Source organism: Nerophis lumbriciformis, linkage group LG14 (assembly GCF_033978685.3).
Source record: "Nerophis lumbriciformis linkage group LG14, RoL_Nlum_v2.1, whole genome shotgun sequence".
NCBI lineage: Eukaryota > Metazoa > Chordata > Actinopteri > Syngnathiformes > Syngnathidae > Nerophis > Nerophis lumbriciformis.
Genome location: NC_084561.2, coordinates 38,932,618 through 39,004,706, shown reverse-complemented (window position 1 = coordinate 39,004,706; position 72,089 = coordinate 38,932,618).

The window sequence follows — 72,089 nt, the reverse complement described above, 5'->3', positions numbered from 1 at the left end:
GAGTTTGAATGCATCGGCTTTCAATGAGCAGGCTCCTTCTAAGAAAAAAATAAGGGTAATTTATTTCATAAATTCAGCAGAAAAGGTTGACTCGCTCAACAATTCCCTCATTGATGTCAGTACAATTGCTGTCTTCGACAATCTGCCGTCTTTCTTCAAATGCAAAGCCGCTGATAAAATACTCTCTTCTCTTCATCAATCAGTCAATCAATCAATCAATGTTTATTTAAATAGCCCTAAATCACAAGTGTCTCAAAGGGCTGCACAAGCCACAACGACATCCTCGTTTCAGATCCCACATAAGGGCTGTCATGTCTGTGTAATCATGTTTTGTCTTAGTCATGTTTTGTTTAGTTTCTGGCTTTTTCACTCCCTTGTCTTGTCACCATAGTTACCCATTAGTTTCACCTGTCATGTCACGCACCTGTTTTGAGTCACGCACCTGTTGTTAATCATGTCTGTGTTATTTAAGCTTTTCATTTTCTGTTGTTCGTCCTGGAGTCATAGCCTTTCTCACCCTGCTATCCTCGTGTTTCAAGCCCTGTTCACGATCCCATGCCACAGTAAGTTTGTTTATTAAGCCACAGTTAGTATTTTGTTTAATTGTTCATAGTTTCTGCCGATGTGCAAGTTTTGTGTTTTATAGTCTAGTTTTGTACCTCCGCCCCTGTGCGCGCTTTTTGTTTGATCCTTTCTTTGTAATTATAGTGTTAAATAAATCATGTACCCACCTTCAAGCCATGTCCGATCCAAATTCTCTTGCATCTTGGGAAAACAAAAACTCCACAGTCCAAGTCATGACAAGGGCAAGGAAAAACTCACAACCCAGTGGGATGTCAATAAGAATGACAATGAGAAACCTTGGAGAGACCGGATGCAATGGACGTCGAGTGGGTCTAGCACAGGGGTCTCAAACTCAACTTACCTGGGGGCCACTGGATGCAAAAACTGGGTGAGGCTGGGCCGCAAGAAAAGATTTCTTTAAACATGACCTTTTTAATGAATTCACCTTCTTTGAATGGCTTTCCTGCCCTAGCAACCATCTCACTCACCATGTAGCTAGCTTTGACTGCTGCATCGCTCTTTTCGCTTGCTTTCTTGACGAAATATTGTTGCCTCAGTAGACTGGTTTTAAAATTTGCAACCCGGTTCACTCTCTCATCTCCCTGGTATTTTGCATACTCCTCAGCATGTCTAGTTGTATAATGACGTTTCAAATTGTATTCCTTGTGCACCGCAACTTTCTCTGTATCAACTACAGAAAAGAGCTATAAGGATTATTCATAAAGTAGATTACTTAGAACACACTAATATATTATTTATTAATTCGGGTTTATTGAAATTACAGGAGCTAGTAAAGTTACAGACATTATGTGTCATGTTTAAGGCTAAAAGTAAAACATTACCAGCAAATTTACAAAAAATGTTTGTCATCACTTCTGAGAATGAAGAGCATAGAAGAAAAGGTCATTTCCAACATCAGTATTCAAGAAACACTTTAAAACAAATGTGCATATCAGTGGTGGGGGTTAAACTATGGAATTCTCTTTACAATGAGATAAAAGATTGTACAAATATATTCTAATTGAAACAATATATAAAGACAGAACAATAAGATCATATGGACAGCCATAAGTGTTTACATTTTGCTTTATATTTATTATTTTACTTATTTTTTGCCTGGTTTTGTATTTGTTTTGTATCATTCCGTGAGGTGTATATTACTTATTTTGTTTTTTTTGATCGGTTTGTGCATCATGAAGTTTTGCACTTCTTGTGTTTTTTTGTTTGTTTTCGTTATATTTGGATGCAATTGTTGGTTTATATGATATCATTAAGTAAGACTACGTATTATGTTGCAGGGGGCAGAAAAATATAAGATTTTTCTTCATCCTGCTCCTTCTCAGGCATTGGTGTGTAAATGTATAATTGAATAATTAAGGTATAATTGTCTATCGATCAAAGATGCACATCAATGAAGGAGATAAATAAAAATGAAATGAAATGAAATGAAATAAGACACGTCGGGGTGCCCCTGTGCTCAACAAAGAAATATTGCATCAAAAATCGGGGGGATGGGGGAGGAAGGGTGTGGCTCAATTAGCACAATTAGCCCCGAACGGGCTAACATCACCACTAACGTGTTACACGTCTGATTCGGGGGCGGGAGCGTGAGCGAGCAGGCGGGCGAGCGAGCGAGGGAGGCAGGGAGGGAGGGAGGAAGAGCGTGTGCGAGTGTCGTGGAAAGGCGGCAAAATGTTTCTCTGCTTGCATCACGCAAGTGACGTCAATGCATACTTGCCAACCTTGAGATCGCAGAATTCGGGAGATGGGGGTGGGGGGGGGTTGAGGTGTGTGTGTGGGGGTTGAGGTGGGCGGGGTTGGGAGGAGGCGGGGTTGGGGATAGCGGGTTGTGTTTTTGTAGCCCGGAAGACTTAGGGCTGCAGAGGATTCTGGGTATTTGTTCTGTTGTGTTTATGTTGTGTTTAGGTGCGGATGTTCTCCCGAAATGTGTTTGTCATTCTTGTTTGGTGTGGGTTCACAGTGTGGTGTATATTTGTAATAAGTGTTAAAAAATAAATAAAATCCCTCAGTGTGACATGTATGGCTGTTCCTCAAGTATATCTTGCAATAAAATACGAGTGTCTGCAGAAGCCTCATACAACATGTGTTTGGGCTGGCACTCTGTTAGTATGGAGAAAAAGATGAAGCGGTGGAAGCTTCTAGAGGACACTAAAGACAGTGCCATCACGGCACGCCCTTCATATTATGGAGATCTGTATACCACACCGTGATTGGTAGATTCCTTCAGCAATGCACACAACACTGTCAAATGCCATTCATCTAAAACTCGTGGGCCGCACTAACATTAAACTTTCATATTAAGGTGTGGGCCGCAAAATAACGTCTTGCGGGCCGCAATTGGCCCGCAGGCTGCATGTTTGAGACCCCTGGTCTAGCATAATATTGTGAAAGTCCAGTCCATAGTGGATCTAACATAATAGTGAGAGTCCAGTCCATAGTGGATCTAACATAATAGTGTGAGAGTCCAGTCCATAATAGATCTAACATAATAGTGTGAGAGTCCAGTCCATAGTGGATCTAACATAATAGTGTGAGAGTCCAATCCATAGTGGATCTAACATAATAGTGTGAGAGTCCAGTCCATAGTGGATCTAACATAATAGTGAGAATTCAGTCCATAGTGGATCTAACATAATACTGTGAGAGTCCAGTCCATAGTGGATCTAACATAATAGTGTGAGAGTCCAGTCCATTGTAGATCTAACATAATAGTGTGAGAGTCCAGTCCATAGTGGATCTAACATAATAGTGAGAGTCCAGTCCATAGTGGATCTAACATAATAGTGTTAGAGTCCAGTCCATAGTGGATCTGACATAATAGTGTGAGAGTCCAGTCCATAGTGGATCTAACATAATAGTGTGAGAGTCCAGTCCATAGTGGATCTAACATAATAGTGAGAGTTCAGTCCATAGTGGATCTAACATAATAGTGTTAGAGTCCAGTCCATAGTGGATCTAACATAATAGTGTGAGAGTCCAGTCCATAGAGGATCTAACATAAAAGTGTGAGAGACCAGTCCATAGTGGATCTAACATAATAGTGAGAGTCTAGTCCATAGTGGATCTAACATAATAGTGAGAGTCCAATCCATAGGGGATCTAACATAATAGTGTTAGAGTCGAGTCCATAGTAGATTTAACATAATAGTGTGGGAGTCCGGTCCATAGTGGATCTAACATAATAGTGAGAGTCCAGTTCATAGTGGATCTAACATAATAGTGTGAGAGTCCAGTCCATAGTAGATCTAAGATAATAGTGTGAGAGTCCAGTCCATAGTGGATCTAACATAATAGTGTGAGAGTCCAGTCCATAGTGGATCTAACATAATAGTGAGAGTCCAGTCCATAGTGGATCTAACATAATAGTGAGAGTCCAGTCCATAGTGGATCTAACATAATAGTGTTAGAGTCCAATCCATAGTGGATCTAACGTAACAGTGTGAGAGTCCAGTCCATAGTAGATCTAACATAATAGTGTGAGAGTCCAGTCCATAGTGGATCGAACATAATAGTGAGAGTCTAGTCCATAGTGGATCTAACATAATAGTGAGAGTCCAGTCCATAGTGGATCTAACATAATAGAGCGGCATGGCGTAGTGGGTAGAGCAACCGTGCCAGAAACCTGAGGGTTGCAGGTTCGCTCCCCGCCTCTTACCATCCAAAAATCGCTGCCGTTGTGTCCTTGGGCGGGACACTTCACCCTTTGCCCCCGGTGCCACTCACACCGGTGAATTGAATGATGAATGATAGGTGGTGGTCGGAGGGGCCGTTGGCGCAAATTGCAGCCACGCTTCTGTCAGTCTACCCTAGGGCAGCTGTGGCTATGAAAGTAGCTTACCACCACCAGGTGTGAATGAATGATGGGTTCTACATGTAAAGCGACTTTGGGTACTTAGAAAAGCACTATATAAATCCCAGTTATTATTATTATTAGAGTACAGTCCATAGTGGATCTAACATAGTGTGAGAGTCCAGTCCATAGTGGATCTAACATAATAGTGAGAGTCCAGTCCATAGTGGATCTAACATAATAGTGTTAGAGTCCTTTCCTGATTTGTCAAAGTCAATGATTCGTTTTTTCAGATCTGTGCTGAGTTCATTTGACTTTCCCATTGTCGCGTTTGTCACCGAGTCGAATGACTGCATCACATGAGCCTTGTTTCAATGGGCTCAGAGAAGTCAACAGGTGTCTTCAATCATAATCACTCACATGAAGTTAAGAGGCCATGCTATGAAGCTAATTTGATTTGATTTTAACTTTTCTACATCACCAACATTGATAATGTATATTAATGTATGTATACTTTTGATCCAGCAGATTTGGACCCATAATAAATTCATAAAAGAAGCGATTTTTTTTGTGACCAACAAGTATGTGTCACGACTTGATCTTGGGAGTTTGCTTTTCCGGGATGCAACGGAAAGTTGGCACGGGCGAGACGGGAATGAAGGTACATTTTTTTTTATTGAAACACTAGAACTACAAAAAAGGATCAAACCAAAGCGCGCACAGTGGCGGAGAACAAACTATGAAAAACAAAAAGACTATAAACATGGAACCAAAACTTACTTTGACAAGGGACATGAAGCAGGATCTTAGAGGAATGGACAGAGCATAAATGTGGTGTGAGGTCGTCAGGCCGAACAACAGAAAATGAATGAACTTAAATACTATGGACATGATTAGTGAAAGCAGGTGCGTGACTCAAAACGTGAAACAGGTGCGTGACGTGACAGGTGAAAACTAATGGTTGCTATGGTGACCAGACAAGGGAGTGAAAAGACAGAAACTAAACAAAACATGACTTAAAACAAAACATGATAATACAGACATGACAGTATGTGCTCCAATCACTCTATCACAAAAAAATAAGAGTTGTAGAAATGATTGTAAACTAAAGACAGCCATGACATTATGTTCTTTACAAGTGTATGTAAACGTTTAATCGCGACTGTATTTGTGATAGCAGATTCTGCAACACCACACTGGGGAACTTTTATTCTGTACATTACAAATACATTTTCTGTTTTGTTTTAATCTCCCGAGCTTCAAATGTCGTTACCTGAAGGCGCTCGCCCTCAACGTGACAAGAATTCCCAATCATTAAAATGCAAAATGTCAAGAATTCCCATTTAACATGGCCAACAGCAGGGGCGCCTGCCCTTCGGGATGCAGGACTTGTTTGTACTCTGACAGGAATGAAAGCACCTTGTCGATGTTACTGAGCTGCGTTTTGCTCACCTCTTTATTCCAGTTGCTATGATACCTTAAAAACTGTGGATGTCCTTCTTCTGAAATTCAAATGAAGAGGTTTCACGTTAATTGCTTTTTTTTCCTGCTTTCTTGTCAGCTGAAAGTAAGAAAACCATAGGGGTTTGTAAATCTTAACACACACAATAAATAAGACGACAGTGAAAGACAAATCCTCGCATGAAGCAGATACATCTGTGCCAGTGTTGCAATCATCCTCGCTGACATTGTGTGAGAGTAAGCAGGGCACAAATCAATCAGAGAGCTGCCAGAAACAGACAGTTGTTCTCATTCATACCTAAAGGCAACTTAAAGCCACATAATAAATAAATAAATACGTTTTGTGGTCTGTGGAATAAAACTGCAAGGGAGAGGCACAGAGATGACAAATAACAGAATGACACACACGTTATTGATATTGGATAGGTGCTATTGCATCACCACGACATACAGCAGTGACGTGCGGTGAGGTTGATGGCTGGTGAGGCACTGACTTCGTCACAGTCAGATTTACAAACATATGAACCCTAAAGAGTATCTTATTCACCATTTAATTGGCAGCAGTTAACGGGTTATGTTTAAAAGCTCATACCAGCATTCTTTCCTGCTTGGCACTCAGCATCAAGGGTTGGAATTGGGGGTTAAATCACCAAAAAATGATTCCCAGGCGCAGCGCCGCTGCTGCCCACTGCTCCCCTCACCTCCCAGGGGGTGAGCAAGGGGATGGGTCAAATGCAGAGGACAAATTTGTCATGTCTGTGTAATCATGTTTTGTTTTAGTCATGTTTTGTTTAGTTATTGGACTCTTTAGTTTCTGGCTTTTCACTCCCTTGTCTTGTTTCCATGATTACCCATTAGTTTCACCTGTCACGTCACGCACCTGTTTCACGTTTTGAGTCAATCAATCAATCAATTAATGTTTATTTATATAGCCCTAAATCACAAGTGTCTCAAAGGGCTGCACAAGCCACAACGACATCTTCGGTACAAAGCCCACATAAGGGCAAGGAAAAACTCACCCCAGTGGGACGTCGATGTGAATGACTATGAGAAACCTTGGAGAGGACCGCATATGTGGGTAACCCCCCCTCTAGGGGAGACCGAAAGCAATGGATGTCGAGTGGGTCTGACATAATATTGTGAGAGTCCAGTCCATAGTGGATCCAACATACCGGTAATAGTAAGAGTCCAGTCCATAGTGGGGCCAGCAGGACACCATCCCGAGCGGAGACGGGTCAGCAGCGCAGAGATGTTCCCAGCCAATGCACAGGCGAGCGGTCCACCCCGGGTCCCGACTCTGGACAGCCAGCACTTCATCCATGGCCACCGGACCTGTGCCCCCCCCTCCACAAGGAAAAGGGGAGCAGAGGAGAAAAGAAAAGAAACGGCAGATCAACTGGTCTAACAGGGGGGCTATTTAAAGGCTAGAGTATACAAATGAGTTTTAAGATGGGACTTAAATGCTTCTACTGAGGTAGCATCTCTAATTGTTACCGGGAGGGCATTCCATAGTACTGGAGCCCGAATAAAAAACGCTTTATAGCCCGCAGACTTTTTTTGGGCTCTGGGAATCACTAATAAGCCGGAGTTCTTTGAACGCAGATTTCTTGCCGGGACATATGGTACAATGCAATCGACAAGATAGGACGGAGCTAGACCGTGTAGTATTTTATACGTAAGTAGTAAAACCTTAAAGTCACATCTTAAGTGCACAGGAAGCCAGTGCAGGTGAGCCAGTATAGGCGTAATATGATCAAACTTTCTTGTTCTTGTCAAAAGTTTAGCAGCCGCATTTTGTACCAATTGTAATCTTTTAATGCTAGACATAGGGAGACCCGAAAATAATACGTTACAGTAGTCGAGACGAGACGTAACGAACGCATGAATAATGATCTCAGCGTCGCTAGTGGATAAAATAGAACGCATTTTAGCGATATTACGGAGATGAAAGAAGGCCGTTTTAGTAACACTCTTAATGTGTGACTCAAAGGAGAGAGTTGGGTCGAAGATAATACCCAGATTCTTTACTGAGTCGCTTTGTGTAATTGTTTGGTTGTCAAATGTTAAGGTGGTATTATTAAATAAATGTCGGTGTTTAGCAGGACCGATAATCAGCATTTCCGTTTTCTTGGCGTTGAGTTGCAAGAAGTTAGTGGACATCCATTGTTTAATTTCATTAAGACACGCCTCCAGCTGACTACAATCCGGCGTGTTGGTCAGCTTTAGGGGCATGTAGAGTTGGGTGTCATCAGCATAACAATGAAAGCTAGCACCGTATTTGCGTATGATGTCGCCTAGCGGCAGCATGTAAATACTAAAGAGTGCAGTGCCAAGAACCGAACCCTGAGGAACTCCGCACGTTACCTTAACATAGTCCGAGGTCACATTATTATGGGAGACGCACTGCATCCTGTCAGTAAGATAAGAGTTAAACCACGACAAAGCTAAGTCTGACATACCAATACGTGTTTTGATACGCTCTAATAAAATATTATGATCGACGGTATCGAAAGCAGCGCTAAGATCAAGAAGCAGCAACATAGATGACGCATCAGAATCCATCGTTAGCAGTAGATCATTAGTCATATTTGCGAGGGCTGTCTCTGTAGAGTGATTTGCCCTGAAACCAGATTGAAAAGGTTCACAGAGATTGTTAGACACTAAGTGTTCATTTAGCTGCTGTGCGACAATTTTTTCGAGGATTTTCGAAATAAAGGGAAGGTGAGTCACGCACCTGTTTTCGTTAATCATGTCTGTAGTATTTAAGTTCATTGTTTTCAGTTTGTCTGTCTGGTGACATCCCACATTTATGCTCTGCACATTTCTGACACTTTTTTCATGTCCATCGTTCACGCTGCTCCTTTTGTCCATGCCAAGTAAGTTTTGTTTATTAATGCCACAGTTAGTTTTTTTTGTTGTTGTTCATAGTTTCTGCCTTTGTGCAAGTATTTGTTTTCATAGCCAAGTTGTTTCTCCGCCACTGTGCGGAGAAACTGTAAAATTAAATAAATATGTTCTCACATTCCCGTCTCGCCCAAGCCAACTTTCCATTGCATCCCAAAAAAACAAACACCCAGGACCAAGTCATGACAAAATTTCACCACACCTAGTGTGTGTGTGACAATCATTGGTACTTTAACTTAACTTTAACTTTACACATACAAACTGTAGCACACAAAAAAGCACATTTAATTAAAAAAAACTTTATTATAGTCTTACCTTTACTTATAAATGAAGTCCATGCGCCGCTCCTTTTGAACAAAAGCATCGATAACTTGTTTATAGAAGTCTTCTTTATCTTTCTTCAGTTTTAAAAGTCTCTCTGTTTCGATGGAGATCTTCCTTTAAAGGGGAACATTATCACAATTTCAGAAGGGTTAAAACCATTAAAAATCAGTTCCCAGTGGCTTATTTTATTTTTCGAAGTTTTTTTCAAAATTTTACCCATCACGCAATATCCCTAAAAAAAAGCTTCAAAGTGCCTGATTTTAACCATCGTTATATACACCCGTCCATTTTCCTGTGACGTCACACAGTGATGCCAATACAAACAAACATGGCGCATAGAACAGCAAGGTATAGCGACATTAGCTCGGATTCAGACTCGGATTTCAGCGGCTTAAGCGATTCAACAGATTATGCATGTATTGAAACGGATGGTTGTAGTGTGGAGGCAGGTAGCGAAAACGAATTTGAAGAAGAAACTGAAGCTATTGAGCCATATCGGTTTGAACCGTATGCAAGCGAAAACGACACGACAGCCAGCGGCAAGGGAGAAAGCCAGGACGAATTTGGCGATCGCCTTCGAACCAACGATTGGTATGTGTTTGTTTGGCATTAAAGGAAACTAACAACTATGAACTAGGTTTACAGCATATGAAATACATTTGGCAACAACATGCACTTTGAGAATGCAGACAGCCCAATTTTCATCAATTAATATATTCTGTAGACATACCCTCATCCGCTCTCTTTTCCTGAAAGCTGATCTGTCCAGTTTTGGAGTTGATGTCAGCAGGCCAGGGAAGCTAGGGTCGATAGGGGGTTTAGCTCGCTCGTCTGCGGGAACAAACTGCCGCCATTGCTTGCCGTGCTACCGCGGTCCTTTGTCCCTGAATTGCTCACACACTCCGGCAGATTCAATGGGGGTCTGGCGGCAGATTTCTTTGACTTTATCGTTGGAAATGCATCTGCTTTGAGTGTCGCAGGATATCCACACATTCTTGCCATCTCTGTCGTAGCATAGCTTTCGTCGGTAAAGTGTGCGGAACAAACGTCCAATTTCTTGCCACATTCGCATCTTTGGGCCACTGGTGCAACTTGAATCCGTCCCTGTTCGTGTTGTTACACCCTCCGACAACACACCGACGAGGCATGATGTCTCCAAGGTACGGAAAACAGTCGAAAAAACGGAAAATAACAGAGCTGATTTGACTCGGTGTTTGTAATGTGTTTGAGAAAATGGCGGATTGCTACCCGATGTGATGTCACGTTGTGACGTCATCGCTCCGAGAGCGAATAATAGAAAGGCGTTTAATTCGCCAAAATTTACCCATTTAGAGTTCGGAAATCGGTTAAAAAAATATATAGTCTTTTTTCTGCAACATCAAGGTATATATTGACGTTTTACATAGGTCTGGTGATAATGTTCCCCTTTAATTATTACCTCCTGCTTCGATTGAAAGTCCAGTTTAGAAAACTGTTTAGATATGTAATCCTCCATGTTAATAGTCCAGGCAAGAGGAAAAAAAAAAATGATCGCTGCTAACTGTCACTGCTTGTTGTCACTTTTTCTGCAGCCGAGTAGTCACCAGGAGGCGGGATTACTGCGAGCCTCACACAGTGCGTCTTCGCAGCCGTTTTATGATTGCTCAGCACAAGAAATACGTTACAGACATACAGTTGTCGGCAAAATACACTGTACATTATATACCTCAGCTAACTAAACTATGGAAATGTATAATATAATTCATAAAGCAATACGGTCTCACTGCACAGCAGGCCAGCAGTTAGCCGAGTCATTGCGCAATCCATGGTGAGGCACTGAGTGACATGCCTCAACTGGCTGCTGATCACCGCAAGTCTCTTCTCAGTATTTGAACGGCAAATGTAAAAAATTCAGCGATTTTGAATAAAAATAATCTAAAACTGGTGAAGTTAAATGCAAAATAACTTTATAGTATAATCACTGCATACATATAACAATTTAATCTTTTTTTTTTCTTTTTACATTTAGATGGCACGTGAGGCCCCGCCTCACCTGCCTCCCCTGACTGCACGTCACTGACATACAGAGAACCAATACAAAAATGAATTCAATATGTGCAATAATCATACCGTTTTGACATTCAATGAGGTAAAACATTAAAAACAAATTTGTGTATGACATTCTTAAAAAAAATGGCATTTGTGTAAACATGTCGGGGTTATTTTTCATAGTATATTTAAATTACGCAAGCAAGTAACCCAATGTTATTAATTGCGAATAATCAAAATTCACAAGTGTGATTTATGTGATTTAAAATATATATATATTTGATAGCCCTTCCTTAAAAAAGAGTGATCAAATACAATTGCACTTCATCACACAGAGGTGTTGCTAATATGTATGTCGACATACTTGCCAACACTCCCGGATTTTCCGGGAGACTCCCGAAATTCAGCGCCTCTCCCGAAAACCTCCCGGGACAAATTTTCTCCCGAAAATCTCCCGAAATTCAGGCGGAGCTGGAGGCCACGCCCCCTCCAGCTCCATGCGGACCTGAGTGACGTGTTGGCAGCCTGTTCTCACGTCTGCTTTCCCACAATATAAACAGCTAATGATCGAGGGCGAGTTCTTGGTTTCTTATGTGGGTTTATTGTTAGGCAGTTTCATTAACGTCATCCCAGCGCGGTAACAACACACAACAACAGCAGTCAAGTTTTCGTCTACCGTAAAGCAGTTCGTCTGCCGTAAACAGCAATGTTGTGACACTTTTAAACAGGACAATACTGCCATCTACTGTACATGCATATGTGACCCACCCATAATGTGTCACATTTTTGTGTTGATTTATTTATTTTATTTTGTGGTTTGAATTCGTTTTTGGAGCTGTCATTACACATTTATCAGTATTCTCATTGGTCAGTAGGGGGCAGTAGGGCGTTTCTTCCCAATTGAATGCTATCACCTGCAGACCGGAAGTGCCTTGTCATTCTGATGAGAGCGACCAGTCTGTGAACAATTGAAACGTCCTGTGTGCTTTTTCCTCCTGTATAACAGGTTTGTTTTGGTGAATCAACTCACTGAATAATATCCATGTGATCTTTATAAGTTTAAGTACACATTCTGATGGTGGAGCCTAACTCTAAAGTGTTTGTGAGGTGTAGTTTGTATTTGTGAATGAATCCAGTGCACAGCTGCAGTAATCAATACAAAAAGGCGACGTGAGTGCGCAATGTTTTTATAGGAACTTCTGATCCTAATTCAGACTCCCAAATTAGAGCTCCCGTTTTCTTATTGATTTTATAAAGTATATTTGTATAATGTGTGTGTTCTGAAATAGTGACAGAGAATAGAACAAGGATGGACAATTCAACCCTTAACTCAACAATGAGTAGATGAGTGTTATGTGTGTGTATATGTGTAAATAAATGAACACTGAAATTCAAGTATTTCTTTTATTTATTTATATATATATATATATATATATATATATATATATATATATATATATATATATGTAATAAAAAAAAAATATATAGCTAGAATTCACTGAAAGTCAAGTATTTCTTATATATATATATCTTAACCACGCCCCCCGCCCCACCCCCGACCACGTCCCCCACCCCCCACCTCCCGAAATCGGAGGTCTCAAGGTTGGCAAGTATGATGTAGAAGACATTATACTGTGCATATAATATATAATCATATGCATGATACACTAATTAAATGCACATCTATATTTAACCATTAATTAAAAAACCCTGACATGTTATTCTCCTTATTGAAAAATGTGTGGGTTGTACGAATTAAGATGTCTTTTTTTTTTTTATGTGACAACGAAAGAACATTTATCAGAATGTGTAAAACAAATATTATATAACTAATGCTGTTGAAAGTATGGCGAGGGCAGATATAGACAAGTGCCTCACACGCACAACCGTCACCACCGTGGCATTCATGAGGAGCTTTTTTTCTTTTTTGCAGAAGGCGCACTGAAGCAAGGCACGGTCCTGCAACGTCTCACGTAGAAGACAGGCTGCATATGCATGATGTAACCACGCTCCAATAAACACACCGGCTCTGACGTGGTGTGCTGCAAAGACTGACTTGCGTGCCTCGGTCTTCATTACTTTTTTAATCACTCGAACAAGAAGTTGTGAGTGTCTTGCTCTCAACAGTCGCAGTAACACAACTGCAGTGTCCTCAACTATACATGTAGTGATCAGAACCCAGACCCTCGCAAGTGTGTACTCCATATGTGTAAAGGGATAATATTAATACATTCATTTCACACAGCTATGGTTTTGGATTTGATTTAAACTTCGGCTTTTTATTAGTAACGACAGCAGTTTTGCGAGCAGAGGAGCATGTTCGGCAGCGCACAATCACGGAGTACTTACAAGCATACACAGTGTGTAGACAGAAAAGGGAGAACGGACGCATTTTGGCTTGAAAACTAAAGATAAGGGTGAAGTTATAACACTGTAACGCCCTCAGGAAGAGGTGCTTTAAGACATGGCTATCGAGCTAGCTAGCGGCTAAAGTCTACTTCTAAGATCGCGGGGCACCTGCTGATTGGGCTGGGCATTGCTCTGGTGTATCGTCTAATTCGTAAGACGATGGCAGTCACTCAAGGAGCCCAAAGGCTGTTCGTCGCAATGGAAGGTTTGGGCCGGGCTGTGGGATCACAGTCTGGGGCGATTTCTGAACTGAATCGCAAGATGGATCACATCATGGAGAAGCTTGCTGATAGGGAAAAAATTGGATTTATTAGCCAACATGGACGAATAGAACACACAAGCTATTGTAATGTCTGCTCGCGGAAAAATAAAAATCCTAATCTACGATTTGACTCCCTCCAATGGCCTTGATGCAACAACAGGAGCAGGCTGTTCTGTAAACATCCCCCGAAGACTCTCAAAGATGGACGCTTTTGACCTCCCTCCCTCCTCAACGACACTTGGAAGTCGAACTTTGCTTGCATTGCATGCAGAACGGCCCCGGGCCTATGGACACAACACCACTACACCCAAAGACAATAGGCATATACACAAACACACTCCCCACCCCCACCCCACGCCTTCACCACCGCTTGATTCCCCTTCGGGGTGATGGCCGGCCTCCAGGGACCCAACTCCCCGCTTGGGTTCGTTATCTAATCACTTGTCACCCTTATTAGCAGCAGCCGGAACGAGACACGTGGTTGGAGTTGCTGGTGAAAAGGCATGAGAGCGAGAGACAGTTTGCTGGGAATCAAAACCATTCTGCTTTATGAAAATAAAGACTTGTTACCTCAGACTACCGGGCTCACAAAAGGATCTTTGTGTCAGAAGAACCCACATGAGGGCAACTTCTACAGTAATTCACTAGATTACGTATTACTAGTAAAAGTAACGGCTTTATTAACGTACACTGCTCATAGTACAAATAATGTTTTAGTTTTCACATGCTATTTTAGCTCGTCTTATTTACAAACCCTGTTTCCATATGAGTTGGGAAATTGTGTTAGATGTAGATATAAACGGAATAAAATGATTTGCAAATCATTTTCTACCCATATTCAGTTGAATATGCTACAAAGACAACATACTGTATTTAAAGTTCAAACTGATAATGATTTTGCAAATAATCATTAACTTTAGAATTTGATGCCAGCAACACGTGACAAAGAAGTTGGGAACGGTGGCGATAAATACTGATAAAGTTGAGGAATGCTCATCAAACACTTATTTGGAACATCCCGCAGGTGAACAGGCAAACTTGGAACAGGTGGGTGCCATGATTGGGTATAAAAGTAGATTCAATGAAATGATCAGTCATTCACAAACAAGGATGGGGCGAGGGTCACCACTTTGTCAACAAATGCGTGAGCAAATTTTTGAACGGTTTAAGAAAAACATTTCTCGTAATATCATCAAAGGGTTCAGAGAATCTGGAGAAATCACTGCACGTAAGCAGTTAAGCCCGTGACCTTCGATCCCTGAGGCTGTACTGCATCAACAAGCGACATCAGTGTGTAAAGGATATCACCACATGGGCTCAGGAACACTTCAGAAACCCACTGTCAGTCACTACAGTTGGTCGCTACATCTGTAAATGCAAGTAAAAACTCTCTTATGCAAGGCGAAAACCCGTTTATCAACAACACCCAGAAATGCCGTCGGCTTTGCTGGGCCTGAACTCATCTAAGATGGACTGATACAAAGTGGAAAAGTGTTCTGTGGTCTGACGAGTCAACGTTTCAAATTGTGTTTGGGAACTGTGGACGTCGTGTCCTCCGGACCAAAGAGGAAAAGAACCACCCGGATTGTTATAGGCGCAAAGTTGAAAAGCTGGCATCTGTGATGGTATGGGGGTGTATTAGTGCCCAAGACATAAGTAACTTACACATCTGTGAAGGCGCCAGTAATGCTGAAAGGTACATACAGGTTTTGGACCAACATATGTTGCCATCCAAGCAACGTTACCATGGACGCCCCTGCTTATTTCAGCAAGACAACGCCAAGCCACGTGTTACATCAACGCGGCTTCATAGTAAAAGAGTGTGGGTACTAGACTGGCCTGCCTGTAGTCCGGACCTGTCTCCCGTTGAAAATGTGTGGCGCATTATGAAGCCTAAAATACCACAACGGAGACCCCCGGACTGTTGAACAACTTAAGCTGTACATCAAGCAAGAATGGGAAAGAATTACACCTGAGAAGCTTAAAAAATGTGTCTCCTCAGTTCCCAAACGTTCACTGAGTGTTGTGAAAAGGAAAGGCCATGTAACACAGTGGTGAACATGCCCTTTCCCAACTACTTTGGCACGTGTTGCAGCCATGAAATTCTAAGTTTATGAGTTTGAACATCAAATATCTTGTCCTTGTAGTGCATTCATTTGAATATGGGTTGAAAAGGATTTGCAAATCATTGTATTCCGTTTATATTTACATCTAACACAATTTCCCAACTCATATGGAAACGGGGTTTGTAGATCTTAGTAGATCAGGCCCACTTTGTATACACAAGGATGTCTGTTTGAACATTTTTAATTCCTCATGTCCTTATGTACCAGCAACGTTGCAGGATCATTTGGAAAATAGAAGGCAACAGTTTGAAACCAATGAAGAAGAAAGCCGCTTTTTCATAGCAGATAGCCCACAGCAACATCCAAATAGCATGCATAAATGCAACAACTCTTCCCCTTGTGAAGTTTGTCGGATGTAGATGTGCTTAGAACATTTGCTGAGAGGCAAAAACATTCTCTACTTTTGGCTACAGCTCCTGTTTTTGCGGGCGAGAGAAGATTCATGAAACGTCTCCTGCGTCTTGAGCTGCCCTAGATAGGATTACAATCAAAGGGAGTCGGAGCAACGAGCCCATCCCCTCTCCCGAAACAGAATGAATACATGTTTCTTCCCCCTTGCACTCCTCTGTGAGTTCTTGTCAAGACAGCAAAGTGGTGGTTGTAGCAGCTCTGATGATCCCAAGTCCGGCATCCACTTCCGAATACCAGGGCTTAATGAAACCACAGCACAAAACCTGACAAAGACAAACGGCAGAAGAAGAAAATGAGAGTTGGAAATGTGGACGAGGCAGTGTTCTCAACCCAGGCAGGAGAGGAGTTGTGGTTTAAAAATAACTCAATGTACTACATTTCCATCCATCCATCCATCCATCTTCTTCCGCTTATCCGAGGTTGGGTCGCGGGGGCAGCAGCCTAAGCAGGGAAGCCCAGACTTCCCTCTCCCCAGCCACTTCGTCCAGCTCCTCCCGGGGGATCCCGAGGCGTTCCCAAGCCAGCCGGGAGACATAGTCTTCCCAACGTGTCCTGGGTCTTCCCCGTGGCCTCCTACTGGTCGGACGTGCCCTAAACACCTCCCGAGGGAGGCGATCGGGTGGCATCCTGACCAGATGCCCGAACCACCTCATCTGGCTCCTCTCGATGTGGAGGAGCAGCGGCTTTACTTTGAGCTCCCCCCGGATGACAGAGCTTCTCACCCTATCTCTAAGGGAGAGCCCCGCCACTCGGCGGAGGAAACTCATTTCGGCCGCTTGTACCCGTGATCTTGTCCTTTCAGTCATAACCCAAAGCTCATGACCATAGGTTAGGATGGGAACGTAGATCGACCGGTAAATTGAGAGCTTTGCCTTCCGGCTCAGCTCCTTCTTCACCACAACGGATCGATACAGCGTCCGCATTACTGAAGATGCCGCACCGATCCGCCTGTCGATCTCACGATCCACTCTTCCCTCACTCGTGAACAAGACTCCAAGGTACTTGAACTCCTCCACTTGGGGCAGGGTCTCCTCCCCAACCCGGAGATGGAACTCCACCCTTTTCCGGGCGAGAACCATGGACTCGGACTTGGAGGTGCTGATTCTCATCGTACTACATTTCTAGAGTCAAAAACAGAGCAGATCCAGCCTCATACCAATAATGGTCCTGGGCATGACGTTAAAGTGCATCCGGCAGTGGAGGCTCCTCTTTGGGGGTCTTGGGGCACTAGGAGGTTAACCCCTTTAGTACTGTTACCCCAGGTGGCCCTTGGCAAAGGCCTAGTACAGGGGTCGGCAACCCAAAATGTTGAAGGAGCCATATTGGACCAAAAATACAAAAACAAATCTGTCTGGAGCCGCAAAAAATTAAAAGCCATGTTACATACATACAGGTAAAAGCCAGTAAATTAGAATATTTTGAAAAACTTGATTTATTTCAGTAATTGCATTCAAAAGGTGTAACTTGTACATTATATTTATTCATTGCACACAGACTGATGCATTCAAATGTTTATTTCATTTAATTTTGATGATTTGAAGTGGCAACAAATGAAAATCCAAAATTCCGTGTGTCACAAAATTAGAAAATTACTTAAGGCTGGTAGACGGCTGCGTTGACCCTGGATCTCAGGAAACAGAGTGGACCGACAGCAGCAGATGACATGGCACCCCAAACCATCACTGATGGTGGAAACTTTACACTAGACTTCAGGCAACGTGTATCCTGTGCCTCTCCTGTCTTCCTCCAGAATCTGGGACCTCGATTTCCAAAGGAAATGCAAAATTTGCTTTCGTCAGAAAACATGACTTTGGACCACTCAGCGGCAGTCCAGCTGGTGTCGGTCCACTCTGTTTCCTGAGATCCAGGGTCAACACAGCCGTCTACCAACAAGTTTTAGAGCACTTCATGCTTCCTGCTGCTGACCTGCTCTATGGAGATGGAGATTTCAAGTTCCAACAGGACTTGGCGCCTGCACACAGCGCAAAATCTACCCGTGCCTGGTTTACGGACCATGGTATTTCTGTTCTAAATTGGCCCGCCAACTCCCCTGACCTTAGCCCCATAGAAAATCTGTGGGGTATTGTGAAAAGGAAGATGCAGAATGACAGACCCAAAAACGCAGAAGAGTTGAAGGCCACTATCAGAGCAACCTGGGCTCTCATAACACCTGAGCAGTGCCAGAAACTCATCGACTCCATGCCACGCCGCATTAACGCAGTAATTGAGGCAAAAGGAGCTTCAACCAAGTATTGAGTATTGTACATGCTCATATTTTTCATTTTCATACTTTTCAGTTGGCCAACATTTCTAAAAATCCCTTGTTTGTATTAGCCTTACACAATATTCTAATTTTGTGACACACGGAATTTTGGATTTTCATTTGTTGCCACTTCAAATCATCAAAATTAAATGAAATAAACATTTGAATGCATCAGTCTGTGTGCAATGAATAAATATAATGTACAAGTTACACCTTTTGAATGCAATTACTGAAATAAATCAAGTTTTTCAAAATATTCTAATATACTGGCTTTTACCTGTATAGTGTGTCATGAGATATAAACTGAATTAAGAGGACTTAAAGGAAACTAAATTACCTCAAATATAGCTACAAATGAGGCATAATGATGCAATATGTATAGAGATGTCCGATAATATCGGCCGATAAATGCTTTAAAATGTAATATTAAAAATTATCGGTATCGTTTTTTTTAAATTATCTGTATCGTTTTTTTTTATTTTTATTAAATCAACATAAAAAACACAAGATACACTTACAATTAGTGCTCCAACCCAAAATAACTCCCTCCCCCATTTACACTCATTCACACAAAGGTTTTTTTTCTTTCTGTTATTAATATTGTGGTTCCTACTGTCACACCGCGGTGAGGGAAGTCTTGTCTTGGTTTTTTCTGTCTTGTGATTTACATGTTTTATTTTGAAAAGCAACTCCTTTTGTTTCAGATCACGGGTCCTTCCTCTTGTGTCACCAGTCTGACGTCATTCCTGACCCTTTATTGTTTCCACCTGTTTCCCATTACCCTCATGTTCTTTATAAGCCCAAGCCTCCCCTTGTTCTGTGCCAGATTGTCTCGAGCTTTCGTGCCTGTCTTGCGTTCCATGTCCCTGTTCATGTCCATGCCTTGCCTTGTCTCACGTCTACGTCCTTGCTCCCAGAATATCCCACGCTGTAATTTTGAATTAACTTTTTTCCTCCCTCAGAGCGACTTTTGTTATCCTACCTTTTTCTACCGCAGTGGTGAGTTATTATTTTTCCTTAAAGATTTTTCCTCAAAGTTTGTTGAGTGATTTTTTGTTTACATTGATTAGAGTAGTTAAGTTTTATAGTCTTTATTTTCTTCCTCCTGTTTGGAGCGTTTTTTGTTAAAGTTTTTGATAACAGATACGGTGCTAATTATATCGTCCTTATTTTTGTATTCCTCCTTTTTTTGGAGTGATTTTCGTTTTTTCCCTTTTGGAACATTTTGTCGATAGTATTTTTGTATCTCATAGTAATTGAATTTACTCGGCTCTGGAGGCTTAAAGAGTATTTCAAAATAAAAGCTTTATTTGGAATCACCTCTCTGCATCTGAGTCCCTTCCTCCGTCCAAGCCTGACACCTACATTATATATCAATGTATATCAATACAGTCTGCAAGGGATACAGTCCGTAAGCACACATGATTGTGCGTGCTGCTGGTCCACTAATAGTACTAACCTTTAACACTTAATTTTACTCATTTTCATTAATTACTAGTTTCTATGTAACTGTTTTTATATTGTTTTACTTTCTTTTTTATTCAAGAAAATGTTCTTCATTTATTTATCTTATTTTATTTTATCTTCACCATACCTGGTTGTCCAAATTAGACATAATAATGTGTTAATTCCACGACTGTATACATCGGTATCGGTTGATATCGGTATCGGTAATTAAGAGTTGGACAATATCGAAATATCGGATATCGGCAAAAAGCCATTATCGGACATCCCTAAATATGTACATATAGCTAGCCTAAATAGCATGTTAGCATCGATTAGCTTGCAGTCATGCAGTGACCAAATATGTCTGATTAGCACTCCACACAAGTCAATAACATCAACAAAACTCACCTTTGTGCATTCATGCACAACCTTAAAAGTTTGGTGGACAAAATGAGACGGAAAAAGAAGTGGCATAAAACACGTCCTAGAAAGTCGGAGAAAGTTATGCATGTAAACAAACTACGGTGAGTTCAAGGACCGCCAAAATTAGTAGGACAAAACGGCGCTCGCCAAATACTCCAATCAGTGAAGCATGTTTAATACAAACAGTGTGCTTTTATAACAATTAGGGAGGTTTGTGTCATGTTTGTCCTCCTACAGAAACCATATTAAAACAAGAAATATATTTTTTCCCCCTCATCTTTTTCCATTTTTCATACATTTTTGAAAAAGCTCCAGAGAGCCACTAGAGCGGCGCTAAAGAGCCGCATGTGGCTCTAGAGCCGACCCCTGGCCTAGTACCTGACTGCCCCCTAGCCAGGGATAGGGTGAAGACCTCAACGGCAGAGTAGGCGGAAGACGGTAGATACTTTCCCTAAATATCCAAACATAGTCATGTTCTCTTCATGTCATATTATGCTCCTTCCAGTGCTGTTGTTTTTAAGTTAGATTTTGTATCCAATCAGAAATCAGCTAGTTTATGTTACCATGCTGTCCGAAATCTGTGCGGGCGTCCGTGCGCTGTAAGTGAACGGACACATACAGTTGATAGACAATTGCGATCAATCAATCAAAGTTTATTTATACAGCCCTAAAACACAAGTGTCTCAAAGGGCTGCACAAGCCACAACAACCCAGATCCCACATCAGCATACTTGCCAACCCTCCCGGTTTTTCCGGGAGACTCCCGAAATTCAGCGCCTCTCCCGAAAACCTCCCGGGACAAATTTTCTCCCGAAAATCTCCCGAAATTCAGGCGGAGCTGGAAGCCTCGACCCCTCCAGCTCCATGCGGACCTGAGTGACGTCAGGTGCGCAACACCACGTAAATCGTTGGCCAACCAAAAAGTAACCCCAGTACGCTATAGCCAACATTCACCAGGAGATGGCAACAGACAAACATAGATCACTATTACATTCCTCCCCTTTTAGAAATGTGTAGAAGTTACTCAAAATAAATTAAACAACCCAACCAAAAAATGCAGCAGCTCAATTAAAAAACTGTACTTAAGCCACATTCATTTTTTTTTAGTACTGAACTCTTAACCCTCATTTGTAAAAAAAAATAACATGCTTATTATACAAACAGTATTTGTACATCTTTAACACAGATTTTTATACTGTCTTCAGAGATTCAGTTTTTTTGGTGGTACTCAAAACCTTTCTGGGTACCTGCGAAAGGGTGTTCAGCATGGTTGGAAAAATAGTGACAGAGAATAGAACAAGGATGGACAATTCAACCCTTAACTCAACAATGAGTAGATGAGTGTTATGTGTGTGTATATGTGTAAATAAATGAACACTGAAATTCAAGTATTTATTATATATATATATATATATATATATATATATATATATATGAAATACTTGACTTGGTGAATTCTAGCTGTAAATATACTCCTCCCCTCTTAGCCCCGTCCCCAACCACGCCCCCGCCCCGCCCCGACCACACCCCCCCACTCCCCACCTCCCGAAATCGGAGGTCTCAAGGTTGGCAAGTTTGCACATCAGGGCAAGAAAAAACTCAACCCAATGGGATACAATGAGAAACTTTGGAGGGGACCGCAGATGTGGGGAACCCACCCTGGGCGACCGGTGCAATGGACGTCGAGTGGATCTAATAGTGTGAGAGTCCAGTCCATAGTGGGGCCAGCAGTAGATCATCTTGAGTGGAAACAAGTCAGCAGCGCATCAACTGAACCGGGTCCCGACTTTGAACAGCTAACGCATCATCTGTGACCTGTAACCTGTCCACGCAGGAAAGGGGGACAGAGCAGAAACTGGTCTAAAAGGGGGGGTCTATTTAAAGGCTAGCGTACACAAATGAGTTTTAAGAATGGACAGACAATCAGACCACGAGTTGTTGTCAGTAAGGCCTTCTCGCTGGCCTTAAGCTGGGATTGGATACTCACTTGGGAGTCCCAAGTGAGTATCCTGTGGAAGTATGTTTCTGTATAGTATCTCCAGCCGTGTACATGTGGTGACATAAAATCACGGTATTTTGAGAGGTGAAGTCAGACTATGTAGGACATCACTGAAGGCCTAGGTGAGAAACGCACGGCCCGCCACTGCACCTAACTGGACCAGAGTCACACTGTTTGAAAACCCCCACAAAATGAGCCAGAGTCCAAGGAAACAGCAATAGTTGGATGCACTGTTCTGGTTCATTGTTTTGTTTAACGTGTCAGGTTCTTGTTGACCTGAATGAGATTGCTGTATCCCAATGTCTGATGTCTCCTATTTTGCATCTGATTGTTTCTCTGGAGCTACATGTAGACCCTGAAAACCATGTAGGTGTAGACTGCCAAGCATGGAAACACATTAGCTAATTAACTGTTTCTTCTCAGCTTGATAGCTTTGTCAGATGGGTTGACAAACGTCATCGGCACCCATCCATCACCCCAGAGAGGTTTGACAAGTCGACCCAGCAGGACACTGTGGTGTGGAGTTGGTTGGCTCTCCAACAATTGTGCTTCCAGGTGGTTGGTAGGGAGTAGTGTTGTCCCGATACCAATATGTTGGACACAAATCACACATTTGATGATATTTGAGCCCAAGATGAGATCAGGCACGGTACGACAACAGGGAACACCGTAAAGCTGCATTTCCAAATCATAAAAACCCTCGGGACGAGTCTGCAGACCACCACAGCAGATCAAAACAATGTTCAGGGTGCTGCTTCACAGGCAAAACACCAGCAGAGCTGAGCTACTCTGTTCCCCTGTACAGAAATAGTCTTTGTGTGTGAGTATTTTACTTACCTGTTTCCCACCCAACTATTTACAAAACTGTTGTTGTCACTTCTTCTGCAGCCAAGTAGTCGCAAGAATGATTCCTGGGATCACTAGCGCCCTCTACCACCATGAGTCATTTAATGAGTCATATTTGACACACGCAGCTATATTAATAAAACATTTTGACTGTTCTTTTTTTTTTTTCTCCTCTCTGAGCTGCCACCTTACCGTGGTAGAGGAGTTTGCGTGTCCCAATGATCCTAGGAGCTATGTTGTCCGGGGGCTTTATGCCCCCTGGTAGGGTCTCCCAAGACAAACTGGTCCTAGGTGAGGGCTCAGACAAAGAGCAGCTCGGAGACTTCCATGACGAATAAAAATAAAGGACCCAGATTTCCCTCGCCCGGATGCGGGTCACCGGGGCCCCCCTCTGGAGCCAGGCCCGGAGATGGGGCACGATGGCGAGCGCCTGGTGGCCGGGCCTGTCCCCATGGGGCCCGGCCGGGCACAGCCCGAAGAGGCAACGTGGGTTCCCCCCTCCAATGGGCTCACCACCCATAGCAGGGGCCATAGAAGTCGGGTGCAGTGTGAGCTGGGCGGTAGCCGAGGGCAGGGCACTTGGCGGTCCAATCCTCGGCTACAGAAGCTAGCTCTTGGGACGTGGAACGTCACCTCACTGGGGGGGAAGGAGCCTAGGCTAGTGCGCGAGGTCGGGAAGTTCCGGCTAGATATAGTCGGACTCACTTTGACGCACAGCAAGGGCTCTGGAACCAGTTCTCTCGAGAGGGGATGGACTCTCTTCCACTCTGGCGTTGCCGGCAATGAGAGGCGACGGGCTGGGGTGGCAATTCTTGTTGCCCCCCGGCTCAGAGCCTGCACGTTGGAGTTCAACCCGGTGGACGAGAGGGTAGCTTCCCTCCGCCTTCGGGTGGGGGGCCGGGTCCTGACTGTGGTTTGTGCTTACGCGCCAAACGGCAGCTCAGAGTACCCACCCTTTTTTGATTAGCTCGAGGGAGTACTTGAGAGTGCTCCCCCGGGTGCTGCAGGATTAGGTCTCTGCTTTTTGCAGATGATGTGGTCCTGATGGCTTCATCTGGCCAGAATCTTCAGCTCTCGCTGGATCGGTTCGCAGCCGAGTGTGAAGCGACTGGGATGAGAATCAGCACCTCCAAGTCCGAGTCCGTGGTTCTCGCCCAGAAAAGGGTGGGGAGGAGACCCTTCCCCAAGTGGAGGAGTTCAAGTACCTCGGAGTCTTGTTCACGAGTGAGGGAAGAGTGGATCGTGAGATCGACAGTCGGATCGGTTCGGCATCTTCAGTAATGCGGACGCTGTATCGATCCGTTGAGGTGAAGAAGGAGCTGAGCCGGAAGGCAAAGCTCTCAATTTACCGGTCGATCTACGTTCCCATCCTCACCTATGGTCATGAGCTTTGGGTTATGACCGAAAGGACAAGATCACGAGTACAAGCGGCCGAAATGAGTTTCCTCCGCCGGGTGGCAGGGCTCTCCCTTAGAGATAGGGTGAGAAGCTCTGTCATCCGGGGGGAGCTCAAAGTAAAACCGCTGCTCCTCCACATTGAGAGGAGCCAGATGAGGTGGTTCGGGCATCTGGTCAGGATGCCACCCGATCGCCTCCCTCGGGAGGTGTTTAGGGCACGTCCGACCAGTAGGAGGCCACGGGGAAGACCCAGGACACGTTGGGAAGACTATGTCTCCCGGCTGGCCTGGGAACGCCTCGGGATCCCCCGGGAGGAGCTGGACGAAGTGGCTGGGGAGAGGGAATTCTGGGCTTCCCTGCTTAGGCTGCTGCCCCCGCGACCCGACCTCGGATAAGCGGAAGAAGATGGATAAATGGATGGATGGATGGATGGATGTTCTTTTTAGCATATTCAATATCTTGGACCTTAAATCCTATTGAATAGCTCTTTATCTTCTTGCTTTTATGCGAGTTTAAATTATTGAAATTAGCCTCCTCCATTTTGGAAAATGATGCCTTGAAAGGTGAAGTGTCACTCGTGACGTGACGAGTTTGACCCGGCGGTAAAACGAGGCATATGCTAATTATTCTGCGAAACGAGTTTGACCAGGCGGCAAAACGAGACATGCGCTAATTATTTTGCTAAACAAGTTTGACCCAGCAGTAATTCTAAGCATGCACTAATTCTAAGCATGCGCTAATTATTAACGAGGTATGCGGATAATATATACCCGGACGCAATTCAAGGAAATACGGTAGGTAGGATTTACCCTGGATAACCTTAGCCTTAGGCTTAGTGTAGAAGGGGCCTGAGCATGCGCGGTTTTTGCTTGGTGGTGAGAAAGAATTTGCCATCAATCCCACGTGGGTGCTCGGGCCCTGAGGCACCCACGAGATCGGCGCCTGTGTGTCAGGGTCCATGCTTTAAACCCGGCCTCAAGCCATTAATCCTTACTTCCTCATTTTGATAAAAAAAAATGAGCCCAAATTGTTTTATTTATTTTTGTTTTGTAGGTTACAGTGTTCTGTTCATTGTGCTCCTGAGTTAATGCTGCTGATCAATCTGTGTCTATTATTCATTTAGTTTTTTATTTAATTGTATTTTTTAGTATCAAATGGTTCAAGTCAGTCAAAAATTGTGTATAGTATACATAGGGATTACATTGTTTTTTGTTTTTTTAAATTCCAGGCATGTTGATGCACTTCTTTTATGTTAGACTAAAAACAATGTGAACAAAGTTGTTTGCTGTAAGCATTAATTATAATTGAAAATTACATTTAATGGACGTATATGTTAAATACCGCATGCGGCTCTTTAGTGGCCCCCTTGAGCATTTTTAAAAAAAGCATTGAAAATGGAAAAAGATGGGGGAAATTTTTTTTTTTTTTTTTTTTTTGTTTTAGTATGTTTTTTGTTTGAGGAAAAATATGACACAAACTTTCCCAATTGTTAGAAAACCCACTTTTTTATATGTTTGTGTGTATGCTTCACTGATGACAGTATTTGGTGAACATCGTTTTGTCCTACTAATTTCGCCGGTTCTTGAACTCACCATAGTGTGGACTGTGACGCAACAGTTTGTTTACATGTAAAATCTTCCACTCCTTTGTCTCATTTTGTCCACCAAACGTTTTACGCTGTGCCTGAATGCACAAAGGTGAGCTTTGTTGATGTTATTGACTTGTTGGAGTGCTAATCATGCATATTTGGTTATTGCATGACTGCAAGCTAATCAATGCTAACGTGCTATTTAGGCTAGCTGTATGTACATATTGCATCATCATGCCTCATTTGTAGGTATATTTGAGCTCATTTAATATCCTTTACTTTTATCCTTTTTGTATATAATTTAGTTTTGCGTGTCTCATGACACATTGTATGTAATATTGGCTGCATTTCTGATAGTTGTTTGTGTGCCATGTTGTTCCAGACCACAGCAAACATTACCTCGCTTGCCAAAGATTGTTATAAATCTAATAAACGAAGACAGTCTGTTGTTTCCTTTTAACTTGGACACACACATCTATACCTTTGGCTATTAAAAGCCAGTAATTTCCAGGAGTTATCTCACCTTCTGAGTAGCCTCTGATTTACTAATGGCTTCTAATGTTGTAAAAATGTGTAGAATAAATATTACATTTCAACATTTCTGTCAATAAAGATTTGCTTCAGCCTGCAACACATAGTCATTTTGATGGTAGGCTGATATAACTAATATAGACACTTACATCATGTGTTTCCTTCATTATAAGACTTATAAAAGGATTTTAATTTTTTGCAGGTCCAGACAGATTTATATTTAGTATTTTTGGTCCAATATGGCTCTTTCGACGTTTTAAGTTGCCGACCCCTGGTTTAGATCAACTAAATTGTTTTGAGGGGCACATTTCCAGAAAGCTAGGGACCGTCCCTTCACTAGAACCAACGTGCTCTACAGAGGACATTTGATTTTTGTCTATTTTTTTGTGTCAGAGTTACAGAAGCGCTTTGCTGTTTTAGTCAAATAGCATCTCAATGACAACACTTTGTGTTTTTAAGAAGCTGCTGCGAAAATGTGAATCCCTCACAAGTTTATTTGAATTGAACTCGCGGGCCATCAGTTCCATCTATCCAAATTTCCATTTCCATTTTCAGGACCTTCTTTTTGTGAGGCACACGCTATCTGTTGAATAGCCCAGCGGTTCTCAGATGGAATCTTGAGAAACACCACTAATATAACCTAAGAAGTTGAATACCTACTGACTGCATCTGAAGTAAACAAGCAACGGCAACACCTTGGTTACAGAAATCCCATTACGGAAAAAAAACATTGTAACTCCCAAAAATGAGAGGACCTACGGAGCGCACTGGCATATAAGTCGCACCCACTAAATTTTAGAAGAAAATAATATATTTTCATATATTAGCCGCACTGGACTATAAAACACAGAAATATACGTTGTGAAATTAGTTATTTACACAGAAATATTTGGTAAATGTTTACTTACATATATTAATTATTTCCAAATGGAGCCTGTAAAATGGCAGTAAAACAGGTGATCAAACAAAACAGAAGTCACCGTTATGGACCCACTAGCTGCGGAAGGTAGCTGTCCAATCAGCTAAACAGACTCAACCACTCCACGGTGACGCCTTGGTGAATTTACTCAGGAATTCCTAAAACTGAAACAATACAAAAAGAAAGCAATTTCAAGTTATCAATACTGACAGTGTCACGGCGCGGGCTCGAACCCGCTTTTCCCTGGTAGCTGGGGAAAGTCCTCCTGGTAAGAGTCTCTGTTGTCCCAGTTCTCCACAGGCCAATGGTAAAGCTTGACTGTTACCTTCCGGGAATGTAAACAATGAAACACCGGCTGTGTTATCCGGCACACCAGTCAGGGGGTGCATTCTACGGCGGGGGTGCGTTATCCGGCAAAACACCTGCTGCAATACACCGCTTCCCACCTACAGCTTTCTTCTTTGCTGTGTCCATTGTTCATTGAACGACTTGCAAAAGATTCACCAACACAGATTAGGAATTTTGCGATGAAAACAGACGACTTAATAGCTGACCACCATGCTGTCCCAAAATGTCCTCTACAATCCGTGACGTCACGCGCAGACGTCATCATACCGAGACGTTTTCAGCAGGATATTTCGGGCAAAATTTAAAATTGCACTTTAGTAAGCTAACCCGGCCGTATTGGCATGTGTTGCAATGTTAAGAATTCATCATTGATATATAAACTATCAGACTGCGTGGTCGGTAGTAATGGGTTTCAATAGGCCTTTAAATAGACTCCCCTTTTAGACCAGTTGATCTGTCGTTTCTTTCCCCCTCTCCTTTGTGGAGGGGGGGGCACAGGTCCGGTGGCCACGGATGAAGCGCTGGCTGTCCAAAGTCGGGACCCGGGGTGGACCGCTCGTCCGTGCATCGGTTGGGGATGTCTCTGCGCTGCTGACCCGTCTCCGCTCGGGATGGTCTCCTGCTGGCCCCACTATGGACTGGACTCACACTATTATGTTAGATCCACTATGGACTGGACTCTCACAATATTATGCTAGATCCACTATGGACTGGACTCTCACAATATTATGCTAGATCCACTCGACATCCATTGCACCAGGGTTGCGGGTCACCACATCTACGGTCCCCTCCAAGGTTTCTCATTGTCCCATTGGGTTGAGTTTTTCCTTGCCCTGATGTGGGATCTGAGCCGAGGATGTCGTTGTGGCTTGTGCAGCCCTTTGAGACACTCGTGATTTAGGGCTATATAAGTAAACATTGATCGATTGATTGAATATGCCAGTGTGTTTACGGTAGTCCAAGTTCATCAGTACAACAGGAGCACTCTAATGTTGGTAGGAATTTTCTGCAAAAATGTTTGTCTCCTGTCATGACTTGGTCCTGGGTGTTTGCTTTTCCGGGATGCAACGGAAAGTTGGCTCGGGCGAGACGGGAATGTGAATACATTTTATTTAAACTACAAAAAAAGGAAGTAAACAAAAGGTGCGCACAATGGCGGAGAACAAACTATGAAACCAAATACTTGCACAAAGGCAAAAACTATGAACAACAAAAAACACTAACTGTGGCAATAATAAACAAAACTTACTTGGCATGGACAAAAAGGAGCAGCGTGAACGATGGACATGAAAAAAGAGTCAGAAATGTGCAGAGCATAAATGTGGGGATGTCACCAGAAAGACAAACTGAAAAACAATGAACTTAAATACTACAGACATGATTAACGAAAACAGGTGCGTGACTCAAAACGTGAAACAGGTGCGTGACGTGACAGGTGAAAACTAATGGGTTGCTATGGTGACAAACAAGAGTGCACAATGAGTCCAAACGTGGGACAGGTGAAACTAATGGGTAATCATGGAAACAAGACAAGGGAGTGAAAAGCCAGAAACTAAAGAGTCCAATAACTAAACAAAACATGACTAAGACAAAACATGATTACACAGACATGACATCTCCCAAGTTTTGAACTGAACTCAGAAGCCAGTATGGTGTCATTCCCCCGGGGCTTCCAGTTGAATAGCCCCGGTACTGAATGTCAATAATTTGGAAGGAATCGAAAATACCAAGACTTGATTTGGGATTAAAGTTGAGATTTACTTGAGCGTTACAATACATCGACTTACTCCCACCTCTGGGTTGAACTGACAAAAACATCAGGTTATCAGAAAAAGTATTACATATAGTTGTATTTCCCTCAAGGCTTAGTTATATGTGTCATGTTGTGAAAGGTTGGCACCTTTAAGAGTATGATGTATGGACCCGGCACTACTATTTCTGGTGGAGTTGATAGCACATTTGTGTTCTGCTTGCTTCTGCTGTGTGATACATAGTCTTGCAGGTTAAGATCTATCAGACCATTTATCATCTGACGTACGGAAAAAGACTCCTGCAGTTCGGGAAAAAAAAAATATCAGTGTATTCAATAAACGTGTTCTAATACAAAAGGCAAGATTTCTTTTCTTAATTATATTTCTTCCACGCAGGAAATTGCACTGAAAACGAGCTCAGTCCTCACCAACCAAAAAAATGCTAAAATCTGTCACCATTTAAGCTTCTTTCTGACCCAACTGACTTGATTTGTGTCTTTGTATCTCTCTGAAGGACTATTATATGGTCCTAAAACCTTTACCAACATCGGACTGTCTGCCCTGCAGGATGAATCTTGAGGACCAGTCATACACAATTTCTAGTGAAAAGCTAATTTTATTTTGACTCGCATACATACTTGCCAACCTTGAGACCTCCGATTTCGGGATGGGGCGGGGGCGGGAGCGTGGTTAAGAGGGGAGGAGTATATTTACAGCTACAATTCACCAAGTCAAGTATTTCATGTATATATATATATATATATATATATATATATATATATATATATATATATATATATATATATATATATATATATATTAGAGATGCACGGTTTGCGGGCACAACCGCGGAGTCCGCGGATTATCCGCGGATCGGGCGGATGAAATTAAGAAAAAATTAGATTTTATCCGTGGGTCGGGTCGGGTCGGGCGGTTGAAATAAAAAAAAATTAGATTTTAAATAGATTCAGGCGGGTGGCAGTTAAACCAATTCGGAAATATATATACATAGTTAAATGTTGATACCCACATACGAAAAACGAGCAGGCACCTTCTGCATATGCCACAACAGAAAAAAAAAAGAAAAGAGATGGACACTTTTACGGAGCGGAGAAGGGACGCCTCGCCGGGGTCCGGGACCGAGGCCCCTTCCCCCGAGAGGGCCCCACCGGGAGCCGTAGCTGAGGCGATCCGCGAGAAGGGCCCGACGCACGTCCAGGGTCACCACCGCGCCCACCGCACCGACACCCCGCCTCGTCCGCCTTCGCCGCGGCCGGCGTCACGCGCAGCAGGTAAGCAGCTTACCTGCCCGCCACCCCCGTGGCCGGGGGCTCGTAACAGGGGTCACACCGCGCACTCCGCCCGCGCAGCTTACCTGCCCGCCACCCCTGTTGCCGGGGGCGCGTAACAGGGGTCACTCCGCGCGCAGTGCGCTCACGAAAGGGGTGGGGCTCACCCTGGTTGATATACACAGCAGGACGGTGGCCATGGAAGTTGGAACCCGATAAGGAGTGTGTAACAACCCACCTGCCGAATCAACTAGCCCTGAAAATGGATGGCGCTGGAGCGTCGGGCCCATACCCGGCCGTCGGCGGCAGCGAGATGCGCTTGGAGGTGCGCTCAGCGCGGCTCCCATATGATTGCGCTCTGGTGTGCGTCTGGGTCGTGACAGCGTGGCACGCAAATGTCTGTGCTGCATTGGATCAGTCTCCTTTCAGGTAAAAGCTTTATAATCTCACTAATGCCTTGCATCGTCTATATTAGATATATAACAACGGGCGGGTGCGGGCGGGTGCGGGCGGGTGCGGTTCTGATCAAATGTTAGCTCGGGTGGATGGCGGATGGTTGACGACTTTCTGATGCGGTTGCGGATGAAATAACTGCCTATCCGCGCATCTCTAATATATATATATATATATATATATATATATATATATATATATATATATATATATATATATATTTATATATATATATATATATATATATATATATATATATATACCCAAGAAATACTTGACTTTCAGTTAATTCTAGCTATAAATATATATATATATATATATATATATATATATATATATATATATATATATATATATATATATATATATATATATATATAAAATAAATACTTGAATTTCAGTGTTCATTTATTTACACATATACACACACATAACACTCATCTACTCAATGTTGAGTTAAAGGTTGAATTGTCCATCCTTGTTCTATTCTCTGTCACTATTTTTCTAACCATGCTGAACACCCTCTCTGATGATGTTGCCTTGTGGCACGCACAAAAGTGCTTTTATCAAATGCACTAGATGGCAGTATTGTCCTGTTTAAGAGTGTCACAACATTGCTGTTTACGGCAGACGGACTGCTTTACGGTAGACGAAAACGTGACTGCTGTTGTTGTGTGTTGTTGCCGCGCTGGGAGGACGTTAATGAAACTGCCTAACAATAAACCCACAGTCCGCCTGAATTTCGGGAGATTTTCGGGAGAAAATGTGTCCCGGGAGGTTTTCGGGAGAGGCGCTGAATTTCGGGAGTCTCCCGGAAAATCCGGGAGGGTTGGCAAGTATGCTCGCATACAAAACATTCTAACTTGGATTGTTTCCCTGGCTTCGTGACTCTCTCGAAGGACAGTGCGGTGAAGAGACAACACACTCCCTTCTTGTCTCTCATGGACACACACCTGTTGTTGTTGACATTGGACTGACTAGCGGCTGCACGACATCAAGGTCGCGGAACAGAGACACGAGGCAGGCTTACGCACACACACGTGCATCCACAAACAATATACACCACACACACATACCCCGTCTCCCATCCAACGCCCTTGACGCGAATCCTTTAGGGGTGATGGACCGCTGGGCAGCGCCTGAAGAGCTGCAGCCTGCCCCCATTGCCCCCGCTCTCTCCCCTCTGTTGCAAGTCTGAAGATGTATGTTGTACAAACCCCGTTTCCATATGAGTTTGGAAATTGTCTTAGATGTAAATATAAACGGAATACAATGATTTGCAAATCATTTTCAACCCATATTCAGTTGAATATGCTACAAAGACAACATATTTGATGTTCAAACTGATAAACATTTTTTTTTTTTTTGCAAATAATCATTAACTTTAGAATTTGATGCCGGTTTCTTTCTTCAATTATAATCCACAGGAAGATGTTGTCTTGACTCGAGAACTGCAAAGTGGAGGGGAAGCAGGACCTGACTCCCCCCTGGCACCTTTTCTTTTAACTGTTTTACGACCTTTTCTTTGAACTGTTTTGTAACAAAGGCAATGGCTGTTTATGACCCCCCTCCCTTAGAAACAGCTGTTGCCAACACGTGACAAAGAAGTTGGGAAAGGTGGCAATAAATACTGATAAAGTTGAGGAATGCTCATCAAACACTTATTTGGCACATCCCACAGGTGTGCAGGCTAATTGGGAACAGGTGGGATGCCATGATTGGGTATAAAAACAGCTTTCCAAAAAATGCTCAGTCTTTCACAAGAAAGGATGGGGCGAGGTACACCCTTTTGTCCACAACTGCGTGAGCAAATAGTCAAACAGTTTAAGAACAACGTTTCTCAAGGTGCAATTGCAAGAAATTTAGGGATTTCAACATCTACGGTCCGTAATATCACCAAAAGGTTCGGACAATCTGGAGAAATCACTCCACGTAAGCGGCATGGCCGGAAACCAACATTGAATGACCGTGACCTCCGATCCCTCAGACGGCACTGTATCAAAAATCTCTAAAGGATATCACCACATGGGCTCAGGAACACTTCAGAAAACCACTGTCACTAAATATAGTTTGTCGCAACATCTGTAAGTGCAAGTTAAAGCTCTACTATGCAAAGCAGAAGCCATTTATCAACAACATCCAGAAACGCCGCCGGCTTTTCTGGGCCCGAGATCATCTAAGATGGACTCATGCAAAGTAGAAAAGTGTTCTGTGGTCTGATGAGTCCACATTTCAAATTGTTTTTGAAAATATTCAACATCGTGTCATCCGGACCAAAGGGGAAGCGAACCATCCAGACTGTTATCGACGCAAATTACAAAAGGCAGCATCTGTGATGGTATTGGGGTGCATTAATGCCCAAGGCATGGGTAACTTACACATCTGTGAAGGCACCATTAATGCTGAAAGGTACATACAGGTTTTGGAACAACATATGCTGCCATCGAAGCGCCGTCTTTTTCATGGACGCCCCTGCTTATTTCAGCAAGACAAAGCCAAGCCACATTCAGCACGTGTTACAACAGCGTGGCTTTGTAAAAAAAGAGTGCGGGTACTTTCCTGGCCCGCCTGCAGTCCAGACCTGTCTCCCATCGAAAATGTGTGGCGCATTATGAAGCGTAAAATACGACAACGGAGACCCCCGGACTGTTGAACGACTGAAGCTCTACATAAAACAAGAATGGGAAAGAATTCCACTTTCAAAGCTTCAACAATTAGTTTCCTCAGTTCCCAATCGTTTATTGAGTGTTGTTAAAAGAAAGGTGAACATGCCCTTTCCCAACTACTTTGGCATGTGTTGCAGCCATGATTAGATTGTATTTTTTACCTTTTTCCTGTCTTTTACGGGTTGCCTTGTTCTGTAACCCTGTACCCTGTTTGTTTGTCTATTCTTGAACGGGTTTGTGCTGAAAACAAAGTTGCGTTGTACTTGTGCAGTGACAATAAAGACCTACCTACCTAAAGGCTATTGATTCAACTTTCAGTAAATTTCAGAATTGGGATAAAGGTTTGGGAGATGATCTAGATCACTGTCTGGATTCAGAATTTTTAAAGATTTTTTTTACCCCTGGGAGATAGAGGTTTGCCCTGTCTGAGTGATTTTCTAATAATTTGTGTGTTCATTATAATTAAGCCATTATACCTATTTCCAAAAAGCGGAACAAGTAAAGCGTGTCATTGCTATTTATTAGGGCTGTCAAAATGCTTCATTTTGTATTCACATGTTGACATTTGGATTAATCATGATTAATCACAGGTAATTACTCGAATACAATATCATTTTATTGTCAGAATGTTATCCAGCTGAAACTATTTTTAAAAGTTTACTTGAATGCATTTCATTTATTTGCACGAACCTTTGCAACTGTCTTGTCAGGGTGTACTTTGGACTGACATTTTCTAGTAAGCACACCAGTTGGAGTCCCTTCACTCATTTTTGGACTGATAAATGCATTGATCTGATCACTAAGCGCATAGCGGCCAGAATTCCTGTTTTTTCAAACATTTTTTTCTGTCGACTATTCCTTCCACATTTTTCAACCCACTTCAACCGTTCCACCGTCAAATCATTTCTCTCAATCAGGTAAAAAAACTAAGTTGTTTTTGGAATTGGAAAAATTCCTGTTTTTCCCTGAAATTCCAGGATTTCCGTAATACTTTTTCTCAGTTAAAAATGTTACTACTTCAACATTTCTCGACCGATCTGGAAAATTCCAACACCGACCATTTCAACTCATTTACATCATTCACGTGTTTTTAAGCATTTTCAAAAAAATTCCCGCTTTTCCTGAAATTTCCACAAAATCCCCAATTAAATGAATGGGACATTTGTCGATGTTCCACAATTCCCACATTTTTCATCTGATTCAAACCATTCCAACTTCAAAATATTCAGCGTTCCACTGTTCCACTGTCAAAACATTCCTCTTAGTCAGGAAAAAATAACCAAGTTGGTTTAAGGACTTGAAAAATTCCCAGTCTTCCGGAAATTCCGTAATGCCATTGTTCAATTAAAAACTGTTACTACTTCAACATTTCCTGACCGATTAAAAAAATTCCAACACCAACCAATTCAGCTTATTCAAGACATTCATGCTCCTAATAATTTTTTTTTAAATCCCGCTTTTCCCTAAATTTCCAGGAAGTTCCCATTGAAATGTATGGGACATTTTTCAATGTTCCACAATTACCACATTTTTCATCTGATTCAAACCATTCCAACTTCAAAATATTCAGCCTGTTCAGGAATTGTGTGCTCCATTTCAACAATTATAAAAAAAAAAAAATCCCGGATTTCCTAGAATTCACAGTCTTTAGGGACATTTTCCATATTCAAAATTAATTAAACAATTCCAACCAATTCAGCTAATTCAGGACATTCAGGCTCCTAATCATTTTTTTTGTTTAAATCCCGCTTTTCCCGAAATTCTAACATTTTGAAAAAGTTCCCATTGAAATTAATGGAATATTTTTCAATGTTCCACAAGTCCCACATTTTTCATCTGATTCAAACCATTCCAACTTCACAATATTCAGCCTGTTCAGGAATTGTGTGCTCTCTTTCAACAATTATGAAAAATTTCCGGATTTCCTATAATTCCCAGTCTTTAGTGACATTTTCCCTATTCAAAATGAATTATCAATTTTTTAAGCTTCCAATATTCCCACATATTTCAACCATTTTAAACCATTCTACCTTCAACACATTCAACTCGTCCTGGAAATTCAAACAACCATTTTTCTATGTTTAACATATTTCTAGGAATTCCTGTTTTTTTCTAACCTTATTTCAAACCTTGTTTAGTACAATGACTCATTTCACATTGTTCTACCTATTTCAACTGTTCTACTGTCAAAAATGTTCTCTTAGTCAGGACAAAAAACCAAGTTGGTTTAGGGACTTGAAAATTTCCTGTTTTTCCCCTAAATCCGTAATACCATTTTTCAATTAAAATCTGTTACTACCTCAACATTTCCTGAACAATTTAAACAATTCCAACACAAAACAATTCATCTCATTCATTCCTGCCCCTAATAATTTTCCAAAAAATCCCGCTTTTTCCCAAATTTCCAGGAAGTTCCAATTGAAATGAATGGGACATTTTTCCCAGCTGCACAATTCCCACATTTTTCAACCTATTCAAACCATTCCAACATTAACACATTCCACTCATCCTGGAATCTCGAACTAATACTTTCCCAAGTTTCAAACTGTCAGGTTCAAACACTGATGACATCTATTAAACAAGACATGAAGCAAGGAATTAAACAGAGACATAATTAAATTTAGCTCAAATGAGGTGAGCGCGTACACCTGTACCCTTGTACAGTGTTCCACCACGCTCTGACGAAAGATTGTACGCCTCCTCTTTTATTTGGACTTTCCCTGATTACATGGCAACAGCTGTTTATAAGGGAAGGGGGTCGTGAACAGCCATCGCCTTTGTTAACGAAACAGTTCAAAGAAAAGGTCGTAAAACAGATCAAAGAAAAGGTGCATGGAGGGGAGTCAGGTCCTGCTTCCCCTCCGCTTTGCAGTTCTCGAGTCAAGACAAAATCTTCCTGTGGATTATAATTGAAGACAGAAACCGATGCCTTCATGTCGCTTCCCATCGTACACAGTGGAGTTTTACAAGCCTTCTGCTTGGTAGGACCAAAGACAGTTTTTGTCCTCTCACAGGGCGAGCTGAACTCAATGTAACACAAATCATTCCTCTCAAAAATTCCCGGTTTTCCCGAAATTCCAGGAAATCCGTAATACCATTTTTCAATTAAAAATGTTGCTGCTTCAACATTTCTCGACCGATTTGGAAAATTCCAACACCAACCATTTCAACTAATTTAGATAATTCACTTTTCTTTTTAGCATTTTCCAAAAAATTCCTGTTTTTCCTGAAATTTCCATGAAATTCCCAATTAAATGAATGAGACATTTTTCAATGTTCCACAATCCCCACATTTTTCAACCAATTCAAACCAGTCCACCTTCAACACATTCAACTCATCCTGGAAAATCAAACAACCATTTTTCCACGTTCAACAAATTTCCAGGAATTCCTGTTTTTTTCCAATTTTATTTCCACCCTTTTTTAGTACGATGACTCCTTTCACATTGTTCAACCCATTTAAAACTGTTCCACTATCAAAACATTCCTCTTAGTCAGGACAAAAAAAACAAGTTGGTTTAAGGACTTGGAAAATTCCCGGTGTTCCCGAAATTCCGTAATACCATTTTTCAATTAAAAACTGTTACTATTTCAACATTTCATGACCGATTAAAAAAAATCCCTTGTACAGTGTCCCACAACGCTCTGACGAAAGAATGTACGCCTCCTCTTTTATTTGGACTTTCCCTGATTACATGGCAACAGCTGTTTCTAAGGGAGGGGGGTTGTAAACAGCCATCGCCTTTGTTAACAAAACAGTTCAAAGAAAAGGTCGTAAAACAGTTATAAGAAAAGGTGCCAGGAGAGGAGTCAGGTCCTGCTTTCTCTCCGCGTTGCAGTTCTTGGGTCAAGACAAAATCTTCCTGTGGATTACAATAGAAGAAAGAAACCGACGCCTTCATGTCGCTTCCCATCGTACACAGTGGAGTTTTACAAGCCCTCTGCTTGGTAGGATCAAAGACAGTTTTTTTTCCTCTCACAGGGCAAGCTGAACTCAATGTAACACAAATCATTCCTCTCAAAAATTCCCGGTTTTCCCGAAATTCCAGGAAATCCGTAATACCATTTCTCAATGAAAAATGTTACTATTTCAACATTTCTTGACCGATTAAAAAAAATCCCTTGTACAGTGTTCCACCACGCTCTGACGAAAGATTGTACGCCTCCTCTTTTATTTGGACTTTCCCTGATTACATGGCAACAGCTGTTTCTAAGGGAGGGGGGTCGTAAACAGCCATCGCCTTTGTTACAAAACAGTTCAAAGGAAAGGTCGTAAAACAGTCCAAAGAAAAGGTGCCTGGAGGGGAGTCAGGTCCTGCTTACTCTCCGCTTTACAGTTCTCGAATCAAGACAAAATCTTCCTGTGGATTATAATTGAAGAAAGAAACCGATGCCTTCATGTCGCTTCCCATTGTACACAGTGGAGTTTTACAAGCCTTCTGCTTGGTAGGACAAAAGACAGTTTTTGTCCTCTCACAGGGCGAGCTGAACTCAATGTAACACAAATCATTCCTCTCAAAAATTCCCGGTTTTCCCAAAATTCCAGGAATTCCGTAATACCATTTCTCAATTAAAAATGTTACTACTTCAACATTTCTCGACCGATTTGGAAAATTCCAACACCAACCATTTCAACTAATTAAAATAATTCACTTTTTTTTTTAGCATTTTCAAAAATATTCCTGTTTTTCCTGAAATTTCCATGAAATTCCCAATTAAATGAATGAGACATCTTTCAATGTTCCACAATTACCACAATTTTCAACCAATTCAAACCATTCCACCTTCAACACATTCAACTTATCCTGGAAAATCAAACAACCATTTTTCCACGTTCAACAAAATTCCAGGAATTCCTGTTTTTTTCCAATTTTATTTCCACCCTTTTTTAGTACGATGACTCCTTTCATATTGTTCAACCCATTTAAAACTGTTCCACTATCAAAACATTCCTCTTAGTCAGGACAAAAAAAACAAGTTGGTTTAAGGACTTGGAAAATTCCCGGTGTTCCCGAAATTCCGTAATACCATTTTTCAAATAAAAACTGTTACTACTTCAACATTTCATTACCGATTAAAAAAATTCCCTTGTACAGTGTTCCACCACGCTCTGACGAAAGATTGTACGCCTCCTCTTTTATTTGGACTTTCCCCGATTACATGGCAACAGCTGTTTCTAAGGGAAGGGGGTCATAAACAGCCATCGCCTTTGTTAACGAAACAGTTCAAAGAAAAGGTCGTAAAACAGTTCAAAGAAAAGGTGCCTGGAGGGGAGTCAGGTCCTGCTTCCCCTCCGCTTTGCAGTTCTCGAGTCAAGACAAAATCTTCCTGTGGATTATAATTGAAGAAAGAAACCGATGCCTTCATGTCGCTTCCCATCGTACACAGTGGAGTTTTACAAGCCTTCTGCTTGGTAGGACCAAAGACAGTTTTTGTCCTCTCACAGGGCGAGCTGAACTCAATGTAACACAAATGATTCCTCTCAAAAATTCCCGGTTTTCCCGAAATTCCAGTAAATCCATAATACCATTTTTCAATTAAAAATGTTACTGCTTCAACATTTCTCGACCGATTCGGAAAATTCCAACACCAACCATTTCAACTAATATAGATAATTAATTTTTTTTTTTAGCATTTTCAAAAACATTCCCGTTTTTCCTGAAATTTCCATGAAATTCCCAATAAATGAATGAGACATTTTTCAATGTTCCACAATCCCCACATTTTTCAACCAATTCAAACCATTCTACCTTCAACACATTCAACTCATCCTGGAAAATCAAACAACCATTTTTCCACGTTCAACAAATTTCCAGGAATTCCTGTTTTTTTCCAATTTTATCTCCACCCTTTTTTAGTACGATGACTCCTTTTCATATTGTTCAACCCATTTAAAACTGTTCCACTATCAAAACATTCCTCTTAGTCAGGACAAAAAAAACAAGTTGGTTTAAGGACTTGGAAAATTCCCGGTGTTCCCGAAATTCCGTAATACCATTTTTCAATTAAAAACTGTTACTACTTCAATATTTCATTACCGATTAAAAAAATTCCCTTGTACAGTGTTCCACCACGCTCTGACGAAAGATTGTACGCCTCCTCTTTTATTTGGACTTTCCCTGATTACATGGCAACAGCTGTTTCCAAGGGAAGGGGGTCGTAAACAGCCATCACCTTTGTTAACGAAACAGTTAAAAAAAAAGGTCGTAACATCCAAACTATTCTTACATTCATACTACATTCTGTCAGCATTTCAGTTCAACTTCAGCATTGGAGCATTCACATGTAGTTGACCTTTTATTATTTTAAACAACAGAATGGCTGTGAATCGGCCTCCTCTCTAATAATTTAAATGTGGTTCCGTACTTTCTTATGTCATGTGCCACTTTGCAGCACAAAAGGAGAAGCTTCCACAAGTCAAGCGATGTCTGTGACTGAACACTAACTTGTTTTTTTCTTCTTCATAGGTGCAGAGAGCCAGTCTGAGACAGTCAGTGAAGCCGCTTTTACACTTTGACATCATTATTTCCAGATTTGAAAAAGCCATTTCACAGAGGTAAGTATAGATCCAAGACTCAGGTTTACAAGGCCATTAAAAGTCACTTTGCTCTGATCTGGCTTTCTTCAGTTCTATGCCACTTTCAGATGAGTCGTTTCCATGACAACGCCGGTTTGTAAAGCAAGAACATATTGGAACTTCCCGTTACTACTCTGCTCACTCTATATAGTGTGTTGTAAAGGGTTTGAGACAAATGCTGCATGACATTTAAACGCACCAAAACCACCTTTACAGATATTTTGACGCTGTTGCTTGGCAACTCGATATTCCGATCCCTCCACAGATTGGCTAGGCTGATCCAAAATCTTGTTCTTGAGCCTCCTCTTTGTAGCCATATGTTTCTGTCATTGCCACACTCTAAGACGCATCTGTAGAGGTTGCCCTCTAGAGGGTTCCACGGACCACCACACACTGCCACGAGAGCCCGGATCAGGGGTACAACACTGTTTTATTTTCATAAAATAGTGCAAGTGTTTTACTTTACAGCAAAATGTATTTTCTGCATCTGTATCGCTCTCTTTGGCTCTCATTCCAGCTCCAACAACGTGTCTCGCTCCGGCTGCTGCTAATAAAGGCGGCAGGTGATTAGATAACAAGGTCCACCTGGGCCATCTACACAGCTGTCGCTGTCTTCAAGGCCGGTCATGGCGCACCCTGTTCCACGGCAGGCCCGCGGGCCACGCCCCCTCTCCACAGCATCCATGACCCATATACAGTGTTCTGGCTGAGACTAGAAGGTTCTCATCCGAGTCTCTCTTCATCAGTCCCGCAATGCGGTGAAGACGAGGGTGTTTTGGGGGTCATATTCAGTATTTCTCTGCTTTCAAACCCATTGAGTAAAGTTGATGCCAATGTGATTCATTTTGGCACCCATAGTGATCTCTATCTCACCAAGGTTTCTTGCTAATTTATAAGCTTCATTGGCACTAGGGTTGTACAGTATACCGATATTTGTATAGTACCGCGATACTAATGAATCGTATTCGGTACTATACCGCCTCTGAAAAGTACCGTTCCCCCAACCCTTCTTGCCTTTGTCGTCGTCACGCCGTGTCATTGCTGGTTTTACGAGCAGAGGAGCATGTTCGGCAGCGCACAAACACGGAGTACTTACAAGCAGACACTGTGTAGACTGAAAAGGGAGAATGGACGCATTTTGGCATAAAAACTAACGATAAAGGTGAAGCTGTAACACTGAACTTTAAGACATGGCTAGCTAGCTAGCGAGCGGCTAACGTCTGCAGTGTTTTAGCTACTTCTAAATCACTAATCCTGGCTTCCATGGCGACAAATAAAGTAAGTTTCTTACAAGTATCATCCCTGCAGGATGAGGTATAGCTAAACATGTTTCAATACACACTGTAGCTCACCGGTGTCAAAATGTAAACAAACCCCATGGGTGGATCTATACCTGGCATCCACTGTAATGATACCAAGTACAGGAGCGTATCCAGTCAATACTACTATGATAGTAACCTTCAAGTTATGTTTATAGCCTCACAAAAGGCTCTACCTGCAAATATACAGTCTGTTTACACTCAGAGATGGTCCACATGAACTCAGGGGTGTCCTGAAATTCAAACATAACATGGTGAATTCCACATTCAAGGCTCAAACATTATCTATAGCGGGGGGTGAAACTGCGGGACAATGTGAGCGAAGAAATTAAACTGTCTTCTAGCCTAAGAGTGTTGAACTTTGTGGTAAAAAAAAAATGTGTTGTTGGGAAACTATCAAAAACAAGACTAGTTGTTTGGACTATCCCAACTGTGGGACACAGGTGCAAAATAACTAACTGTGGAATAAGGGACATAACACACCAGACAAGGCTTCAGAAGACGAAAGATACCCAGGCAAGATGGAGCTAATCTCATGCTATTGACAAAGTGTTTTCCTGCATATGTTATTCTTGTTCTGAAATTGTCATGTGTCCATCAAATCTGCTGTTGAAACTTGGACTACATAACCAACATATATAACCAACATATAAATCAAATCAAATCAAATCAACTTTATTTATAAAGCACATTTAAAATTTACCACAGGGGTAGCCAAAGTGCTGTACAATGAGCAGGTTAAAAGATAAAACGAGTACCGAGCAAACACAACACAACACAAACAGAACATGATAAAAAATAAATAATTAAAATAGAATTAATAAAAACATAAAAACATAAAAACAGGATCACAGCAGGTGTATTATGGGGCGCCATTGCAGGATGGATATCACTCAGTGTTAAAAGCCATGGAATAAAAGTATGTTTTTAAGAGAGATTTAAAAACAGGAAGAGAGGAGGCTTGTCTAACACTCAGGGGTAGGTCGTTCCAGAGCTTGGGAGCAGCAACGGCGAAAGCTCTGTCACCTCTAAGCTTCAGCCTTGTGTCAGGGACCGTCAACAGCAGCTGATCGGCTGATCTTAAGGATCGGGAGGGGCAGTAAGGCTGAAGGAGGTCGGAGAGATAGGTTGGCGCGAGGTTGTTTAGACATTTAAAAACAAATAAAAGGAGTTTAAAATGTATTCGGTAACGCACAGGGAGCCAGTGAAGGGACGCTAAAATAGGGGTGATGTGCTCACGTCTGCGGGTCTGTGTTAGCAGACGAGCAGCAGAGTTCTGCACGAGCTGCAGGCGGGCGAGGGAGGCCTGGCTAATGCCAACATACAGGGCATTACAGTAATCAAATTGATTACTATAATATAAATTAATTAATATATAATATAATATAAATTGATTGTAAATTAGGGGCGGGTATTGATATAATCCAATAGAGTAGCTTTCAAGTTATGTTTATGGCCTCACAAAGGGCTCTACCTGCAAATATACAGAGTCCGTTTTCACTCAGAGGTGGTCCACATGAACTCAGGGGTGTCCTGAAATTCAAACATAACATGGTGAATTCCACATTCAAGGCTCAAACGTTATCTATAGTGGGAGTGAAACTGCGGGACAATGTGAGCGGAAAAATTAAACTGTCTTCTAGCCTAAGAGTGTTCAACTTTGCGGTAAAAAAAATGTGTTGTTGGGAAACTATCAAAAACAAGACTAGTTGTTTGGACTATCCCAGGGGTCGGCAACCCGCGGCTCCGGAGCCGCATGCGGCTCTTTGATTACTCTGATGCGGCTCAGCAGCTTACTTGCCGACCCTCCCCCATTTCCCGGGAGACTTCCGGATTTTAATGCCTCTCGCAGAAAACTCCCGGGATTAATATTCTCCGATTTTCACCCTTACAGTTATAATAAGGGCGTGCCATGATAGTGCAGCATTTGGCGCCTTCTACATCTGCATTAACAGCATCTGTATTAACAGCATCTGTATTAACAGCGTGCCAGCCCCTTGTTATGCAGTTTGCATCTTCTGCTCGCACACGTACGTGACAGCAATCATACTTGGTCAACAGCCACACAGGTTACTCTGACGGTGCTCATATAAAACAACTTTAACACTCTTACTAATAATGCGCTACACTTTGAACCAAAACCAAACAAGAATGACTAACACATTTCGGGAGAACATCTGCACCTTAACACAACATAAACACAACAGAACAAATACCCAGAATCCCATGCATCCCTGACTCTTCCAGGCTACATTATACACCCCTGCTACCACCAAATCCCCCCCCTCTGTGCGTCGGTTGAGGTGGGCGGGGTTTGCATGGGATTCTGGGTATTTGTCCTGTTCTGTTTATGTTGTGTTACGGTGCAGATGTTCTCCCGAAATGTGTTTGTCATTCTTGTTTGGTGTGGGTTCACAGTGTGGCGCATTATTAGTAAGAGTGTTAAAGTTTTTTTTTTTTTATACCGCCACCGTCAGTGTAACCTGTGTGGTTGTTGACCAAGTATGCCTTGCTGTTACCTACGTGAGCAAGCGGAAGCTCCATTCAACGTGTGGCTGATCAGGCACGCTGGTTGTAATAGGTGTTATATGCTCTACGATCACGGCACGCACGACGCTGACAATCGCCATTCATATAAAACCCGCGTGCCGCACCAGCAATCAAATTCCATATTAAGGTCTGGGCAGCGTGTCTGAGACCCCTGGTTTGGTTTATACATAGCACAAAGCAAAAAAAAAAACTTTTTATGCAGTTTTATTTCATGTTAAATTTCCCAAAAAATTTGTGGCTCCCATTGTTATCTTTAATTTGTGAAACTGGTCAAAATGGCTCTTTGACTGGACTATCCCAACTGTGGGACACAGGTGCAAAAGAAGTCACTGTGGAATAAGGGACACTACACACCAGACGAGGCTTCAGAAGACAAAAGATGGAGCTAATCTCATGGTCGCCCAATGCTAATCACAAAGTGTTTTCCGGCATATGTTATTCTTGTTCTGAAATTGTCATGTGTCCATCAAATCTGCTGTTGAAACTTGGACTATATAACCAAAATATAAGTTGATTGTAGGGGCACGACATGGATAAGCATTCTTGCTTTTTTCACGTATCCCTTTTCGGTGGGTGCCGTTGCATGCCTGTCAAATTAGTGTTGCTATACATGTCTGTGGGAATAAATAAACAAATTCATTCATTCATTCAGTTATTCATTCAACTCAATGTGGCCCGCAGGTCAAAAAGTTTGGGGACCCCTGCGGTAAACATTTCATGGTATTATGAACGTACCCGTAATTGTATTCCATATGCACTTACAGCAGAAACATTGTCAGGTTCAAACACTGATGACATCTATTAAACAAGACAAGAAGCAAGGAATTAAACAGAGACATAATTCAATTTAGGTCAATTGAGGAGAAGCGCGTAGATGTCGTCCCACGCTCTGACGAAAGATTGTATGCCTTCTTTTTTTTATTAGGACTCTCCCTGATTACATGGCAACGGCTGTTTCTAAGGGAGGGGGGTCGTAAACACCTATCGTCTTTGGTTACAAAACAGTTCAAAGAAAAGGAGCCTGGAGGGGAGTCAGGCCATGCCTCCTCTCCGCTTCGTATATCTCGGGTCAGGACACAATCTTCCTGTGGATTACAATAGAAGAAAGAAACCGACAGTGGAATTTTACAAGCCTTTTGATTGGTAAGATCAAAGACAGCTTCCGTCCTCTCGCAGGGCGAGCTGAACTCAATGTAACACAAATCATTCCTCTCAAAAATTCCCGGTTTTCCCAAAATTCCAGGAATTCCGTAATACCATTTCTCAATTAAAAATGTTACTACTTCAACATTTCTCGACCGATTTGGAAAATTCCAACACCAACCATTTCAACTAATTTAGATAATTCACTTTTTTTTTTTAGCATTTTCAAAAAAATTCCTGTTTTTCCTGAAATTTCCATGAAATTCCCAATTAAATGAATGAGACATATTTCAATGTTCCACAATTCCCACATTTTTCAACCAATTCAAACCATTCCACCTTCAACACATTCAACTTATCCTGGAAAATCAAACAACCATTTTTCCACGTTCAACAAATTTCCAGAAATTCCTTGTTTTTTTCCAATTTTATTTCCACCCTTTTTTAGTACGATGACTCCTTTCACATTGTTCAACCCATTTAAAACTGTTCCACTATCAAAACATTCCTCTTAGTCAGGACAAAAAAAACAAGTTGGTTTAAGGACTTGGAAAATTCCCGGTGTTCCCGAAATTCCATAATACCATTTTTCAATTAAAAACTGTTACTACTTCAACATTTCATGACCGATTAAAAAAATTCCCTTGTACAGTGTTCCACCACGCTCTGACGAAAGATTTTACACCTCCTCTTTTATTTGGACTTTCCCTGATTACATGGCAACAGTTGTTTCTAAGGGAAGGGGGTCGTAAACAGCCATCGCCTTTGTTAATGAAACAGTTCAAAGAAAAGGTCGTAAAACAGTTCAAAGAAAAGGAGCCTGGAGGGGAGTCAGGCCATGCCTCCTCTCCGCTTTGTATATCTCGGGTCAGGACAAAATCTTCCTGTGGATTACAATAGAAGAAAGAAACCGACAGTGGAGTTTTACAAGCCTTTTGATTGGTAAGATCAAAGACAGCTTCCGTCCTCTCGCAGGGCGAGCTGAACTCAATGTAACACAAATCATTCCTCTCAAAAATTCCCGGTTTTCCCAAAATTCCAGGAATTCCGTAATACCATTTCTCAATTAAAAATGTTACTACTTCAACATTTCTCGACCGATTTGGAAAATTCCAACACCAACCATTTCAACTAATTTAGATAATTCACTTTTTTTTTTTAGCATTTTCAAAAAAATTCCTGTTTTTCCTGAAATTTCCATGAAATTCCCAATTAAATGAATGAGACATTTTTCAATGTTACACAATTCCCACATTTTTCAACCAATTCAAACCATTCCACCTTCAACACATTCAACTTATCCTGGAAAATCAATCAACCATTTTTCCACGTTCAACAAATTTCCAGGAATTCCTGTTTTTTTCCAATTTTATTTCCGCCCTTTTTTAGTACAATGACTCCTTTCATATTGTTCAACCCATTTAAAACTGTTCCACTATCAAAACATTCCTCTTAGTCAGGACAAAAAAAACAAGTTGGTTTAAGGACTTGGAAAATTCCCGGTGTTCCCGAAATTCCGTAATACCATTTTTCAATTAAAAACTGTTACTACTTCAACATTTCATGACCGATTAAAAAAATTCCCTTGTACAGTGTTCCACCACGCTCTGACGAAAGATTGTACGCCTCCTCTTTTATTTGGACTTTCCCTGATTACATGGCAACAGCTGTTTCTAAGGGAAGGGGGTCGTAAACAGCCATCGCCTTTGTTAACGAAACAGTTCAAAGAAAAGGTCGTAAAACAGTTCAAAGAAAAGGTGCCTGGAGGGGAGTCAGGTCCTGCTTCCCCTCCGCTTTGCAGTTCTCGAGTAAAGACAAAATCTTCCTGTAGATTATAATTGAAGAAAGAAACCGATGCCTTCATGTCGCTTCCCATCGTACACAGTGGAGTTTTACAAGCCTTCTGCTTGGTAGGACCAAAGACAGTTTTTGTCCTCTCACAGGGCAAGCTGAACTCAATGTAGCACAAATCATTCCTCTCAAAAATTCCCGGTTTTCCCAAAATTCCAGGAATTCCGTAATACCATTTCTCAATTAAAAATGTTACTACTTCAACATTTCTCGACCAATTTGGAAAATTCCAACACCAACCATTTCAACTAATTTAGATAATTCACTTTTTTTTTAGCATTTTCAAAAAAAATCCCGTTTTTCCTGAAATTTCCATGAAATTCCCAATTAAATGAATGAGACATCTTTCAATGTTACACAATTCCTACATTTTTCAACCAATTCAAACCATTCCACCTTCAACACATTCAACTCATCCTGGAAAATCAAACAACCATTTTTCCACGTTCAACAAATTTCCAGGAATTCCTGTTTTTTTCCAATTTTATTTCCACCCTTTTTTAGTAAGATGACTCCTTTCATATTGTTCAACCCATTTCAAACTGTTCCACTATCAAAACATTCCTCTTAGTCAGGACAAAAAAAACAAGTTGGTTTAAGGACTTGGAAAATTCCCGGTGTTCCCGAAATTCCGTAATACCATTTTTCAATTAAAAACTGTTACTACTTCAACATTTCATGACCGATTAAAAAAATGTCCTTGTACAGTGTTCCACCACGCTCTGACGAAAGATTGTACGCCTCCTCTTTTATTTGGACTTTCCCCGATTACATGGCAACAGCTGTTTCTAAGGGAAGGGGGTCGTAAACAGCCATCGCCTTTGTTAAGGAAACAGTTCAAAGAAAAGGTCGTAAAACAGTTCAAAGAAAAGGAGCCTGGAGGGGAGTCAGGTCCTGCTTCCCCTCCGCTTTGCAGTTCTCGAGTAAAGACAAAATCTTCCTGTAGATTATAATTGAAGAAAGAAACCGATGCCTTCATGTCGCTTCCCATCGTACACAGTGGAGTTTTACAAGCCTTCTGCTTGGTAGGACCAAAGACAGTTTTTGTCCTCTCACAGGGCAAGCTGAACTCAATGTAACACAAATGATTCCTCTCAAAAATTCCCGGTTTTCCCGAAATTCCAGTAAATCCATAATACCATTTTTCAATTAAAAATGTTACTGCTTCAACATTTCTTGACCGATTCGGAAAATTCCAACACCAACCATTTCAACTAATATAGATAATTAATTTTTTTTTTTAGCATTTTCAAAAACATTCCCGTTTTTCCTGAAATTTCCATGAAATTCTCAATAAATGAATGAGACATTTTTCAATGTTCCACAATTCCCACATTTTTCAACCAATTCAAGCCATTCCACCTTCAACACATTCAACTCATCCTGGAAAATCAAACAACCATTTTTCCACGTTCAACAAATTTCCAGGAATTCCTGTTTTTTTCCAATTTTATTTCCACCCTTTTTTAGTACGATGACTCCTTTCATATTGTTCAACCCATTTAAAACGGTTCCACTATCAAAACATTCCTCTTAGTCAGGACAAAAAAAACAAGTTGGTTTAAGGACTTGGAAAATTCCCGGTGTTCCCGAAATTCCGTAATACCATTTTTCAATTAAAAACTGTTACTACTTCAACATTTCATGACCGATTAAAAAAATTCCCCTGTACAGTGTTCCACCACGCTCTGACGAAAGATTGTACGCCTCCTCTTTTATTTGGACTTTCCCTGATTACATGGCAACAACTGTTTCTAAGGGAAGGGGGTCGTAAACAGCCATCGCCTTTGTTAACGAAACAGTTCAATAAAAAGGTCGTAAAACAGTTCAAAGAAAAGGTGCCTGGAGGGGAGTCAGGTCCTGCTTCCCCTCCGCTTTGCAGTTCTCGAGTCAAGACAAAATCTTCCTTTTGTGATAACTTAGATACAATTATTCTGACAAACATTGTTGGAGATTTTTGGATGTTTTTTTAAAGGGCTTTTTCAGGCAAAATAGGTCAATCCCCAATTACCTGCATTCTTCATGCTACCTGTTTTTCACTCTTTAGAATGCACAAAAAAAAGAGAGAGCGTTGTCTCACATAAAGATTGTGAATGACAGGCAAAATACAATAAAAAGTGCAGAAAAAAAAACATTTCCCTGTTGTATATTATTAAAAGCAGTAATGCATTGCTTCTCAGCTGTCTTCTTACTGCTCTTTTCCGAGCTCCTCAAAAAAAAAAAAGACTCCTCTCGCGATCTTCACCTATTTGCATCGTCAATCTTGCTCTTTTGCCTGATGTGTTTATTTCATTCATTAAGTACTCTCAACAGCCCTGACTCACGCCTGCTTACTTAGAAGACTGGGTGCCATAAAGTGTGGCAGCAGATCAAAGATTAATGTGCTTCTGCATGTTCCCTCGAGGGAAAGTTCTTCCAAAAAGTTTCCTCATTAGGCCCTCTTTTCCCGGTGCCGTGTGCAGAGGCCAACAGAAGCAAGGCGCAGCAGTGGGAGGAGAAGCGGCAAGGTCGTTATCTACCATGTTGCTGCTCTCTGGACTTAAAAGAGGGATCGCTGTCACTTCTGCACGATCCAGATTGGATGTGGTCTTGACAGCCAAAGGAGCTGAAGGAGCACACTGATGCTCGGAGGTTCATTAAAAAAAGCAGTCTTCAATCTCTTCACACCTCATTAAACCTCCTCGTTTTGTTAACACAGCTTGTTTCCGACCTGATTTTACTCCTGTTGAAGAACAAAAACCCGATCTATACATGTATGTACAAGCAAGTTGCATACATCTCACCTTGGAAATCGTGTGCTTTCCAGTCTCACTCGCTCTCACCTTCATCTGTCAAAGTTTCATTGCATTCTTTTTTTCCCCCTCTTGCAGTTTTCCATGCAAGTGTTTCATTACTGCCTTGCTCTTTTTGTTCTCCTTTGTCCCGCACACCCATGGGTTGTTTACACCTCCCTTTAGGCAGTTTGCTTATTTAAGTCCTGACACTGCATAGAACAAGCAGACACAGACACACCCATAGCCAACATATTGGTTTTCTACACCAAATTCATCTACAAATTCATCTATTTGTTATTGTGTTAATGCTCCAAAGCATTCACACATATGGTTTTCTACACCAAATTTCATATATTTATTATCATTATTGTGTGAATGCTCCAATGCATTCACACATATGGTTTTCTACACCAAAATGCATCTATTTGTTATTGTGTGAATGCTCCAAAGCATTGAAACATATTATTTTCTACACCAAAATTCATCTATTTATTATTATTATTATTGTGTGAATGCTCCAAATCATTCTCACATATGGTTTTCTACACCAAAAATGCATCTATTTGTTATTGTGTGAATGCTTCAAAGCATTCACACATGGTTTTCTACACCAAATTTCATATATTTATTATTATTATTGTGTGAATGCTCCAATGCATTCACACATATGGTTTTCTACACCAAAATTATTCTATTTGTTATTGTGTGAATGCTCCAAAGCATTGAAACATATTGTTTTCTACACCAAAATTCATCTATTTATTATTATTATTATTGTGTGAATGCTCCAAATCATTCTCACATATGGTTTTATACACCAAAAATGCATCTATTTGTTATTGTGTGAATGCTCCAAAGCATTCACACATATTGTTTTCTACACCAAAATTAATCTGTTTATTATTATCATTGTGTGAATGCTCCAAAGCATTCACACATATGGTTTTCTACACCAAAATCCATCTATTTATAATAATAATAATAATTATTATGCTCCAAATACTTCACACATATGGTTTTCTACACCAAAATGCATATATGAATTATTATTATTATTATTATTATTATTATTATTATTATGCTTCAATATGTGTGAATGCTGCAAAGCATTCACACATATGGTTTTCTACACCACAATTCATCTATTTATCATTATTACTATTATGATTATTATGTTTCAAAGCATTCACACATATGGTTTTCTACACCAAAATGTATCTATTTATTATTAATATTGAGTTAATGCTCCAAAGCATTCACACATATGGTTTTCTACACCAAAATTCATCTATTTAATATTATTATTGTGTGAATGCTAAAAAGCATTTTCACATATGGTTTTCTACACCAAAATTCATCTATTTGTTATTGTGTTAATGCTCCAAATCATTCTCACATATGGTTTTCTACACCAAATTTCATACATTTATTATCATTATTGTGTGAATGCTCCAATGCATTCACACATATGGTTTTCTACACCAAAATTAATCTATTTATTATTATTATTATTGTGTGAATGCTCCAAATCATTCTCACATATGGTTTTATACACCAAAAATGCATCTATTTGTTATTGTGTGAATGCTCCAAAGCATTCACACATATTGTTTTCTACACCAAAATTAATCTGTTTATTATTATCATTGTGTGAATGCTCCAAAGCATTTACACATATGGTTTTCTACACCAAAATTCATCTAGTTATAATTACTATTATTATTATGCTCCAAATCATTCACACATATAGTTTTCTACACCAAAATGCATATATGTATTATTATTATTATTATTATTATTATTATTATTATTATTATGCTTCAATATGTGTGAATGCTGCAAAGCATTCACACATATGGTTTTCTACACCACAATTCATCTATTCATCATTATTACTATTATGATTATTATGCTTCAAAGCATACACACAAATGGTTTTCTACACCAAAATGTATCTATTTATTATTAATATTGAGTTAATGCTCCAAAGCATTCACACATATGGTTTTCTACACCAAAATTCATCTATTTATTATTATTATTGTGTGAATGCTAAAAAGCATTCTCACATATGGTTTTCTACACCAAAATGCATCTATTTGTTATTGTGTGAATGCTCCGAAGCATGCTCCAAAGCATTCACACATATGGTTTTCTACACCAACATTCATCTATTTTATTATTATTATTATTATCATTATTATTATTATTATGCTTCAAAATATTCACACATGTGGTTTTCTACACCAAAATTAATCTATTTTATTATTATTATTATTATTATTATTATTATTATGCTTCAAAGTATTCACACATATGGTTTTCTACACCAAAATTCATCTATTTATTATTAATATTGAGTAAATGCTCCAAAGCATTCTCACATATGGTTTTCTACACCAACATTAATCTATTTATTATTGTGTGAATGCTTTGGAGCATTCACACAAATAGTTTTCTACACCAAAATACATCTATTTATCATTTTTATTGTGTGAATGCTCCAAAGCATTCTCACATATGGTTTTCTACACCAAAATTCATCCAGATATTATTATTATTGTGTGAATACTAAAAAGCATTCTCACATATGGTTTTCTACACCAACATGCATCTATTTGTTATTGTGTGAATGCTCGGAAGTATGCTCCAAAGCATTCACACATATGGTTTTCTACACCAAAATTAATCTATTTTATTATTATTATTATTATTATTATTATCATTATTATTATTATTATTATTATGCTTCAAAATATTCACACATGTGGTTTTCTACACCAAAATTAATCTATTTTATTATTATTATTATTATTATTATTATTATTATGCTTCAAAGTATTCACACATATGGTTTTCTACACCAAAATTCATCTATTTATTATTAATATTGAGTAAATGCTCCAAAGCATTTACATATGCCCTGCGATGAGATGGCGACTTGTCCAGGGTGTACCCTGCCTTACGCCCGAATGCAGCTGAGATAGGCTCCAGCGACCCCCCGCAACCCCAAAAGGGACAAGCGGTAGAAAATGGATGGATGGATGGCATTCACACGTATGTTTTTTTTACACCAAAATTCATCTATGTATCATTATTATTATTATTATTATGCTTCAAAGCATTCACACATTTATGGTTTTCTACACCAAAACATATCTATTTATTATTATTATTGTGTGAATATTCCAAAGCATGCACACATATGGTTGTCTACACCAAAATTAATCTATTTGTTATTGTGTGAATGCATGCTCCATAGCATTCACACATATGGTTTTCTCCACCAAAATTCATCTATCTGTCATTATTATTATTATGATTCAAATCATTCATACATAGTATGGTTTTCTACACCAAAATTCAACTATTTATTATTAATATTGAGTAAATGCTCCAAAGCATTCACACATATGGTTTTCTACAGCAAAATTCATCTATGTTTCATTATTATTATTATTATTATTTTGCTTCAAAGCATTCACACATATGGTTTTCTACACCAAAATGCATATATTTAGTATTATTTTTGTGTGAATGCTCCAAATCATTCTCACATATGGTTTTCTACACCAAAATTCAACTATTTATTATTAATATTGAGTAAATGCTCCAAAGCATTCACACATATGGTTTTCTACAGCAAAATTCATCTATGTTTCATTATTATTATTATTATTATTTTGCTTCAAAGCATTCACACATATGGTTTTCTACACCAAAATGCATATATTTAGTATTATTTTTGTGTGAATGCTCCAAAGCATTCACACATATTGTTTTCTACACCAAAATTAATCTATTTATTATTATCATTGTGTGAATGCTCCAAAGCATTCACACATATGGTTTTCTACACCAAAATTCATCTATTTATAATTACTATTATTATTATGCTCCAAATCATTACACATATGGTTTTCTACACCAAAATGCATATATGTATTATTATTATTATTATTACTATTATTATTATTATTATTATTATTATTATTATTATTATTATTATTATTATGCGTCAATATGTGTGAATGCTGCAAAGCATTCACACATATGGTTTTCTACACCACAATTTATCTATTTATCATTATTACTATTATGATTATTATGCTTCAAAGCATTTACACATATGGTTTTCTACACCAAAATGTATCTATTTATTATTAATATTGAGTTAATGCTCCAAAACATTCACATATATGGTTTTCTACACCAAAATTCATCTATTTATTATTATTATTGTGTGAATGCTCCAAAGCATTCTCACATGTGGTTTTCTACACCAACATTCATCTAATTATTATTGTGTGAATGCTTTGGAGCATTCACACAAATAGTTTTCTACACCAAAATACATCTATTTATCATTTTTATTGTGTGAATGCTCCAAAGCATTCTCACATATGGTTTTCTACACCAAAATTCATCTAGATATTATTATTATTGTGTGAATGCTCAAAAGCATTCTCACATATGGTTTTCTACACCAAAATGCATCTATTTGTTATTGTGTGAATGCTCCGAAGCATGCTCCAAAGCATTCACACACATGGTTTTCTACACCAAAATTAATCTATTTTATTATTATTATTATTATTATTATTATCATTATTATTATTATTATTATTATTATTATTATTATTATTACTATTATTATGCTTCTAAATATTCACACATATGGTTTTCTACAGAAAAATGCATCTATTTTATTATTAATATTATTATTATTATTGTTATTATGCTTCAAAGCATTCACACATATGGTTTTCTACACCAAAATTCATCTATTTATTATTAATATTGAGTAAATGCTCCAAAGCGTTCACACATGCCCTGCGATGAGATGGCGACTTGTCCAGGGTGTACACCGCCTTCCGCCCGAATGCAGCTGAGATAGACTCCAGCAACCCCCCACGACCCCAAAAGGGACAAGCGGTAGAAAATGAATGGATGGATGGCATTTACACATATGGTTTTCTACACCAAAATTCATCCATGTATCATTATTAATATTATTATTATGCTTCAAAGCATTCACACATTTATGGTTTTCTACACCAAAATTCATCTATTTATTATTATTATTGTGAGAATGCTCCAAAGCATGCACACATATGGTTTTCTACACCAAAATTAATCTATTTGTTATTGTGTGAATGCATGCTCCAAAGCATTCACACATATGGTTTTCTACACCAAAATTTATTTATTTGTCATTATTATTATTATTATTATGCTTCAAATCATTCACACATAGTATGGTTTTCTACACCAAAATTCAACTATTTATTATTAATATTGAGTAAATGCTCCAAAGCATTCACACATATGGTTTTCTCCACCAAAATTCATCTTTATATCATTATTATTATTATTATTATTATTATGCTTCAAAGCATTCACACATTTATGGTTTTGTACACCAAAATTAATCTATTTATTTTTATTATTGTGTGAATGCTCCAAAGCATGCACACATATGGGTTTCTACACTAAAATTAATCTTTTTGTTATTGTGTGAATGCATGCTCCAAAGCATTCACACATATGGTTTTCTACACCAAAATCCACCTATTTGTTATTATTATTATTTTTATGCTTCAAATCATTCACACATAGTATGGTTTTCTACACCAAAATTCAACTATTTAGTATTAATATTGAGTAAATGCTCCAAAGCATTCACACATATGGTTTTATACACCACAATTCATCTATGTATCATTATTATTATTATTATTATGCTGCAAAGCATTCACACATTTATGGTTTTCTACACCAAAATTCATTTATTTATTATTATTATTGTGTGAATGCTCCAAAGCATGCACACATATGGTTTTCTACACCAAAATTAATCTATTTGTTATTGTGTGAATGCATGCTCCAAAACATTCACACATATGGTTTTCTACACCAAAATACATCTATTTGTCATTATTATTATTATTATTATTATTATTATTATGCTTCAAATCATTCACACATAGTATGGTTTTCTACACCAAAATTCAACTATTTATTATTAATATTGAGTAAATGCTCCAAAGCATTCACACATATGGTTATCTACACCAAAATGCATCTATGTATCATTATTATTATTATTATTATGCTTTAAAGCATTCACACATTTATGGTTTTCTACACCAAAATTCATCTATTTATTATTATTATTGTGTGCATGCTCCAAAGTATGCACACATATAGTTTTCTACACCAAAATTAATCTATTTGTTATTGAGTGAATGAATGCTCCAAGGCATTCACACATATGGTTTTTCTACACCAAAATTCATCTATGTATCATTATTATTATTATTATTATTATGCTTCAAAGCATTCACACATTTATGGTTTTCTACACCAAAATTAATCTATTTATTATTATTATTGTGTGAATGCTCCAAAACATTCTCACATATGGTTTTCTACAACAAAATTCATCTATTTATTATTATTATTGTGTGAATGCTTTGGATCATTCACATATATGGTTTTCTACACCAAAATTAATCTATTTATAATTATTATTATTGTGTGAATGCTCCAAAACATTCACACATATGGTTTTCTACACCAAAATCCATATATTTTATTATTATTATTATTATTATTGTGCTACAATGCTTTGGAGCATTCACACATATGATTTTGTACACCCAAATTCATCTATTTATCATTATTATCATTATTATAATTGGTTTTCCACACCAAAATTAATCTATTTATTAATAATATTGAGTAAATGCTCCAAAGCATTCACACATTTGGTTTTCTACACCAAAATTAATCTATTTATCATTATTATTATTTTTATTATGCTTTAAATCACTCACACATATGGTTTTCTACACCAAAATTAATCTATTTATTATTATTATTGTGTGAATGCTCCAAAGCCTTCTCACATATGGTTTTCTACACCAAAGTTCATATATGTATTATTGTACGAATGCTTCAAAGCATTCTCACATATGGTTTTCAACACCAAAATTCATCTATGTATTATTATTATTGTGTGAATGCTCCAAAGCATTCTCACATATGGTTTTTCAACTTATAATTCTTCTTCACCAGATTTTGGCGCGCTCTACCTTCCTCAGTTTTCACCCGATTCAAACTGTTCCAACATCAAACTGTTCAGCCTATTCGGGAAACGTGGGCTTTCCTTTGACAAATTCCAAAAATTCCCAGATTTTCCAGAATTCCAGGTGTTCCGGGACATTTTTCCCATTCAAAATGAATGGGACATTTTTCAAACTTTCACCATTTCCACATTACAGGTACTTTTTAGAGGCGGTATAGTACCGAATATGATTCATTAGTATCACAGTACTATACTAATACCGGTATACCGTACAAACCTAGTATATAGTAAGGAATTAAAACAAAATGTTGTATGACATTCTTGCAATAAAATTGCATTTTTGTTAATATATGTATATATATATATATATATATATATATATATATATATATATATATATATATATATATATATATTGTCTACCAATCTAAGGTAATACGCAAGGACATTAACACATCCGACACATATGTAGGATTAACCGAGGGAGAATTCAAAACCAGATGGAACAATCACAAGGCTTCTTTCAGGAACAAAAACCTGCGAAATACCACAGAACTCAGCAAACACATTTGGGACCTCAAAGACAATAATGTTGAATATTCAATAACATGGCAAATTCTTGCATCCAGTACACCTTACAATAGTGGTAATAAAAGATGCAACCTATGCTTGAAAGAGAAACTGTTTATTATTTACCGTCCAGACCTGTCATCCCTCAACAAGCGCAGCGAAATTGTAACAACATGCCGCCATAGACGGAAACACCTCCTAGGTAACACATGAGCCAATCACCACGCCCCTAGGCCAGCCTGTACCCACCCACTCTGTGCCCTATATAAACCATGGTATGCGAATGCTCCCATTAAAATCTCCTGATGATTGAGGGTACCCCCCCTCATGAAACAGGCCTGTAGAGATGAAATAGTCTTGTGATTTTTTTCCCCACACATACATATATATATATATATATATATATATATATATATATATATATATATATATATATATATATATATATATATATATATATATATATATATATATATATATATATATATATATATATATATTTAAGTTAATTGTAGTTATGCCAGTAAGTCATTTACTGTGATTAAATCATGATTAATTACAACTTTAAAAGTGTGAAAAATCTGATTTTGAAAAATAACCATTTGACAGCACCAATGTAGAGATGCTGTTTATGTAAAGCATCCACAAGAAATGCAACTGCATACTCTTTGTTGGTGAATTATTTAAGATGTGCTCAGCGGTACTGTAGCGCCGTTCATCTGCTAAGATATTACAACTTCTAGTCGGCATGCATTTTCCATACAACCCCTTGTGAGAGAAAGCAACAGAGAAGCTTATTACTTCAGCCCAAGAGTTCCCGAGTTCCTTGGTTGAATAATGAGGCTATTATGGAGATATCCACCACTAAGGCTGGACCCGTCTCAGGTCCCTGTGCTGAGGTAAATGCCAAAGGTGCTATCTCCAGCCATAAAAGAATACAATAGCATCCATATACAGTATCTCATGGCTGGGGACCTTTTTAAATACATTTAGCACGTTTTCTTTTTTTTTTTAATATTGTAAACAGACACAGGTGTGACTCATCAGTACTCGGCAGACAACTAAATGAAATATTGATGTGCTGTGGTTTGGAGAGAAGCTTCATTTTGATCCAGCTGGATCCGGCAGACTTAGAGAATTGAGTCTCGAATGCATTCTCATGGAGTCATTTTTTTCTCAAAAAGTCTGTATGTGTTGGCAGATGGCGGCCGAAGTTTTGGAAAAATTTACGTCTCACGCCTTGGTCTCTCCATTTTTTTTTGATTACTCTCGTTTGCAAGATGAAGAAATTGCAGGCCCATGCTCGTGTCTCTTGAGAATTTGCACCTCGTTATCTAAGAAGCTGCTTACGCTCCACTGCTTAGCTCATTACGGACGGCAGAGCAGGAAGAGAGACACACACAAGAGTGACATAGATGTATTCTGCATGGTCTACAGCAGGGGTGTCAAACTCCCGAGTGGGCCGGACTGGTAAAATCACGGCACGATAACTTAAAAATAAAGACAACTTCAGATTGTGTTCTTTGTTTAAAAATAGAACAAGCACATTCTGAAAATGTACAAATCATAATATTGTTGTTGTTTTTTTTTTTACACTTACATGTTGTGGTTAATAGTATTCTATCTTTATTTGCCGTTACACAGGAGTCTAGCGTGCAGTTTTAACGAGATTTTTAATGCTCATATGTTTTCAACAAAGTTTCCTCCAGAGTTTTCAGTCCCAACAATCCTCCCCCGTCTCTGTTCCCGGCCGCCTACTGTTAAAGACAACAGATGATTAGATTAACACGTACCACCTGTGCAATCTAATTATCTGCCAGCTGTGTCTCGCCGTCAGCACATGCCACGCCCCCCCGTCTGATGGCGCTCTGTTTTCAGCACCATGGACAGAGGCGGTGCCCTTTGCTCCTGCAAGCGCGCTGATCACACTCTCTCTCCCCAGTCGTTATTTATAGTTTCTGAATAAATGATCAGTCAACTCATTAGTGTTAATTTTCAATCTATCAAGATAAAAAAAAAAAAAAAATATGTAGTTATGTAGTTTGCTCATTGCTCATATTCCTGCACTAACATCATATGTTTTTTTTTTGTTTTGTTTTTTACATATTTAGCATAATCTACAAAGATACAAAGAATTGCTATTGCGACATCTAGTGGACACATTTAGTACAGCAGTTTATTTAATTCACAAATTTCAAATTAGCAAACTCATCCCGTGGGCCGGATACAATCTGTCGTTTGACACCCCTGGTCTACAGTTTTCGGAAAAAGTGAACATTTGTATGATCCAGTATGTCTTCCTTAACTATCCACTGTCTAATCTTGAAACCAGGCCTGGGATTTTGTCATTTTAGGGCCAAGGCCAATTGGTCTTTGGTGCAACAACTGCATTATTTTTAGGGGAACTTATGTCACGGCCCGGGCGCACACCAGCGTGCATCCATCTGGGCGGTGCACCGGCGCGCGCCACTCCGGCTGCAGCAAGCGGCGGCATTCAATCACCAATCAGCAATCTACACACCTGTCGCTGATGAGCTCTCCTGCCACCTACTCAGTGGCCTAGTAGTTAGAGTGTCCGCCATGAGATCGGTAGGTTGTGAGTTCAAACCCGGGCCGTGGTTAGAGTGTCCACCCTGAGATCGGTAGGTTGTGAGTTCAAACCCTGGCTGAGTCATACCAAAGACTATAAAAATGGGACCCATTACCTCCCTGCTTGGCACTCAGCATCAAGAGTTGGAATTGGGGGTTAAATCACCAAAAATAATTCCTGGGCGCGGCCACCGGGTGATAGGTCAAATGCAGAGAATAATTTCGGCACACCTAGTGTGTGTGTGACAATCATTGGTACTTTAACTTTAACTTCTTAAGCCAGCGCAGCCAGCTATCCTGGGCCAGAACGTAGCGACCTGTCCTGTACAGTAAGCCGAAACCTATCAAGTTGTATGCACTCTTTCTCTCTCTGTGTTTTCTCCCCCTCCGTGTCCATTTGTCTCGTGCTACTCCTTGTCGCCTCCTAGCAGCCTACTTTCGTTCCCACGTCACGAGCTGTGTGCCTCGTCTCCCCGTGTTCCCTCTGGTTCCCTGGCAGCATCTTGGATCTCAACCTCCCGCCTGGACACGGACTTGGACGCCTCGGTATTGCCCCTGACTTCCTGCCAGGCCTCCGAGCTTGTATTGGCCGCCCCCTTGGACTTCTGCACCTTGCTCAACACTTCCGGGTTACACTCTTCAGTTAATATCCACACATAGTCACACACATACACATTTGGATTAGTTTCGCACTCCTTACTTTTGTAAATATATATATAAATAATAAATAGAGTTAAAACGGCGTCCCTCCTGTCTGTGCCGTCTTCTTCCCCTGTACACAAGTAACAACGTATTTTATAATAAATTATTAATCTGGGCTCTACTATTTGCAAGACATTCTGTTGGCAGTATCAGAATAAGTTTAATTTGCCAAGTACGTTTAACACACAATTAATTCGACTTAGTACTGTGCTCAAAGCAAGAAACAAATAAAAACGCCAACTTTGCAGTGGGAAGACTAAAAATGTTTTATACATACATTCCGCCAAGTAAGCCTCAGCCTTCCCGGTAAGGTCTATTCAGGTGTACTGGAGAGGAGGCTACGCCGGATAGTCGAACCTCGGATTCAGGAGAAACAGTGTGGTTTTTGTCCTGGTCGTGGAACTGTGGACCAGCGCTATACTCTCGGCAGAGTCCTTGAGGGTGCATGGGAGTTTGCCCAACCAGTCTACATGTGCTTTGTGGACTTGGAGAAGGCATTCAACCGTGTCCCTCGGGAAGTCCTGTGGGGAGTGTTCAGAGAGTATGGGGTAACGGATTGTCTTATTGTGGCGGTTCGCTCCCAGTGTCGGAACTTGGTCCGCATTGCCCGCAGTAAGTCGGACCAGATTCCAGTGAGGGTTGGACTCCGCCAGGGCTGCCTTTTGTCACCGATTCTGTTCATAACCTTTATGGACAGAATTTCTAGGCGCAGTCAGGGCGTTGAGGGTATCTGGTTTGGTGGCTGCAGGATTAGGTCTCTGCTTTTTGCAGATGATGTGGTCCTGATGGCTTCATCTGGCCAAGATCTTCAGCTCTCACTGGATCGGTTCGCAGCCGAATGTGAAGCGACTGGGATGGGAATCAGCACCTCCAAGTCCGAGTCCATGGTTCTCGCCCGGAAAAGGGTGGAGTGCCATCTCCGGGTTGGGGAGGAGACCCTGCCCCAAGTGGAGGAGTTCAAGTACCTCGGAGTCTTGTTTACGAGTGAGGGAAGAGTGGATGGTGAGATCGACAGGCGGATCGGTGCGGCGTCTTCAGTAATGCGGACGCTGTATCGATCCGTTGTGGTGAAGAAGGAGCTGAGCCGGAGGGCAAAGCTCTCGATTTACCGGTCGATCTACGTTCTCATCCTCACCTATGTTCATGAGCTTTGGGTCATGACCGAAAGGACAAGATCACGGTTACAAGCGGCCGAAATTAGTATCCTCCGCCGGGTGGAGGGGCTCTCCCTTAGAGAAGCTCTATCATCCGGGAGGAGCTCAAAGTAAAGCCGCTGCTCCTCCACATCGAGAGGAGCCAAATGAGGTGGTTCGGGCATCTGGTCAGGATGCCACCCAAACGCCTCCCTAGGGAGGTGCTTCGGGCACGTCCGACCGGTAGGAGGCCACGGGGAAGACCCAGGACACGTTGGGAAGACGATGTCTCCCGGCTGGCCTGGGAACGCCTCGGGATCCCCCGGGAGGAGCTGGACGAAGTGGCTGGGGAGAGGGAAGTCTGGGCTTCCCTGCTTTGGCTGCTGCCCCCGCGACCCGACCTCGGATAAGTGGAGGAAGATGGATGGATGGATGGAGTCCGCCAAGTACACTATATATAGATATATGTGTATTTTTTTTGTGCAAAGTTAATATTTTCCCTAAAACAGGATCAGTGGGCATAAAAGATAAATGGCACATGAAGCTTGAGCAATTTCAAAACCCTGTGAAGGGGAAACAAAATGCAATTTGATTCCTATTTTTTTCCTATTACCAAATAATGGGACCAAGCATTTCCAGAAAAGTCTTGCAATATGTCATTTTGGCATTTAGATAATTGTTTTCTGTGATTAAAAATAAATAAAGACATTTTCCTTTATCCCTCCAAAAAGGGAACACTTTAGGCAATCAGTAAAAACAAAACAGCCACTTCCGTAAAAATAATGTGTGAAAGTGCAACGTTTACATGTGCTCATTAGGGCTGTGTTCGACTTAAGATGTCATACTTTAATCTGATTGGTTGGATTTTGCCCGAAAAATCTGCAATCACAGTTTTTGTGGTTGTTTTTGAGAAGCATGGTTAATAAAGATCCCCACAAATAAACTCACTTGCGACTTTTACAACCTCAAAGAGAAAGGCGAAAACACTCAGATGAACAAATCAACAGGGTATACAGTCGTGGTCAAAAGTTGACATACACTTGTAAAGAACATAATGTCATGGCTGTCTTGAGTTCCCAATCATTTCTACAACTCTTAGTTTTTTGTGATAGAGTGATTGGAGCACATACTTGCTGGTCACAAAAAACATTCATGAAGTTTGCTTCTTTTATGAATTTATTATGAAAATGTGAGCAAATGTGCTGGGTCAAAAGTATACATACAGCAATGTTAATATTTGCTTACATGTCCCTTGGCAAGTTTCATTGCAATAAGGCGCTTTTGGTAGCCATCCACAAGCTTCTGCTTGAATTTTTGACCACTCCTCTTGACAAAATTGGTGCAGTTCAGCTAAATGTGTTGGTTTTCTGACATGGACTTGTTTCTTCAGCATTGTCCACACGTTTTAAGTCAGGACTTTGGGAAGGCCATTCTAAAACCTTCATTCTAGCCTGATGTAGCCATTCATTTACCACTTTTGATGTGTCTTTGGGGTCATTGTCCTGTTGGAACACCCAACTGCGCCCAAGACCCAACCTCCGGGCTGATGATTTTAGGTTTGTCACGTGCGGGGGGGTCACAGCTTGTTTCCCCGGGATACAAACAGACCACTCCGGACAGGACGTGCAGGTAGGAACATGATTTATTCTCAAAAACTTGAACAAGTGCCAAAACAGAAAACAAGCTGACGGAACAACGTGCCGATCGCACTCGAAGCTAAGGCTACCACTTAGTCTAGGCCAGGGGTCGGCAACCTTTACCAGTCAAAGAGCCATTTCGACCAGTTTCACAAATTATAGAAAACAATGGGAGCCGCAAATTTTTTTGAAATTTTAGATGAAATAACACTGCATACAAAGTTTTTTTTTTTGCTTTGTGCAAACCAGGGGTCTCAGACACGCTGCCCACACCTTTAATGGAATTTTTAAGCTGGTGCGGCACGCGGGTTTTAAATGAATAACGGTTGTCAGCGTCACGCGTGTCGTGATGATACAGCATATAGCGCCCACTACAACCAGCGTGCCTGATCAGCCACATGTTGAATGGGGCTACCGCATGCTCACGGAGGCGACAGCAAGGCATACTTACTCAACAACCACACATGTTACACTGACGGTGGCGGTATAAAAAAAACTTTAACACTCTTACTAATAATGCGCCACACTGTGAACCCACACCAAACAAGAATGACAAACACATTTCGGGAGAACATCTGCACCGTAACACAACATAAACACAACAGGACAAATACCCAGAATCCCATGCAGCCCTAACTCTTCCGGGCTACATTATACACCCCCGCTACCAAACCCCGCCCACCTCAACCGACGCACAGAGAGAGGCGAGAGTTGGGGTTGATGTGTGAGGGAGCAGGCTTGGGGTGGGGGCGGGGTTTGGTGGTAGCAGGGGTGTATAATGTAGCCCGGAAGAGTCAGGGCTGCTTGGGATTCTGGGTGTTTGTTGTGTTGTGTTTATGTTGTGTTAAGGTGCAGATGTTCTCCCGAAATGTGTTTGTCATTCTTGTTTGGTTTTGGTTCAAAGTGTGGCGCATTATTAGTAAGAGTGTTAAAGTTGTTTTAAATGGTCACCGTCAGTGTAACCTGTGTGGCTGTTGACCAAGTATGCCTTGCTGTCACGTACGTGTGCAAGCAGAAGATGTATATTGTATAACAAGTGTTGGGCTGGCACGCTGTTAATACAGCTTGTAGAGGGCGCCAAATGTTGTACCATCATGGCACGCCCTTATTATAGCTGTAAGGGTGAAAATCGGTGAATATTAATCCCGGGAGTTTTCTGCGAGAGGTACTGAAATCCGAAAGTCTCACGGGAAAATTGGGAGGTTCAGCAAGTAAGCTGCTGAGCCGCATCAGAGTGATCAAAGAGCCGCATGCGGCTCCGGAGCCGCGGGTTGCCGACCCCTGGTCTAGGCAAAAGACAAGGAATACTCACGTAACTTGTTGCATGAAGCAAACAATGAAGCCAGCCCGACTGACCGGCAAAGGCAGGCTTAAATAATCCCTCTGATTAGTGCTCAGAAAACAGGTGAGCGTCCCGAGCACCAATCAGAGACAGGTGGAAACAATAAGCACCCATGGTAATTAAAAACAAACAAGGGTGCACAAAAACAGGAACTAAGGGAGTCCAAAACTAACAGAATATAACAAAAATATGATCATGACAAGGTTGTCCTGATGAATTTGTGGGTAATCCTCCTTTTTCATTGTTCCATTTAAAGCACCAGTTCCATTGGCAGCAAAACAGGCCCAGAGCATAATACTACCACCACCATGCTTGACGGTAGACATGGTGTTCCTGGGATTAAAGGCCTTACCTTTTCTCCTCCAAACATATTGCTGGGTATTGTGGCCAAACAGCTCAATTTTTGTTTCCTCTGACCACAGAATTTTCCTCCAGAAAGTCTTATCTTTGTCCATGTGATGGAACCAAACTTCATGAATGTTTTTCGTGACCAACAAGTATGTACTCCAATCATTCTATCATAAAACAATAAGAGTTGTAGAAATGATTGGAAACTCAAGACAGCCATGACATTCTGTTCTTTACAAGTGTATGTACACTGTTGATCGCGAATGTATAGTGGATGTTTTAGTGAGCTGCTCAGATTGATGCTGCCGGGGTCGGTCGCTCTGCGGAGCGCCGAGAAGTCGATTGAACTTGACTATTATGGAAGTAAGTGGAAGTCGTAACAAGGTTTCCACAGGTGACCCTGCGGAAGGATCATTATCATTGCCAGAGGGGATCATTAAGAAAGACAAGACCAAGTAGAGGAGCGCATCTAGTCAATACTATTATGATTATATCGATATTTTTTAGCATCACATAATATATTTTCGTTTTTAAATTAATATTATGTTTATAAACTCAGAAAATGTGTCCCCAGACGCATGAGGACTTTGAATATGACCAATGTATGATCCTGTAACTACTTGGTATCGGATGGATACCTACATTTGTGGTATCACCCAAAACTAATGTAAAGCATCCAAACAACAGAAGAATAAGTGATTATTACATTTTAACAGAAGTGTAGATAGAACATGTTACAAGAGAAAGTAAGCAGATATTAACAGTAAATGAACAAGTGAATTAATAAGTCATTTCCTACCACATGTCCTTAATAATGTTGACAAATGAATAGAAAATGACACAATATGTTACTGCATATGTCAGCAGACTAATTAGGACCCTTTGTTTGTTTACTTACTACTAAAAGACAAGTTGTCTTGTATGTTCACTATTTTATTTAAGCACAATGTTGCAATAATAAACATATGTTTAATGTACCCTAAGATCTGTTGTTAAAATAAAGCCAATAATGCAATTTTTGTGGTCCCCTTTATTTATTAGAAAGGTACCGAAAAGTGTTGAAATACATTTTGGTACCGGTACCAAAATAATGATTTCGGGACAACACTACAGCAGCGTTTGATAAGTCGTCGATTTAACCCTAAAAAGTAAACACACATACTCCCATACTTAATAACTGTCTATGCATAGATACGATGGCTGTATAAGAGAGGGGACGTTAAGACTAGTTGTGTATGAGAGACAGCTGCAGGAGTCAGATAGTCAAATTGAAATTGATACCTCCCACACTGTTTTCTCACAGGCCTCCACAGCGACTGAACCCAGGGTTGCCCTGTTTTTTTGTATGTCTTTGATTTTCCAAGATTAAATCATGTTCCTACCTGCACGCCTTGTCCGGAGAAGTCCATCTGCATCCCGGGACAACAAACCCTGCAGAAAGATGCAACCCCCCACACGTGACATGTAAAGTTTTAGTAAAACTTGGTAGTATTGCTATTCTGTCTTGGTGGTCCTTCTTTCTCAACATATATGTCATCCGAAAGAACTTGGGATTGACCAGTGTGTTTTATTCCCTGAGAGGAAGACTGGTCGGACGCAACAACACCCACATTCACACACTCGGGCCAATTTAGTGTTGCCAACCTATCCAACCTATGTCTTTGGAGGTGGTAGGAAACCGAAGAACCCACACAGTCATGGGGAAAACATGCAAACTCCACACAGAAAAACCCCGAGCCCGGGGATCTAACCCAGGAACTTCTTATTGTGAGGCACCAGCACTAACCCATGTGGTACCAAGCTGTGTTGGCAGAATTTGTAGAATTAATTGATGATATCAATAATAATATTAATAATAATAATAATAATAACTGTCAGAATAATTGTATCTAAGTTATCACAAAACGTTGTGTTTCAATGAGTTCCCTGCGAGCAGACAAAAGCTGTCTTTGATCTTACCAATCAAAAGGGTTGTAAAACTCCACTGTGTAGGATGGGGAGCGACATGAGGGTGTGGGATTATTTGATGTATTGTAATTCACAGGAAGATTTTGTCTTGACCCGAGATCTACAAAGCGGAGAGGAAGCAGGACCTGACTCCCCGCCAGGCACCTTTTCTTTGAACTGTTCTGTGACCGAGGGCAACGGCTGTTTATGACCTTTTCTTTGAACCAACCTTTTCTTTGAACTGTTTTACGACCTTTTCTTTGAGCTGTTTTGTAACAAAGGCGATGGCTGTTTATGACCCCCCTCCCTTAGAAACAGCTGTTGCCATTTAATCAGGGAAAGTCCAAATAAAAGAGTTGGCGTACAATCTTTCGTCAAAGCGTGGTGGAGACTGTGCAAGACTACAGCCCAGACGTTTCTCCTCATTGAGCCAAAAAATTTTCTGTCTCTGTTTAATTCCTTGCTTCTTGTCTTGTTTAATATATGTAATTTTTTTTAAATTTTCCTGAGGGAACTCTCCTGAAGGATTTAATAAAGTACTATCTATCTATCTATCAGTGTTTGAACCTGACAATAAAAATAATATATTTTGTTAAGCACTTTACATTTCAGAAAAATCCTAAGGTTTGCCAACTCTTAAGTGTTGGCAAACACTTAAGTAATACATGTTAGAAAATAATATACATAAGGCCACATGAAAATTCTAAAAAAGCCAAAACAAACTTAAATTTAAAACAGTTGTTTTCCCAACATGGTGATGCTACCACCATGTTAGACAGTTAGTATTGTGTTCTCAGGTTTGAAAGGCTGACCTTAAGCTACCTAAGTAGCTCCTTCAGTATTAGACTGTTACATCTACAGTGCAAGAAGACGCGCTACCACAATTCCGTTCGACCCACAGCCATACCACTTTACAATGCACCTATGTGACCACTGTGAAGTTTTGTTATTGTGTGAATTAAGGATGTTAGTCTTTGTTTGTTTTTGTATTTTATCTTATACCGATACATATTAGTGAGCAGTATGTAGTATTTATTACTATTTATGTTTGTTTTTCATTACACTTTACTTCTGTAAATAAAAAACCTGCACTGTAATAACATAATGTCCCCCATTGTGGGATAAATAACAGTCTATCTATTTTAAATATGCACTAATATGGCTAAAAACCTTAATAAAAAAATGTGCGCTGTCTGACCTTAAAACCTTTTTTTTCCGGGAGGGGTCTGGCTTCTCCGTGTGGGGAACTGCAAATTAAAGTCGAGTTAAATGCTTTCTTGGACGACACCTTCTTCGCTTGAGTGTGGACAGTCCAAACAAAATAAAATGTTATGGTGCCAATAAGACACTATTAGCTGCAGTCCATCACGGTCACTAATGAGATGTTTTATAGTGCCTGGCCTTGTCAGTTTAAAAGGACAAAGTGCTTATTATACTATTTTGGTCGCACCACACACACACACACACACACACACACACACACACACACACACACACACACACACACACACACACACATAGTGTATACTGTATATACAAATCCCAAAACCAGAGAAGTTGGCACGTTGTGTAAATGGTAAATAAAAACAGGATGCAATGATTTGCAAATCCTTTTCAACTTATATTCAATTGAATAGACTGCAAAGACAACATATTTAATGTTCAAACTGAGAAACTTTTTTGTTGTTGTTGCAAATAATCATTAACTTAGAATTTAATGGCAGCAACACATTTCAAAAAAGTTGGCACAGGGGCATTTTTACCACTGTGTTACATGGCCTTTCCTTTTAACAACACTCAGTAACAATTGGGAACTGAAGAGACCATTTGTTAAGCTTTTCAGGTGGAATTATTTCCCATTCTTGCTTGATGTACAGCTTAAGTTGTTAAGTCGCTTCATAATGTGCCACACATTGTCAATGGGAGACAGTTCTGGACTACAGGCAGGCCAGTCTAGTACCCGCACTCTTTGAAAATGAAGCCACGTTGTTGTAACACGTGGCTTGGCATTGTCTTGCTGAAATAAGCAGGGGCGTCCATGATAACGTTGCTTGGATGGCAACATAAGTTGCTCCAAAACCTGTATGTACCTTTCAGCATTAATGGCGCCTTCACAGATGTGTAAGTTACCCATGCCTTGGGCACTAACACACCCCCATACCATCACAGATGCTGGTTTTTCAACTTTGTGCCTATAACAATCCAAATGGTTATTTTCCTCTTTGTTCCGGAGGACACCACGTCCACAGTTTCCAAAAACAATTTGAAATGTTGACTCCTCAGACCACAGAACACTTTTCCACTTTGCATCAGTCCATTTTAGATGAGCTCGGGCCCAGCAAAGCGTTTCTGGGTGTTGTTGATAAATGGCTTTGGCTTTGCATAGGAGAGTTTTAACTTGCACTTAAAGATGTAGCGACAAACTGTAGTCACTGACAGTGGTTTTCTGAAGTGTTCCTGAGCCCATGTGGTGATATCCTTTACACACCGATGTCGCTTTTTGATGCAGTACCGCCTGAGGGATCCAAGGTCCGTAATATCATCGCTTACGTGCAGTGGTTTCTCCAGATTCTCCGAACCTTTTGACAATATTACGGCCCGTGGATGGTGAAATCCCTAAATTCCTTGCAATAGCTGGTTGAGAAATGTTGTTCTCAAACTGTTCGACAATTCGCTCACGCATTTGTTCACAAAGTGGTGACCCTCGCCCCAATCCTTGGCACACACCTGTTCCCAATTAGCCTGTTCACCTGTGGGATGTTCCAGATAAGTGTTTGATGAGCATTCCTCAACTTTCTCAGTCTTTTTTGCCACTTTTGCCAGCTTTTTTGAAACACGTTGCAGGCATCAAATTCCAAATGAGCTAATATTTGCAAAAAATAACAAAGTTTTTCAGTTTGAACGTTAAGTATCTTGTCTTTGCAGTCTATTCAATTGAATATAGGTTGAAAAGGATTTGCAAATCATTGTATTCTGTTTTTATTTACCATTTACACAATGTGACAACTTCACTGGTTTTGGATATATATATATATACATATATATATATATATATATATATATACATATATATATATATATATATATATATATATTAGAGATGCGCGGTTTGCGGACACAACCGCGGAGTCCGCGGATTATCCGCGGATCGGGCGGATGAAATTAAAAACAATAAGATTTTATCCGCTCGCGGGTCGGGTCGGGCGGATTAATTAGATATTTTTTTTATTTTTTTTATTTTTTTGCGGGTGGCAGTTAAACCAATTCGGAAATATATATACATAGTTAAATGTTGTTACCCACATACGAAAAACGAGCAGGCACCTGCTGCATATGCCACAACAGAAGAAAAAAAAAGAAAAGAGATGGACACTTTTACGGAGCGGAGAAGGGACGCCTCGCCGGGGTCCGGGACCGAGGCCCCTTCCCCCGAGAGGGCCCCACCGGGAGCCGTAGCTGAGGCGATCCGCGAGAAGGGCCCGACGCACGTCCAGGGTCACTACCGCGCCCACCGCACCGACACCCCGCCTCGTCCGCTTTCGCAGTGCGCTCACGAAAGGGGTGGGGCTCACCCTGGTTGATATAGAGAGCAGGACGGTGGCCATGGAATTTCATTTAAGGTTTGTGATAAACCATCAAACTCATTCGTTAAAAGGACTCTATAGTAATATAAAGCAAATTATTCTGAACATTATCATGCAAGAAAAGTTTATTTTTGGGATCGCGATCACCGCGTAATGATTTTTAAAGGTTGCATTACATTATTAACTGTCCCATGTGATCAGCCAGTGCGATTGGAAGTCCATGCTCAATTATTGCCTCCGTAAATAAAACTTCGGCATTTATCACATCCAAAGAATCTGTTTGGGCGACGAAAAACGTTGAAAGTTTTCCACTTGTATCGCTAGCAACGGCATTAGACTTGTGTTTTTTTGTCCCAACGTGGTCTTTTACATCGCTAATTCCTCCGTGTCCGATCGAAAAATCTTGTCTGCACAAAGTGCAATTCGCGTAGTTTTCACCCTTTTTTTTTTTTTTTTAATTAATATTAGATATATAACAACGGGCGGATGGTGGGCGGGTGCAGTTCTGATCAAACGTTACATCGGGTGGATGGCGGATGGTTGACGACTTTCTGACGCGGTTGCGGATGAAATAAATTGCCTATCCGCGCATCTCTAATATATATATATATATATATATATATATATATATATATATATATATATATTTACATATATATATATGTCTTAATAAGGTTATCCAAAAAAATAGTGCTTGATACCGTAGTAGAGCG